General features: G+C 49.1%; 3 protein-coding genes across 5 annotated transcripts in view; 2 read left to right on the top strand and 1 right to left on the bottom strand.

Annotated features, from left to right (window-relative positions):
• The window catches only part of REX1BD (required for excision 1-B domain containing), a 12,568-nt gene extending 1,415 nt beyond the window's left edge, over positions 1-11,153 (top strand). Inside the window, exons 2-5 of the mRNA XM_083484205.1 lie at positions 5,276-5,358; positions 7,711-7,915; positions 9,773-9,861; positions 10,739-11,153. Coding sequence (XP_083340331.1) covers positions 5,276-5,358; positions 7,711-7,915; positions 9,773-9,861; positions 10,739-10,811 — 450 coding nt within the window. The 3' untranslated portion in view covers positions 10,812-11,153. The remainder of the gene's footprint in view (positions 1-5,275; positions 5,359-7,710; positions 7,916-9,772; positions 9,862-10,738) is intronic.
• A 1,453-nt stretch (positions 11,154-12,606) lies between these two features.
• Positions 12,607-40,887, bottom strand: CRLF1 (cytokine receptor like factor 1). Of its 2 annotated transcripts, none has more exons than XM_083484050.1 (8): positions 40,419-40,887; positions 26,976-27,257; positions 24,402-24,531; positions 22,470-22,639; positions 18,145-18,302; positions 17,167-17,335; positions 14,693-14,868; positions 12,607-13,045 (listed from the first exon to the last, which is right to left on the bottom strand). In XM_083484050.1, exons 1-8 carry the CDS (start codon positions 40,486-40,488, stop codon positions 13,022-13,024), a joined length of 1,179 nt encoding a protein of 392 aa, XP_083340176.1. In that variant the 5' UTR covers positions 40,489-40,887; the 3' UTR covers positions 12,607-13,021. The 2 variants fall into 2 exon arrangements, with proteins under 2 accessions (XP_083340176.1, XP_083340175.1); XM_083484049.1 differs by having other exon boundaries at positions 14,689-14,868; positions 40,419-40,558.
• Positions 40,888-57,499: 16,612 nt separating this feature from the next.
• Positions 57,500-69,957, top strand: part of TMEM59L (transmembrane protein 59 like) — a 13,240-nt gene continuing 782 nt past the window's right edge. The window contains exons 1-8 of one of the 2 annotated variants that reach the window (XM_083484047.1): positions 57,500-57,901; positions 60,698-60,803; positions 61,314-61,408; positions 64,732-64,878; positions 65,129-65,237; positions 66,229-66,337; positions 67,643-67,841; positions 69,550-69,957. The exon at positions 69,550-69,957 is cut by the window's right edge and continues 782 nt beyond it. In XM_083484047.1, the coding sequence (XP_083340173.1) occupies positions 57,650-57,901; positions 60,698-60,803; positions 61,314-61,408; positions 64,732-64,878; positions 65,129-65,237; positions 66,229-66,337; positions 67,643-67,841; positions 69,550-69,708 (1,176 nt within the window). In that variant the 5' untranslated portion in view covers positions 57,500-57,649 and the 3' untranslated portion in view covers positions 69,709-69,957. The remainder of the gene's footprint in view (positions 57,902-60,697; positions 60,804-61,313; positions 61,409-64,731; positions 64,879-65,128; positions 65,238-66,228; positions 66,338-67,642; positions 67,842-69,549) is intronic. The other variant, XM_083484048.1, reaches the window with a different exon arrangement.

Below are 69,957 nucleotides of genomic sequence, written 5' to 3'. Positions count from 1 at the left end.
GAGCAGTTCCGATGTTCTCGGGTTAGGCTAATTGATCGGAGGAGAATTCGCCTTCCTGCTGATGTCGGACTCTGGAGTGGGGGGCCGATATTTATGTCTCCTGACACATGAAACCCCTGCCATCGCGGTCCATGGCTGTCCGAGAGTCGTAGCTGGAATGGAGCCTCCATGCAGGGGCGCAGTCTATTGTTGTTGTTGTTGTTGTTGAGTCGTTTAGTCGTGTCCGCCTCTTCGTCACCCCATGGACCAGAGCACGCCAGGCACTCCTGTCTTCCACTGCCTCCCGCAGTTTGGTCAAACTCATGCTGGTGGCTTCGAGAACACTGTCCCACCATCTCGTCCTCTGTCGTCCCCTTCTCCTTGCGCCCTCCATCTTTCCCAGCATCAGGGCCTCCGAAACCATATAACACCAGTCTTGAAAGACCTACATTGGCTCCCAGGATGTTTCCGAGCAAAATTCAAAGTGTTGGTGCTGACCTTGAAAGCCCCAAACGGCCCAGTAGACCTGAAGGAGCGTCTCCACCCCCATCTTCCAGCCCGGACACTTGGGTCCATCTCCCAAGGGCCTTTTGGCAGTTCCCTCCCTGCGAGAAGAGAGGTTACAGGAAACCAGGCCTTCTCGGTGGTGGCGCCCGCCCTGTGGAACTCCCTCCCACCAGATGTCAAAGAGAAAAACAACTACCAAACTTTTAGAAGACATCTGAAGGCAGCCTTGTTTAGGGAAGTTTTTAATGTTTGGTGTTTTGTCGTTTAGTCGTGTACGACTCTTTGTGACCCCCTGGACCAGAGCACGCCAGGCACTCCTGTCTTCCACTGTCTCCTGCAGTTTGGTCAAACTCATGCTGGTAGCTTCGAGAACACTGTCCCTCTGTCTCATCCTCTGTCATCCCCTTCTCCTTGTGCCCTCCATCTTTCCCAACAATGGGTCTTTCCCAGGGAGTCTTCTCTTCTCCTGACGTGGCCCAAGTCTTGGAGCCTCAGCTTCAGGATCTGTCCTTCCAGTGAGCACTCAGGGCTGATTTCCTTCCGAATGGAGAGGTTTGATCTTCTTGCAGTCCATGGGACTCTCAAGAGTCTCCTCCAGCACCAGAATTCAAAAGCATCCATTCTTCGGCCATCAGCCTTCTTGATGGTCCAGCTCTCACTTCCATACATCACTACTGGGAAAACCATAGCTTTAACTATACGGACCTTTGTTGGCAAGGTGATGTCTCTGCTTTTTAAGATGCTGTCTAGATTCGTCATTGCTTTTCTCCCAAGAAGCAGGCGTCTTTTAATTTCGTGACTGCTGTCACCATCTGCAGTGAAGGCGCAGTCTACCTTGGCTTAAGGCCGGCCGGCGTCCTTTAAACCCATATTCCAGACTGTGGGCAAACCCACCTGCCTGGCTGTTCCTTCTCACCCGCACTAAAGGGTCGGTGTCGGGAGTCGAGACTCGAACCCGGCACCCGCCAGCTCCAATCAGCCAGCGGGACAGGGAAGGGGGGAAACACCTTAGCTTGTCTGAGATGGGAGACACACAGACCCCAACTGCTGCCCCAGGCTGGATGTTTTTCGGCGGGATAGATGTTTCCGCCAAAGCCGGGCGGTTTGGGCTGCGTGCCACGAAGAGCCCCGTGGCCTGGAAAGCTCATGGAAACTGTCGGTTTTAATTGGGTGGGGGAACGGAACCCCCCCCCCAGCTGCTGTTGTTGGGCCTGGGGGTTCGGCACAGGCTGTCAATTTCTCCTGCAACCCACCCACAACCTTGTTTGCAACAGGAGATGGGGGGAAAAATTTGTCTGTGCATGCCAAAACCGCGTCCTGGAGGTGTCTCTGAATTGATGCCGTCTGCCGCTGGGCCGGGAGTTTGTTGGAGAAGCGGGACAGAGACCAGGAAGCTGCCGGGTCTGTGTTTATGGGGCATATCTCTTATTTATTTATATTTTAAAATGAATATTCAGCGAGACGATTCTCGTGGTGCTGTCCAGGCAGCGGCCAGGCACGACGCAAAGGGCTTGTTCTTCTAAGGATAGTAAAGCTGGATGATGTCTTATTGTTAAAATTATTGTGTTGAAATTTCTAATAAAATTTTTAAAAGGAAAGTTGGAAAGGGGTCCCCGGGGTCATCCATCCCAACCCGCTTGCAAGGCAGGAATCTCGGCTAAACAGAGGACCACCCAAACCTCTGTTTCAAAACCTCAGAGGAAGGAGAATTGTCCACCTTCCCATCCCATCTCAAACGCCTTGGTACTCAAACAACTTGGAACCCAAACACTGCAAACCTAGAAATAAGTGTTTGTGAACATTTTTCAGAATCCGAACGTGCTCCGTTTTGAGTGCCACACTTTGGTTTTGAGCGTTACGCTGAGGTCTGTCTGTTTTTGCTATTTATTTTTCGTTTTTGCGGCTGTTTTTGTGACTGTGCGCAACCCAGTTCAGCTACTGATGGATTGATTCTGCGACAGCAGTACATTGATTATTGCTTTCATTTTATGGATGAACGGTCTCGTTAGAGAGTAAAATTCGTGTTCAATTGCCGTTTTAGGGGTTGCTTTTAAAAGTCTGGAACGGATTAATCCGTCTTGCCTTGCTTTCTATGGGAAAGCAGCGCGCCTCGGTTTTGGAACGCTTTAGTTTTGGGACGCAATTCCCACAACGGATTAAGTTTGAGAACCAAGGGGCCATTGTACAATGGGAGATTAGGCTCTACCCAAAGGCGTCGTAGACTTTGGAGGCGCCCGAACCCCGGACGAAAGGGGGAAACGATCCGAGAGGAAGGCACGCTTGACAGATCCTCTCCTGGGATCAACTTCCACCTGGAAACCACCACTAAGACCATGGGTAGGCAAACTAAGGCCCGGGGGCCGGATCCGGCCCAATCGCCTTCTCAATCCGGCCCACGGACGGTCCGGGAATCAGCGTGTTTTTACACGAGTGAAATGTGTCCTTTGATTTAAAATGCATCTCTGGGTTATTTGTGGGGCACAGGAATCCGTTCATTTTTTTGCTTTCCAAAATACAGTCTGGAAAGCGAAATACAGTGATACCTTGGTTTTCACAGGAATCCGTTCATTTTTTTTCCCTTTCAAAATATAGTCCGGCCCCCCAACCAGGTCTAAGGGACAGTGGACCGGCCCCCTGCTGAAAAAGTTTGCTAGCCCCTGATTAAGACCATCATGGAAGACCATTCTCCTTGCCATAGGAGGAGGAGGAGAAACACAGCGGCGGTTTTCGCCTGCGATTCCTCCATCGCAAGGGGGTTGGTTTGGAGGACCTTTGGGTGTCCCTCCCAGCCCCCCAATTCTGTGCCGCCGGCCTGCTCCTTTGGCCCCGGCCAGGCTTCAAAACAGCCCAGCGGAAACTTCCTTATGAAGTGCGATCGAAAGCCGGATTTGGCACGGCAGCCAAACCGGACACCGTCCGTTCCAAAGCTCAGGTTTTGGGGAATGGAGGCAGGAATTTAAGGTTTTGTGGACTTGCCAGCTCATATCCCCATAACCCATATCCCCGACCCCTTCCAGCCCACGATTTGCACGTAACGTATATTTATATTTCTCGAAGCGGAATGCAGCCCAAGGGTTCCTTGTTTTGCACACACGCAAAAAAAGGAGTCTTTTAAAAATGATGATTTCTTCTCCTCCTATTTTCTTCCATCGCTTTGTTTTCTACGACGGAGACTCTTTTAATAAAATGGAGAGAGAGAGAGTTTTAATGTACCAAAGAAAATACAGAGCCAAGGTCTGGCAAGAGCCAATTTTGGCAAGGAGAACATAGCCAAAGCGTGGCAGGAAGATTTAAAGAAAATAAAAGAATAACATTTAAGCATTTCATTGTAGAAATGTTTTTTTTATTTGTTTGCAGAATACGGGTAGATATTCGAGAGCTGCTGGCTGTTCTGCTACAGAACAGTTGTGCGAATACGAAAGCTCAGAAAAGTGAAAGGCTCTTTGTTCGTCTCAAATTAGACCTGATATAAATTAGTCCTGACGCCTCTCTCTGTGAGTTTCTGTACGTATTTAAGATACATATGCAAGAGGCTAATTTATAATGGTATTTGGGGAATCACTCGTGTTCTTACGGGGCTGCGTGGTTTTATACTTTCTGGGTCACCCGTCTTCCTAGACTTCTTCTGCTATAGGGCAATTCTATAAATTAAGTAGGTCAGTAAATACAGGGGGAGCAAAACGTCCCTTAGAGAAGGATCTGAAATATTATCAATCAATCAATCAGTTCTTTATAGCAGTCCAAAGACCCGCAAACGGAACCCGGTACATAAAAATATTCTAATTGAAGCTTGTTTTATTTGATGCTTTATCCGCTTCGATAAAGAGGTACCTAAGAACTTAATTCGTTCCGGAGGTCCGTCCTTAACCTGAAACTGTTCTTAACCTGAAGCACCACTTTAGCTAATGGGGCCTCCTGTAGCCGCCGCACGGTTTCTGTTCTCATCCTGAAGCAAAGTTCTTAACCCAAGGTACTATTTCTGGGTTAGCGGAGTCTGTAACCTGAAGCGTCTGTAACCTGAAGCATCTGTAACCCGAGGTACCACTGTATTTTGCCTTTCAAATTGAAAGCGATAAAGAAATGAAATGGAAATGATAATATTGGCGAATGTCACCACGGGAAAAATAAACGGCGCTTTGACGTTCCGTCAGGGAGCAGCCGCAAACCAGGTTCAAGGTGCCGTTTGGTGAATCGCGGGTATTATCTGAGTTTTTTAACACTGAGTAGACCTGGAGTAAAGGGACGTGGGTGGCGCTGTGGGTTAAACCACAGAGCCTAGGACTTGCCGATCAGAAGGTCAGCGGTTTGAATCCCCGCAACGGGGTGAGCTCCTGTTGCTCAGTCCCTGCTCCTGCCCACCTAGCAATTCGAAAGCACACCAGCGCAAGTAGATAAATAGGCAGCGCTCCGGCGGGAAGGTAAATGGCGTTTCCGTGCGCAGCTCTGGTTCGCCAGAAGCGGCTTAGTCCTGCTGGCCACATGACTCGGAAGCTGTACGCCGGCTCCCTCGGCCAGTAAAGCGAGATGAGCGCCGCAACCCCAGAGTCGGCCACGACTGGACTTAACGGTCAGGGGTCCCTTTACCCTTTACCTTTAGACCTGGAAGAAGAAAAGTTGTTCGGCGACCGTGTACAGAGGCAGCGGTGCTTCTGAATCCTGGTGGCTGGGAATCGCAGGAGAGGAGAGCCGCTCTTGTGTTCGAATCCTGCCACGGTACCAAGAGCTTCGGCCCCTCGCTCCATCAAAACGCATCTCCCAAGCTTAATTCCCTTTTCCCCCCCATTTGCAGTTGGAAGCAGACGTCCAGACGCTCGTCCACCGCTTCTATGCCCTTCAGAGCGAACGGGTGGAAGCCTACCACCTCTTCGAAGAGTGAGTATCGCTGACCGGTCGGGGTTTTATTTATTTGGGGTGGGGGACGTTGCCAGGTTTCCAGAGGAAGAGCGGCTTTCATGTCCCGCTCGCGGGCTTCCCGTCGAGGCGCCCGATTGAGGATGCCTGGCCTGGAACCGACGTTATGGGACTACAAAGCCCATCGTCCACTGCCAGCTTGGCCCGTTGCAGTGGACGATGGGAGTTGTAGTCCAACTTCTAAACACGATCTCATTGTGCAGCGCTCACAACGGTACATACATGCGCGTTCCACTATGGGGTGCCCTTTTGCGCCGCTTTCTACCGCAATCTTATTCTTCCTGCTCTCAACGGCTGTTTATTATTATTTCTTCGTTTTGTTTGGATGGCTCGCTTTCAAATAAACGACGACAACAAATAGACTTGAAAACGCCAGGATCCCGGCAACCCACGTTCACCATCGGCCGGTTTTCAGGACCCCAGAAAGGTGGTTTCGAGACCCCCACCAAAGACCCCATCCCCATTCTTTCCTGTGCTGCCCCCAATTTCCGTGCCTCTCCGTCCAACGGGGGAAGGAGGCCCAGAAGGGGTGGGGGGGTTCCCTCCCCGCTTTTCCTGCCGCACCCAGGGCTTTTTTTGGCTCGGGTGCCCCTGATGAATACCAGATGAGCCGAACGGGGGGTGGAAAAACCTCCCTCCCTAGACACCTGTCTTAGATTTGCGGAGAGAAGGCACTCTGGAGCGGGGTCTCTGGGCAGGGGGGCGGTAATTGACTTCTGGGGAATCGAGAACCGAGACCCTCCGGCAACCCCCCACGACTCCGACTGAGGGGGCCTGGCTTCCCAACTGCCCCCCTCCCTCCAACCAACCCACATGGCAGGGGGGACGCCCCCCATTGCCAGGCAGGTTGGTGTGTGTGGGACGGTTCCTAATTCACCCATGCCTCTTACAAACCCAGCCCAGCGAGGTCACGCCAAAGGGGTGGGGGCTTTTTGTAGAATCATAAGATTTGGGAGAGGGATGTGGGTTAAACCACGGAGCCCAGGGCTTGCAGATCAGAAGGTTGGCAGTTCAAATCCCTGCAATGACGGGGTGAGCTCCCGTTGCTCGGTCCCTGCTCCTGCCCACCTAGCAGTTCGAAAGCATCTCAAAGTGCAAGTAGATCAATAGGTACCACTCCGGCGGGAAGGTAAACGGTGTTTCTGTGTGCTGCTCTGGTTCGCCGGAAGCGGCTTAGTCCTGCTGGCCACATGACCCGGAAGCTGTATGCCGGCTCCCTCGGCCAGTAAAGCGAGATGAGCGCCGTAACCCCAGAGTCGGCCACGACTGGACCTAATGGTCAGGGGTCCCTTTACCTTTACCTTTATCTTTAAGATTTGGGAGATAGCCCCAAAGGGCATCTAGGCTAACCTTCTGCAATGCACGGTTTTTGTTTAAATCCCTAAACAGGGCTGCCTTCAGATGTCTTCTAAAAGTCAGATAGTTGCTTATTTCCTTGACATCTGATGGGAGGGCATTCCACAGGACGGGCACCACCACCGAGAAGGCCCTCTGCCTGGTTCCCTGTAACCTCACTTCTCGCAGGAAGGGAACTGCCAGAAGGCCCTCAGAGATGGATCTCAGTGTCCGGGCTGGACGATGGGGGTGGAGACGCTCCTTCAGGTATACTGGACCGAGGCTGTTTAGGGCTTTCAAGGTCAGCACCAACACTTTGAATTGTGCTCGGAAACGTCCTGGGAGCCAATGTAGGTCTTTCAGGACCGGTGTTATCAGTCTCGGCGGCTGCTCCCAGTCCCCAGTCTGGCAGCCGCATTCTGGATTAGTTGCAGTTTCCAGGTCACCTTCAAAGGTAGCCCCACGTAGAGCGCATGGCAGTAGTCCAAGCGGGAGATAAACAGAGCATGCACCACTCTGGCCAGACAGTCTGCGGTCAGGGAGGGTCTCATCCTGTGTACCAGATGGAGCTACCCTGGACACAGAACTGACCTGCGCCTCCATGGACAGCTGTGAGTCCAAAATGACCCCCTGGCTGCGCACCTGGTCCTTCAGGGGCACAGTGACCCCATTCAGGACCAGGGAGTCCCCCACACCAGCCCGCCTCCTGTCCCCCCAAAACAGTCCTTCTGTTTTGTCAGGATTCAACCTCAATCTGTTAGCCGCCATCCATCCTCCAACCGCCTCCAGACACTCACACAGGACCTTCACCGCCTGATTTGAAAGAGGCCATTGAGGTTCTTTCCAACTCTGCGATTCTGTGCCAGGAGACATGAAGCCGGGACATTCTGCATTCGGCCCAGACCTCGATCTTCACGTCCAGGCAATGGGTACACCGCTGCTTCTCTCAGCCATTTCCTCCCTGCTCTTTCCCGCCAGGGGCCACCGGGCGTATCTCCGAAGCGGCCCTGACTACGACTTCGCCCGCTACCGCCAGCTGGTGCACGAGATCACCCAGGCCTTCAGTGGGATCTCGCGGGAGATCCTGCAGATCAAGGAGCAGCTGGAGGGACCCCGCGGGCGGCCCGACCTCGCCCAACACCTCGGGCGCCTCCAGGAGAAGGAGAAGGAGAAACTCGAGCTGGTGAGAGTGAGAGAACTTTGCGTCCATTTTACAGGTGCAAAACTGATCCCCTTCCGGTTTCGTGCCGGAAGAGTGTTTCGATCTTGTAATCGGGATTGGTGGTGTCTGGAATTTCAGGTGCGGACGTCCCTTGAGAGCTTTGTGTTTTTTTGAGGGGCTTATATGTATTCATAGGGACGCATGTGGCGCTGTGGGTAAAAGCCTCAGCGCCTAGGAGTTGCCGATCGAAAGGTCGGCGGTTCGAATCCCGGCGGTGGGGTGCGCTCCCGTCGCTCGGTCCCAGCGCCTGCCAACCTAGCAGTTCAAAAGCACCCCCGGGTGCAAGTAGATAAATAGGGACCACTTTATAGCGGGAAGGTAAACGGGCGCTGGCTCGCTAGATCATAGAATCCTAGAGTTGGAAGAGACCACAAGGGCCATCGAGTCCAACCCCCTGCCAAGCAGGAAACGCCATCAGAGCACTCCTGACATATGGTTGTCAAGCCTCTGCTTAAAGACCTCCAAAGAAGGAGACTCCACCACACTCCTTGGCAGCAAATTCCACTGTCAAACAGCTCTTACTGTCAGGAAGTTCTTCCTAATGTTTAGGGGGAATCTTCTTTCTTGTAGTTTGGATCCATTGCTCCGTGTCCGCTTCTCTGGAGCAGCAGAAAACAACCTTTCTCCCTCCTCTATGTGACATCCTTTTATATATTTGAACATGGCTATCATATCACCCCTTAACCTCCTCTTCTCCAGGCTAAACATGCCCAGCTCCCTTAGCTGTTCCTCATAAGGCATCGTTTCCAGGCCTTTGACCACGTGACCCGGAAGTGTCTGCGGACAGCGCTGGCTCCCGGCCTCTAGAGTGAGATGAGCGCACAACCCTAGAGTCTGTCAAGACTGGCCCGTACGGGCAGGGGTACCTTTACCTTTACCTTATGTATTCATAGAATCATGCCGTTGGAAGGGGCCCTGACGGTCATCCAACTCAACCCCCCCCCCCCGCAATGCAGAAATATGCAGCCGTCCCGTACAGGATTCGAACCCGCCACCCTGGCTTTGTCTCCCATCTGCAACAGATGCTTTGGCTTAAAGTTTCCTTCTTTGCAGGGGGGTTTGACTAGGTGACTCTGGAGGTCCCTTTCCAGCCCTACGATTCTATAATTCCGCTGGGCTACCCAGCTCACAAAAAAAGTCAGAACTCTCCTTGCACAGTAAATGCCTCGTTTATCGTTTCGCCGTTTCCGTTTCAACCGCTTGCCGTCGTTTTCGCCTTGCAAACCGGCCTGATTTCTTTTCAGACGACCGGACGAATATTATTTATAGCAAAAAACGGGGGGTGGGGGGTGGGGAGAAAGCGATAAAAGACGGGAAATCATCAGAAGTCTAAAATAACGTATAAGACAAGAAGTTACGCATGTGGTTGTTGGAAAAGATATGTTAAAAAAACTAATGAAAATATAAAAGGGGGGGGAGAAAGCTATAGCAAAAACATTATTTTGTTAGGTAAATCCTGAAATTCTGGCTTATTTCATTCTATAATAAAACATTTCTTTTTTTTTAAAAAAAAATTATTTATGAATGAATTTTATTGCATTGATAGTCCACCTTTGCTCTCAGGGGCTACTTCCCTCTCTGCCTTCCCATTTAATCCTCACAACAGACCTGCAAGATGGGTTAGCGACCAGCCAGAGGTTGAATTCACACCCAGGTCTTCTCCTGGCTTTTGGGTCTGGGTCTCTAACCACTGCACGGCACTGCCCCTCTGGCAAATTGCTGTCCCAGCAAACTGGGGAGAGGGGGGACTGGTGATTTCTGCGCCCCCTTTCATCTCGTCCGAAAGGGTCTCACCTCCTCGTTTCTCCCCCTTCTCAGACAGCGCAGCTGCAGCTCGCCAAACAAAATGTTCAGGACCACCCCGGCGTCGAAGCCCACCCGCAAGAGGTTCGAGAGCTCAAGCAGAGGTAAGTGAGGGAGACCCCCGTGGTTGCAAATCGGAAAGAGGGGTGCGACACTTTTAAACCTGCCCCCCCCCCGGATTGTATCAAGGCTCTCCAACTGGAAAAGCAAATGCGCTTATTTTTATTTCCGAAAACTCAGCCGTAACTCTCACAAAGTCTCTGCATGCAGAGATGTCTCTCAATCCTTGTTTTAAGAGGGGAGTCCTGTTGGTTTGAGGCTTGTTGTTGAGTCGTTTAGTCGTGTCCGCCTCTTGGTGACCCCCTGGACCAGAGCATGCCAGGCACTCCTGTCTTCCACTGCCTCCCGCAGTTGGGTCAAACTCATGCTGGTAGCTTCGAGAACACTGTCCCACCATCTCGTCCTCCATCGTCCCCTTCTCCTTGTGCCCTCTATCTTTCCCAACATCAGGGTCTTTTTGCAATCTCCCATAATCCCCCTTGCTTGCAATCTCCCACAATCCCCCCTGGTCGCAATCTCCCACAATCCCCCTTGCTTGCAATCTCCCACAATCCTGCTTGCTCGCAATCTCCCACAATGCCTTGGGTGGAGGGGCAGAACCGCTCTCTCTCTCTCGAGACCCAGATCCCTTTACAGGATAGTTTTTGCGGGGTGTGGGCTGGTGTGCAAATTCAGCGCCCGGAAAAAAAAACCCTGTTAATTTTTGCAGAAGAGGGGTCTTTGGAGAGATCCCTCCCCCCGATTGCTCTGCTTCAGCTCTCGGGATTTTTGGCTTCGCACGGGCCATTGGATCGCTGTGTTTCATAAACAAGCGGCGAGGGCCGGGGAGGGAGGCGGGCAGGGCCGGGCGGCCCGAGCCAAGAGCGTGCCTAATCGCCTCCATATGCTGCTTTATTTATCGTTTCCATCCGCCCGAAACAGGCTAATTCAAACCATCGAGGCAATCAGCGAAATTCTCCAAGATTTCAAGTACGATTCTGAAGAAAGCTCTTGACGGGACGTCCCACAGGAGGAGGAGGAAGGAAGGGGGCGAGAGGAACACCCCCTGCAAGCGAGCAACGTTCGGATCGCTCTCTCCCCCCAGACCCCCGCCTCTCTGCCCGCTTCCTTACCCGGTCTGGGTTCTGACCTGCCTCGCACGCAGGCCCCGACGCGAGGGGCTCAGCCGGACGTGCTTTGGCCCTCCGCCCGGCACGAAAGGCTCCAGACCCACGCCGAACGAGCCCAATAAAGACTTCTCCCTAGACTGGGGGGGTCGGCTGGAGCTGGAGATGTGGGGCAAGGGGGTGGGAACGTTCTCCTCGTTCGTTTGGAGTCAATAAAAGCTTCTTGTTTACTTGAGTGTCTGCGGGACTCTTTCTCCAAACCCGAATCCGTGCGATGGTTGGGCAGGGCATGGGCAGACGGACAAGGTGGGAGGGCGAAATTTGCCGGCCATTTGCTTGCCCCCGTTGTTAGAGGTTTATTGGCAGCCGTGCGTCTCGAGTGGCAATGGAGTGCGCTTCCATGGGTGAAGCCCAAACGGCTGTGTTAGCGGCACGGAAGTGACGTCCCCGGGGCGCAAGCCAGGTCTGGGAGATCCTGGGCCACCCGCCTCACGGAGAGGGTACTGTCACTGTCGGGTTCACGGGCTATCGAAGTCTCGGCGGGGGACGTCAGGACTGGGGGCAAGATGGCGGGGTGGGAGCAGGAACAGGAGTCAGGAAGCCAAGAGTCCGAGGGTCAGGAAGCAAGGAGTCACAAAGTCAGGGGTCCGAGGATCAAGAAGCAAGGAGTCACGAAGTCAGGGGTCCAAGGAGCAAGGAGTCACGAAGTCAGGAGTCCGAGGATGAAGAAGCAAGGAAACGCCGTTTACCTTCCTGCCGGAGCGGTACCTATTTATCTACTTGCACTTTGACGTGCTTTCGAACTGCTAGGTTGGCAGGGGCAGGGACCGAGCAACGGGAGCTCACCACGTCATTGCGGGGATTCGAACCGCTGACCTTCTGATCGGCAAGTCCTAGGCTCTGTGGTTTAACCCACAGCGCCACCCGCGTCCCAAATAAGTAAGTACTGTATATAAAAATTTTTCACAAAAGTTATGCTGACAAATAATGGGGAATCTGCCCACCACCGCCTTTGCGCCTCCGTGTTCGCCCCAGTGCGTCCCCTGCGATTGTGAATATGTTGACCGAGGCCCCCTTTGGAATCAGAGGCCCGGGCCAAGTGGCCCATATGGTGCCCCTCTGTCTGGACCTACACGGGTGGCGCTGTGGGTTAAACCACAGAGCCTAGGACTTGCCGATCAGAAGGTCGGCGGTTCGAATCCCCGCAATGACGGGGTGAGCTCCCATTGCTCGGTCCCTGCTCCTGCCAACCTAGCAGTTCGAAAGCACGTCAAAGTGCAAGTAGATAAATAGGTACTGCTCCGGCGGGAAGGTAAACGGTGTTTCCGTGCGCTGCTCTGGTTCGCCAGAAGCGGCTTAGTCCTGCTGGCCACATGACCTGGAAGCTGTACGCCGGCTCCCTCGGCCATTAAAGTGCGATGAGTGCCGCAACTCGAGTCGGCCACGACTGGACCTAATGGCCCTTTACCCTTTTACTCTCTGGACCTGCGCTTTGGCCTCATCAAGAGCCTGGGCTCTTTGGTTTAGAGACATTCCTGGTCTCACTAGCTAGACGATTTCCTACGCCTAGATTCCTGTGGTCTTGGTAAGACCCTCTCGGTAAGGAAGGGGATATTTGGGCTGCGTAGATTGGTATGGGAAAATAACCAGAAGACGCACAGAAACAACTTGGAAACTCGGCTAAGAGACAAACACACAACACACACGTCGTAACATTTATTTGGAGAAGTTTGCAGAACAAAACGAAATCCACGGGGCTCCATTTTCTGGGTTGGCTTTTATCCGTGTCTCCTAACTCGGAGAAAGGGCTTCTTCACCATACCAGTCCCCAAATTTCAGTGGTACCTAAAACCTCCCTGCAGCATATATATATATATGGGGAAAGGTGGGGGATATTTGCAACTCTCCCTTTTTCCGGATCTTCGAAAGGAGTTCCTGTGGGTGGTTTGCCAGTTGGTGGGGGGGTTCGGGCACCAACGCGGCTCCACGCGGTTCTTCCGCCCCCCTTCTGGTGACGCTGCCCGATTCCTCGGCTCGCCACCCGGGAGAACCAGCCGCCCCGCTGCCTTTACTCCTCTTCGGCCCTTTTCGGACGCCGCTAGGACTTATCGCCGGAGAGGACCTGGGAAGGAAAGAGAGAGAGAGAGCGTGAAACATCCAGTCGCTGCGAGGTTCGCTTCCGCCGACCTGGCTCGTCGGTGGGCTGCATCAAAATCACGGAACCGTAGAATTTCAGCGTTGGGAGGGGAGGGTCACCTAGTCCAACCCCCTGCAGCGGAACTCGAACTCGCAACCCAGGGTTAATTGTCTCGTGCTCTGTTGACGGAGCCATCCCAGGGGGGTGACCATGATGGGAGGATTCAAGGAGGATTCCAACATTTAAAAACATGATCAAGGAGAGAAACAACTATCTGACTTTTAGAAGGAATCTGAAGGCAGATTTTCATGTTTGATGTCTTACTGTGGTTTTGTAATTTGATGGAAGCTGCCCAGAGTGGATGGAGCAACTTAATAATAATAACATGAGTATTATTAGTATTAGTATTATTTTTGAAAATGATTTTTTATTAATTTTCAGATACAAAAAAAAATCCAATATATGCCACATTGTATCAATACCAAATCACCATTCCAATTAAAGTATCAAATCAATTAAAAAGCCAATTGCACGTTTTAGATGGCCCTCCGCTGCCGGATTTCAAGGGAAGATAATTTCATTTAATTCTGCTTCCAGAGTCTTACTGAAATGCAATTACATTTCAAGCTTCGCCATGATCCCTTATACAACAGCTACAATGTTTTTGACTTCCATTCGTATTAACACGTTTAGTAATTTGTATTCCTGCAAGCGAAGGTCTATATCCTTTATTGTTGCTGTTTTCTGTTTCTGTTTATTTATTTTGCCCATACTGTTTCTTTCTGTCCTTACAAATAATAATTTATTATGTATACCCTGCCCATCTGGCTGGGTTTCCCCAGCTACTCTGGGCGGCTCCCCACAGAATATTAAAAGCACGATAAAACATCCAGCATTAAAAACATCCCTTCAGATGTCTTCTAAAAGTTAGATAGTTGTTTATTTCCTTGACATCTGGTGGGAGGGCATTCCACAGGGCGGGCGCCACCACCGAGAAGGCCCTCTGCCTGGTTCCCCGTAACCTCGCTTCTCGCAGGGAGGGAACCGCCAGAAGGCCCTCGGAGCTGGACCTCCGTGTCCGGGATGAACAATGGGGGTGGAGACGCTCCTTCGGGTCTACTGGGCCGAGGCCGTTTAGTAATAAAAACCAGCTCATTAAAAACAATAAAATGCACCAAAGCATTTAGGGCCAGCAATTAAAACATAGCCAAACATTCTCCCTCGGGAGTTAGTGAACGCTGCTTCCTTGCAGATTTTTAGGCAGAGCTTAGATGGCCATCTGTCTGGGATACTTTGACCGAGAATCTTGCCTTGCAGCGGGTTGGGCTAGATGACCGCTGGGGTCCCTTGCAACTCTACAATTTGAGCATCTGTTGGAAGCAAGCTCCGCGGCAGAAGTCACTAGTCCTCAACAGTTTTCACTGGAACACCCCTGCTTGCAAAAGGCAGGTCATAGAGGAGCTTTTTCTTCCTCCTCGCTTGTTCGCCATCGGCACGAGTCGACTCGCCATAGGCGAGCGGCCGCTTTTGTTTCTTTTCAACAGCGCCAAATTCACAGCACGGATCCTTTCTCCTTGCTGCAAGGACAACTCAGGGGGGATGGACGGACAGGGAATTGTTTTCCTTACCTACCTGGTTCCGTGTTTTGTGCGACTTCTGGAGCGAGACCCGCCACTGGTCGTACATTTTGATACTCAGGCTTGCGCAACTTCCATGTTTGCGCATCCAGCCGAAAAACTGCTTCAGCTCCCGGCGCAACGTGTTGTTGTGCTCCCCGCTTTTGGGTTCACAGACCCCCGGCGCCCGTCCTGAGAAGGTTGGGAGAGGGAGGAGAAAGAATTAGATAAATTGACTTTATTACCTGGGTTGTGAAGGCGCCCTAAAGACATTAAAGCAAAGATTATGGGATAATACACACAGTGACTTGCGATCTCGATCACATGCAGTCTGTAGTCCGCTGGCAGTAGGAGTACAATATGGGCATGTCTTTAAGTTAACACCTTACATTAAAAACCTGACAGTACCAAACTATCGGGACGCGGGTGGCGCTGTGGGTTAAACCACAGAGCCTAGGACTTGCCGATCAGAAGGTCGGCGGTTCGAATTCCCGCGACAGGTGAGCTTCCGTTGCTCGGTCCCTGCTCCTGCCAACCTAGCAATTCGAAAGCACACCAGCGCAAGTAGATAAATAGGTACCACTCCGGCGGGAAGGTAAACGGTGTTTCTGTGCGCTGCTCTGGTTTGCCAGAAGCGGCTTAGTCCTGCTGGCCACATGACCCAGAAGCTGGACGCTGGCTCTCTCGGCCAATAAAGCGAGATGAGCGCCACAACCCCAGAGTCGGCCATGACTGGACCTAATGGTCAGGGGTCCCTTTACCTTTATCTATGTAAATGAAAATATCAAATGCTGTGGAACAGTGCTTATGTAATAATGTAGTCAAAGGAATTCTTGGTCGCCCTAAAGATGTTAAAGCAAATCTCTTACGATCTCGATCACACACAGTCTGTAGTCTGCTGGCAGTAGGAGTGCAATATGGGCATGTCTTTAAGTTAACACCTTACATTAAAAACCTGACAGTACCAAACTATCGAAGGCTTTTCACCAAAGCCAGACTAAGCGTCTTTCCTTCTGCAGTCTTGAGAGGAGTTCCCTACCAGGACAGACTTTGCTCGTGGGCTCAAGACATCGACTCCATAAAACATATTTTGCTGCACTGTGCAAAATATAGGCAAGCCAGGGCTGAACTGATACTACCCTTGCTGGTACCTTTCCCAGGAAAATCAGAGGCTCACTATGTCAGGTTCCTACTGGAAGACCGGACAACCGCTAGAACATTAGCAGTGGCAAAGTTTTTATCGGTGGTTGCAAGAACCATTGATCCCTATATTGTACAAAATGCTTGTTTAACCTGGAGGTAGGCTGTCTGAATTGTGTATTGCTTTGTAACGATTTGTTGGGTCTCTGGACCGTAATAAAGACTGATTGATTGATTGATTGATTGATAAATTAACAGGAAGGATTCGAAACTTGCGGGACCAGAGATTCTTAGAAGACTGGAGTAAATATATGAACTGCCTGAAAAGTGATGATAACGAACAGATCGCGCTAGAAGTTTTGTAAGGAGGGCTATTTGAAATATTGCAAGAAAGACTCTGAGAAGAATTATCTGAAGAAGTGTGCATGCACACGAAAGCTCATACCAAGAACTAACTTAGTTGGTCTTTAAGGTGCTACTGGAAGTAATTTTTTTATTTTGACTATGGCAGACCAACACGGCTACCTATCTGTATCTGAGAAGAATTGTTAGTTAACGATAATCAAGAGCAATAGAGAAATGAAGAAATGAAGAATAAGTGATGAAGAACGAAAAATCATCAGAGGTGTTGAGGGAAGTCTAAAATATTGTATAAGATAAGAAGTTACATTATATGATTATTGGAAATGCTATGTTAAAAAAACCAATAAAAAATTATTTTTAAAAAGGAAGAGGGAGACGTGAGGAAGGCAGGAAGAAACTCGCCGGCATAGCTCAAGTTGAGAAAACGCGAGACTTCTGAATGTTAGGGTTGTGGGTTCGAGACAAACGTCCGGGGCCAGATTTAGGTTTGATGAAGCCCTTAAAAAGTCTGGGAACGTCTTCTCTGAACCAGAAAGAGCCAGACACTCTCCTTCCCCCTTGATCATTTTGACTGCCCTTTCCTGGACCTTTCGCTTTCTCTGCCTTGAAGCGAAAATCAGGTGTCCCCTCCAGTAACCAGGAAAAGGAGAATGACATCATTTGTGAAAGTCTGGCCTGCGAAGGGTGTGAGCTTTTGGGGACGACTTCCGAGCTGGGAAATAAGAACAAGACCTCCAGCCTGGCCCCAGGACAAAATATCCAGGTGCTGGGCATACGAGGAGGCTGGGATTTCTCCGGAGACGATTTCTCCCCATCCCCAAAGCCTGAGTTTGGCACGGGTCCGGTTCTCCGGACGCCTGCTCGGGTTTCTGGGGAGGGGGGAAGAGGCGGCTGCGGCTGGGGAAGACCCCCGAGTCCCCGAGTGAGGGGATCGCGGATGCAGCTGCAAGGACCAAACCGCCGGGGTGAGGGACGGGGGACACGCACCGTTGCGAGGGGTTGAGGCGGCCGTAGGGTTGCTCCATTCGCTCCAGATACCGGCCTTCTTGGAACCATAGATGCCAAAGGGGTTGCAGCGCACCTGGACGAAGTAGACCGTGCCGGGTCTCAGCCCGGCTAGCCGGCACGAGGTTTGGTTGCCCACGTTGTCGACCACCTGCGGCGGGGGAGAAAGAGGCGTCGGAAAGGGGGCCTTTTGTCCAGGACGGAGACATGGCCAGCCTTACCTGGAAATGTCGGGGGTTGAGGTCTAGACCCAGCCCCTCCAACGTTTCTCCCCTGAAAATAGGGACGTCCTATTCCATCCCCTCCAACGTTTCTCCCGTGAAAACAGGGACGTCCTATTCCATCCCCTCCAACGTTTCTCCCCTGAAAATAGGGGCGTCCTATTCCATCCCCTCCAACGTTTCTCCCCTGAAAAGAGGGACGTCCTATTCCATCCCCTCCAACGTTTCTCCCGTGAAAATAGGGACGTCCTATTCCATCCCCTCCAGCGTTTCCCCCCTGAAAATAGGGGCGTCCTATTCCATCCCCTCCAACGTTTCTCCCATGAAAATAGGGGCGTCCTATTCCATCCCTTACAACGTTTCTCCCGTGAAAATAGGGATGTCCTATTCCATCCCCTCCAATGTTTCTCCCGTGAAAATAGGGGCGTCCTATTCCATCCCCTCCAACATTTCTCGTCTGAAAATAGGGACGTCCTATTCCATCCCCTCCAACGTTTCTCCCATGAAAAGCGGGGCGTTCCGGGATAAAATCAGAAACCGGGGCGGCTTCTCTAAATCAGGGACGTCCCTGGAAATTTGGGATACTTGGTGGGCGTGCTTTTGCCCCCAAACATTTCGGGTTTAGCTGGCGCTGCCCGCCATGGGCTCTTCTCTCCGCACGTCACTGCCTCTGGCTCCGCCCCCCTTCGGTTGCCCCTCCCGTCGCCCCCCAAGGAGTTCCCGTGGGCGAGACCCTCACCTTCCACTCAGTGCTGTCCTCTACGCGGTACTGAATCTGGTACTTGGCTTGGAAGAGGAAGTCCTTCAGGGCCGGAGGGGCACTCCAGCGGACACTTAGCTGGTCCTCGAGGTCGCCGACACGGTTGACGTGGACGTCTGAGGGCGGGTCGGTCGTGACTGTCGGGGGAGCACAACACGATTTACGTATAAGCTAAACAAGCTATAGCTTGGGGCCTCGCTCTCTTAGGGGCTCCAGAAAAATTTTAAGAGAAAAAACCTGGATGTACATTTCCAAAATATAAGACAAAATCTAAATAAAATAAAGCCTACAGTGTTTTGTGTTGTGTAGTGAAATCTACTCGGAGTCGAGAGTGGATTTCATGCTCTTTATTCAGCTCGTGGTGAGGAGGAATGGATGTTCCCCCAGAATGTCTGCTTTATATACATTATTTACACAATGGGCCCCACGTGATTGGCTAATTCCGGCATTCTCCTGTAGGCCAATCAGGTTGCGGATTCACTTCCACCTGGAGCTGGATTGGGTGGCTCCTGTGGACCAATCAGACTGCTGCATTCTGGATCCTCTTGTTCTAGGACCAATCAGACTGCTGCATTCTGGATCGTATTGTTCTAGGACCAATCAGACTGCTGCATTCTGAATCCTCTTGCTCTAGGACCAATCAGACTGCTGCATTCTGGATCCTATTGTTCTAGGACCAATCAGACTGCTGCATTCTGGATCCTCTTGTTCTAGGACCAATCAGACTGCTGCATTCTGAATCCTCTTGTTCTAGGACCAATCAGACTGCTGCATTCTGGATCCTCTTGTTCTAGGACCAATCAGACTGCTGCATTCTGAATCCTCTTGTTCTAGGACCAATCAGACTGCTGCATTCTGAATCCTCCTGTTCTAGGACCAGACTGCTGCATTCTGGATCCTCTTGTTCTAGGACCAATCAGACTGCTGCATTCTGGTTCCTATTGTTCTAGGACCAATCAGACTGCTGCATTTTGGACCCTATTCAACTCAGTACATAGCATGTAGGCTCCTGTGATGTAAGTCAGTGGTGGCCAAACTCCGCCCTCCAGCTGTTTTGGGACTACAATTCCCATCACCCCTGACCACTGGCCCTGTTAGCTAGGGATGATGGGAGTTGTAGTCCCAAAACAGCTGGAGGGCCAAGTTTGGCCATCACTGATGTAAGTCACGGGCCCCACCTGCTCCCCAAAATATCACTTCTTTGCTCCTTTCTATATATAGGGTGCCGACATTCTGCATGGAAACATCCGCAAATGGCTTGAGATACCTATGAGGTCCATAAATTACCATATAGCATATATTCAACACCAAAAACAGCGACCATTTGTTGTTGACAAAGGACAGCTGGGCATAGAAAGGGCCCCATTATCTTCAGGAGCTTAGGGCCTCATCAAACCTAAATCTGACCCGGGTTCAGGTGCTTATATTGGGGACGCCATCGGACACACGGACATTTTTATTTTTAATACACAAACACTGGGAAAGAGTTCTCAAACTAGGGCTGCCATATCTCAAAAATCCAAACACCGAAAACCCGGAAGTGAGTGTTCTGGTTTTTGAACGTTTTTCGGAAGCCAAACGTCCGATGTGGCTGTCGGCTATTGTTTCCGGGGCGCCTGCGCCAATCAGAATCCGCGCCTCAGTTCCTGAACATTTCGGAAGTCAAACGGACTTCTGGAACGGATTAAGTTCGAGAACTTAGTTCGAGAACTTTGGTTTTGCTATTTTTTTTGCGTTTTTGTTTTTGAGGCTTTTCCGGTGAACTTGTTTTTGTGACTGTGTGGAACCCAGTTGAGCTACTGATTGATTGATTGATTGATTGATTGTGTGACTGCGGAAATGGATAAAAGCCCCCCCTCCAAAAAATGACCACCATCAGAGCGAGTAAGAGGAAAAAAAATTAATTTCCATTTTCATCATCCACAATACTGTCTTATTTATTTTATAGTACATTGATTATTACTTTCATTTTATGGATCAACGGTCTCGTTAGAGAGCAAAATTCACGTTAAATTGCTGTTTTAGGGGTTGTTTTTAAAAGCCAGGAACGGATTAATCCGTTCTGCATGACTTTCTATGGGTCTTGGTTTTGGAACGCTTTGTTTTTGGAACGGACTTCCAGAACGGATTAAGTTTGAGAAGCAATGGACCACTGTATTCTTGGAAAATGCGTGGACTGAATGGTTCGTCTCGCTGCGTTACCGTTAAGTTTCCATTGCGCAAAAAGTGCTCAGGCGGTTCCGTTCCACCGTGTAAATATTTTCTTTCTTTTCTAATAAATGCAAATTCTTCCCCCCCAAAAAATAATAGTTCAATTTTGTTGTTCTTTTCAGTTTCGTTGCTCTGTACGGGACAGTGACAATAAAGATATCGTATCGTATAATTGTTGCAGATCAAACCGAGAGATATCTCCAGAACAGACTTCTTTTTTGCCTTTTAAGGGAGTTAACCTTGCTACGCGGAGACTTGGGACCTACACATCTCCCCCGCTTATGGGGCAGCCGTTACACATTGCAGCCCGCAGGCGACTCCCGGCGATCGCACGTGCAGGATCTGACCTCGGCGGGGGTCCAGGCACAAAGGGAAAGGGTTAAGGAGAAGCAGATGTCTGGAAGGAGCTAGAAAGGGAGAGCGAGATCCAGGAGAGAGAGCTCCTAATTAAATTAAGAGACCAATTCCGCTCACATACAATATATTTCCTGCTTCTCCTCTACGGGACGCCCCAGACAATCCCTGTTTCTCTCCCCCCCCCCCGCACGTTTCCTGGCTCTGCTAATGAGGTCATCGCCTCCCCTCCGCATGATGTCACAGGTGCCCAGCGGTTACATCACTGCACTGCGGAAGGCGGCGGAAGTGGGTTTTTTTCCTTCTCGTTTTTGTTCTTATTAAAGATTTTCTTGTTTTACGGAAGTGAGTGTAATGTTTCTCGTATTTTTTCCATGTCATATTTTTACAAATCTGTTTCATTTGTTGAGACATTGGGGGTGGAGGGGGGGAGATGGGGGGGTTGGGTGGCGATGTTTCTACAGTGGTGCCCCGCAAGACGAATGCCTCGCAAGACGGAAAACTCGCTAGACGAAAGAGTTTTCCGTTTTGGAGGTGCTTCGCAAAACGAATCTCCTATGGGCTTGCTTCGCAAGACGAAAATGTCTTGCGAGTTCCTGCGGGATTTTTTTCCTTCCCCCCCCCTTTTTCTAAGCCGCTAAGCCGCTTATCAGCTGATCCGCTCAGCAGATAAGCCTCTAAAAGCCTCTAATAGCGCTAATCCGCTAATCCTTCAATGGGCTTGCTTCGGAAGACGAAAAAACCGCTAGACGAAGAGAATCACAGAACGGATTCTTTTCGTCTTGCGAGGCACCACTGTATTATGCTTAATGTATGTAGGGTTTGGTGTCAGCGTTGCCTGTGGTGTTCACTTCTGTTCCTTTGGTGGTGAGAGAGGTTGGGGTTGGCCCAGGGTGTGGCTGTTCATTTGTGGTTGGCTGTGGTGATCTTTGTTTTCGTGTGTGAGTGGGGTGGGTGGGTGTTTTGGATCAGGTTAGCCATATTGATTTGTATGCTGTTGGTGGGTTATTGTAATTGTCTTGTTGTGCTGTGTATGTGATAAAGGGGAGCCATACAGGGGTGAAGGCGTCTTCTTCTGTTTGTCCCCGTGTCAGTTTCAGTTTACAGTGGTGCCCCGCAAGACGAATGCCTCGCAAGACGGAAAACTCGCTAGACGAAAGAGTTTTCCGTTTTGGAGGTGCTTCGCAAAACGAATTTCCTATGGGCTTGCTTCCCAAGACGACAATGTCTATCTATCTATATCTATCTATCTATCTATCTATCTATCTATCTATCTATCTATCATCTCCCTCTATCTATCTATCATCTCCCTCTATCTATCTATCTATCTATCTATCTATCTATCTATCTATCTATCATCTCTCTCTCTCTCTCTCATCTATCTATCTATCTATCTATCTATCTATCTATCTATCTCTATCTATCTATCTATCTATCTATCTATCTATCTATCTATCTATCATCTATCTATCTATATCTATCTATCTATCTATCATCTATCTATCTATAAAAATATAAGTGGCAAAAACAAGCCACTGTCTGGGGAACAAAATAGTCCTCCTTTAAAAGGAAATTCTCTCTCTCTCTCTCCCCCCCCCCTCTCTCTCTGTTCCTGATGGGGGGAAACACACATTTTTTACGTGCAGAAACTCACTAAGATGGTTTTCTGGGAACGAACGGCTGATAACCCGCAACAGAAGCACCGTCTCTGGAAGAAAGAACTCACGGGACTTCCTTACCTACGTCCACAATGTCCAGCATGACCACGTCGGACGTGGATTCCCCCAGCCGGTTGGTGGCTACGACCCAAATCTCGTAGGGCGTGAAGAGGGCCAGATCCTTTGGGATGTGGCAGGTGTAGGGCCCGGCCGTGTGATATTCCCGGCAGACGTTGTCTCGCCCGTACCACCTAGAATGGAAGCGCCAGGATACCGTCGTCATGGGATGTGATACGGAAATAGCAGCCAAGTACAACATTAAAGCAGATGGTAACAGCAGTCACGAAATTAAAGGATGCCTGCTTCTTGGGAGAAAAGCAATGAGAAACCTAGACAGCATCTTAAAAAGCAGAGAGATCACCTTGCCAACAAAGGTCCGTATAGTAAAAGCTGTGGTTTTCCCAGTAGTGATGTATGGAAGTGAGAGCTGGACCATAAAGAAGGCTGATGGCCGAAGAATGGATGCTTTTGAATTGTGGTGCTGGAGGAGACTCTGGAGAGTCCCATGGACTGCAAGAAGAGCAAACCTCTTCATTCTGAAGGAAATCAGCCCTGAGTGCTCACTGGAAGGACAGATCCTGAAGCTGAGGCTCCAAGACTTTGGCCACCTCGTGAGAAGAGAAGACTCCCTGGAAAAGACCCTGATGTTGGGGAAGATGGAGGGCACAAGGAGAAGGGGACGACAGAGGACGAGATGGTGGGACAGTGTTCTCGAAGCTACCAGCATGAGTTTGACTAAACTGCAGGAGGCAGTGGAAGACAGGAGTGCCTGGCGTGCTCTGGTCCAGGGGGTCACGAAGAGGCGGACACGACTAAACGACTAAATAACAACAACATGGGACACGTGTGGCGCTGTGGGTTATATCACAGAGCCTAGGACTTGCCGATCAGCGGTTCAAATCCCCGCGATGAGGTGAGCTCCCGTTGCTCGGTCCCTGCTCCTGCCAACCTAGTAGTGCGAAAGCACATCAAAGTGCAAGCAGATAAATAGGTACCGCTCCGGCGGGAAGGTAAACGGCGTTTCCGTGCGCTGCTCTGGTTCGCCAGAAGCGGCTTAGTCCTGCTGGCCACATGACCCGGAAGCTGTACGCCGGCTCCCTCGGCCAATAAAGCGAGATGAGCGCCGCAACCCCAGAGTCGGCCGCGACTGGACCTAATGGTCAGGGGTCCCTTTAACTTTACAACATGAAAAAGAGGAAATAAGCTTGGGCACTTCAGAGATAGACTGCCTCTGAACCCAGAGGCTGCATTTAGCATCACATCCATTTTTATATGCATCCAGTCGCTTCAGAATATTAATACCTGCAATGGACACAGCATGAAAGGAACATGGTTTGGGAGGGAAGAGGAAATAAGAAAGCTCAAACACTTCAGAGATAGACTGCTTCTGAACCCGAAGGCTGCATTCAGCATCCTGGCCAACCGACACGGATAGAGCGACTTGATTTATAATAATAATAATAATAATAATAATAATAATAATAATAATAATAATAATAATTTATTTATACCCCGCCCATCTGGCTGGGCTTCCCCAGCCACTCTGGGCGGCATCCAAAAGAATATTAAAATACTATAATACATCAAACATTAAAAGCTTCCTGAAACAGGGCTGCCTTCAGATGTCTTCTGAAAGTTTGGTAGTTGTTGTTCTCTTTGACATCTGGCGGGAGGGCGTTCCACAGGGAGGGCGCCACTACCGAGAAGGCCCTGTGCCTGGTTCCCTGTAACTTGGCTTCTCGCAGTGAGGGAACCGCCAGAAGGCCCTCAGTGCTGGACCTCAGTGTCCAGGCAGAACGATGGGGGTGGAGACGCTCCTTCAGGTATACTGGACCATTTCTCTAACTATACCTGGATTTTGTCTCACCTGGGAGGAATCTGCACCCTGTCAGGCTTAAAGAGAACTTCCAATCCTTTGCCAGGCCAAGCCGCCTCCTCCTCTCAGGACCTTACCTCAATTTGTACTTCAGGGTGTAATTGGTGTGAAGGTAAGTCTCTCCCTCTGTCCCAGGCGTCCACCTGCAGGTGAGGTCCTTTAGATTTTTGGACCAGCAGGAGATGTTCGTCGGTTTCTCTGGCGGCACTAGAGAATGAAAATATAGAATAGTGGTGATGATGATGATTTATTTGTACCCCACCCATCTGGCTGTGTTTCCCCAGCCACTCTGGACGGCTCCCAATAGAATATTAAAATCACGATGAAACATCAAACACTTCCCTAAACAGGGCTGCCTTCAGATGTCTTCTAAAAGTCAGGTATTATTTCCTTGACATCTGCTGGGAGGGCGTTCCACAGGGCGGGTGCCACCACTGAGAAGGCCCTGTCTGGTTCCCTGTAACCTCGCTTCTCGCAGGGAGGGAACAGCCAGAAGGCCCTCGGAGCTGGACCTCAAGTGTCCGGGCTGAACGATGGAGGTGGAGACGCTCCTTCAGGTATACTGGGCCGTTTAGGGCTTTCAAGGTCAGCACCAACACTTTGAATTGTGCTCAGAAACATCCTGGGAGCCAATGTAGGTCTTTCAAGACTGGTGTTATGTGGTCTTGGCGGCCACTCCCAGTCCCCAGTCTGGCTGCCGCATTCTGGATTAGTTGCAGTTTCCGGGTCACCTTCCAAGGCAGCCCCATGGAGAGCGCATTGCAGTAGTCTAAGCAGGAGATAACCAGAGCATGCACCACTCTGGCAAGACAGTCCGCGGGCAGGGAGGGTCTCATCCTGCATACCAGATGGAGCTGCCCTGGACACAGAATTGACCTGCGCCTCCATGGACAGCTGTGAGTCCAAAATGACCCCCAGGCTGCACACCTGGTCCTTCGGGGGCACAGTCACCCCATTCAGGACCAGCGAGATGCAAGTCATCAGAATGTGATGTTAACAGGGAAACAAACATACTCATCTCTTGAAAAAGAGCAGCCCGTTTTTGGGGGGAAAACAGAAACTCTTCTCATGCTTGGCACCAGTGCAATGTTTAAACCATGTCCTCTGGGTAGCAACAATTTGGACCAGGGCGTTTGTGTGTCGCTGCGGCAGGGTGGATATAGAAACAAAATCTTTCCAGCCAGAGGTTCCCATCTTTCTGAGAGGAGGATCTTAAAAATAGCTTGCGATAAAAATCTTACGAATATTGATTTGGACAACTGCAATTTGCCAAAATAGTTTCCCCCTTCGCTTTTTCCCGGGGAAAGAGCCCTTGTTGGCTAACGATGGCAGGCCTTGCTACGAAACTCCGGAGACCAGAAAGCATTTTTATTACCCAAAGGCCTGGGAAGAAACGGCCAGGGCGTGTTAGCGTGGGAAAAGGGGGCTGATGGGTCTGGCAATGGGAGAAGTTGAATCTGGAGGTGGATGTGTGATCAGAACGAGGCAGAAGGCAGAATCGGGATTCAAAATGGAGACTGGAGAACAAAATGAATTTCAACAGGGACAAACGTCAGGTTCTGCAATTAGGCAGGAAGAACACAAATATAAAGACGAGGGGACGGACATCAGGCTTACTAGCAGTGCATGGGGAAAGGATCTGGGGGTCTTGGTGGACCACAAGCGGAACGTGAGTCCACAGTGTGATGCAGCAGCAAAAAAGGCGAATGCTATTCTAGGCTGCATCCACAGAAGTCTAGTGTCCAGATCAAGGGAAAGGTAAAGGGACCCCTGACCATTAGGTCCAGTCGTGGCCGACTCTGGGGTTGCGGCGCTCATCTCGCTTTAATGGCCGAGGGAGCCGGCGTACAGCTTCCGGATCATGTGGCCAGCAGGACTAAGCCGCTTCTGGCGAACCAGAGCAGCGCATGGAAACACCGTTTACCTTCCCGCAGGAGAGGTACCTATTTATCTACTTGCACTTTGACGTGCTTTGAACTGCTAGGTTGGCAGGAGCAGGGACCGAGCAATGGGAGCTCACCCCTGCGGGGATTCGAACCACCGACCTTCTAATCGGCAAGCCCAAGAGGCTCGGTGGTTTGACCCACAGCGCCACCCACGTCCCTTTCCTCCAGGTCTAAAGGTAAAGGGACCCCCGACCATTAGGTCCAGTCGTGGCCGGCTCTGGGGTTGCGGTGCTCATCTCACTTTACTGGCCGAGGGAGCCAGTGTACAGCTTCTGGGTCATGTGGCCAGCAGGACTACGCCGCTTCTGGCGAACCAGAGCAGCGCACGGTAACGCTGTTTCCCTTCCCGCTGGAGCGGTACCTATTGATCTACTTGCACTTTGACGTGCTTTGAACTGCTAGGTGGGCAGGAGCAGGGACCGAGCAACGGGAGCTCACCCCGTCATTGCGGGGATTCGAACCGCCGACCTTCTGGTTTAACCCACAGCGCCACCTGCGTCCCAAATTTTGCAGAAACACAAGGAAATGTTAGGGGTCCCCACAACCCCCACCCCATTTGCAAGCAGAGGGTCACAGACTCGGCCATTGAAGATCCCGCCGGACGGTGGAACGGAATGGAGTTGCCTAGGAATGGGCAAGGCCGGCTGGCTGGCTATACTGCAAAATTTCGTTGCAGGAGAGGGGAGATTTTTTTTTCAGACGTACATCCTACATAGAGACAGGATCCGGCCAAAATGCCTCCGCCTTCCTTGCTGTGGCAGACTAGGTTGTCCCCCGACTGCTGTTGCGATCCGTTCAGGTTAGAGATCGTGACGCCCAGGGTGTTGGCGCTGAGGACTTTGTACGTCTGCGCCGGAAGCCGCCGGCCATTCAGAGTCCAGTAAAGGTCTTCGGCTCGCAGGCTCGAGTCGGCAGCAACCGAACAGTTGGCCGTGAGCGAGGAGCCGATACGGAGAGTCGGGTCTTGGGGGAGGATGACGGCTGGGTCTGCAAGGGAAAGGAGCAGAGAGAGAGAAAATTGGGAAAGGAAGAGATCAGGACCAGGTGAGCAGCCTGGGGGTCATTTTGGACCCACAGCTATCCATGGAGGCACAGGTCAATTCTGTTTCCAGGGCAGCTCCATCTGGTACGCAGGATGAGACCCTCCCTGCCCGCAGACTGTCTGGCCAGAGTGGTGCATGCTCCGGTTATCTCCCGCTTGGACTACTGCCATGCGCTCTACATGGGGCTCCCTTTGAAGGTGACCTGGAAACTACAACTAATCCAGAATGCAGCAGCCAGACTGGGAACTGGGAGCGATCGCCAAGACCACATAACATTGGTCCTGAAAGACCTACATTGGCTCCCAGGACGTTTCCGAGCACAATTCAAAGTGTTGGTGCTGACCTTGAAAGTCGTAAATGGCCCAGTATTCTTGAAGGAGCGTCTCCACCCCCATCGTCCAGCCCGGACACCTGGGTCCATCTCCCGAGGGCCTTCTGGCGGTTCCCTCACTGCGAGAAGCAAGGTTACAGGGAACCAGGCAGAGGGCCTTCTCGGTGGTGGCGCCTGCCCTGTGGAAAGCCCTCCCATCGGATGTCAACTATCTGACTTTTAGAAGACATCTCAAAGCAGCCCTGCTTAGGGAAGCTTTTAATGTTTGATCTTTTATCGTGTTTTTAATATTCTGCTGGGAGCCGCCCAGAGTGGCTGGGGAAACCCAGCCAGATGGGCAGGGTACAAATAATAAATTATTATTATTGCTCGGCTCCCAAGCCATATCTGAGGACATTCTCGGACGTACGGGGCGTCCCTCGCTTTGCAGATTGTTTCCATCGCTATTCTACCGTACGTATCTCTTTCATGAGATTTGTTCCTCGCCGGGTTGCCAGAACGGAACGAGAACCTCGGAGCGGTTTACAAAGACAAGATCTCTTGACCGAAAGCTCAGGAGACGTCCTATTCCTGCGACTGCAATTTGTTCTTTAATTCTGGATTTCGGAAGGTCAGCCAGATGTTTTTTTAACATCTGCCGCTCTGGCAGATGTCGACAAACGCATCGGTTATATTTGCACTAGGTGGAAGAAAGATCGGGGCAACCTTTTTGGGGACTACAAATGCCAAACCCCAGGATTAGGCTGACCAGAAGGGATGTTTTCTGAAATTCTGGACATTGTAGATTTGTCTTGGTCTGGTGTATGCAAAGCCTTCCATTCTGTAGCTCGGTGATTTGAGCTTATATGGTCTCGCCATGGCCACTGGCTGCAAACAATTAAAAAAAACAACCACTGCTGGGATTGAAATTTTAAAATCTTGCAACCCACCTTGGGACCTGCTGGCGAAGGGTGAGTTATTTTGGAGCTAAAAGTGACCCTAAGGGTCATCTATCCCAACCCCCAAGAAATGCAGGAATCTTTTACCCAACTTGGGATTCGAACCCACGACCCCGAGATGAAGAGTCTCGTGCTCTACCGAATAAATGAATTAATACTACTCCTCTTTTATTACGTTTATTATATGCACTTTAAATGTGCTTTAAATGTACGGTTTAGATAAATAAGAATAAATAAACAAATATTAGCAGTAATAATAATAAGAAGAATAAATTTTATTTATATCCCGCCCTACCCAGCCGAAGTCTGGCTCAGGGCGGCTAACAATAAAATAATACAACATTCTAAAATCATTTCATTATAAAATTAAATCAAATCAAATAAATATTCCAAACCATACCTTGAAAGTAAGTTCTCCCCCCCCTCTCTCTCTCTCACACACACACACATATATATATGATTTTATAATTTACATTTCAAAATATTTACTTAAACAACCTTAAATCAATGGCTTCCCTTCTTCATCTGCATATCATCCATCGCCGCATATTTTACATGAATGAAACCATTCAGTAATCCATTGTTACATCCATCAAAACTTATTTACGCTGCTGAGTTTATCTTAATGCTCAATGAACACAATTTTCACCCATATATTCAATCAGCTTTTCCCAGCCTTCTTTAAACGTGCTTTCCCAACATCAGGGTCTTTTCCAGGGAGTCTTCTCTTCTCATGAGGTGGCCAAAGTCTTGGAGCCTCAGCTTCAGGATCTGTCCTTCCAGTGAGCACTCAGGGCTGATTTCCTTCAGAATGGAGAGGTTGGATCTTCTTGCAGTCCATGGGACTCTCAAGAGTCTCCTCCAGCACCAGAATTCAAAAGCATCTATTTTTCGGAGATCAGCCTTCTTTATGGTCCAGCTCTCGCTTCCATACATCACTACTGGGAAAACCAGAGCTTGAACTATACGGACCTTTGTTGGCAAGGTGATGTCTCTACTTTTTAAGATGCTGTCATTGCTTTTCTCCCAAGAAGCAGGCGTCTTTTAATTTCGTGGCTGCTGTCACCATCTGCAGTGATCATGGAGCCCAAGAAAGTAAAATCTCTGACTGCCTCCATTTCTTCCCCTTCTATTTGCCAGGAGGTGATGGGCCCAGTGGCCACGATCTTCGTTTTTTTGATGTTGAGTTTCAGACCATATTTTGCGCTCTCCTCTTTCACCCTCATTAAGAGGTTCTTTCATTCCTCCTCACTTTCTGCCATCAAAGTTGTGTCATCTGCATATCTGAGGTTGTTGATATTTCTTCCGGCAATCTTAATACTTGGAAGCTCAAAAATGAGATCATAGTATTATCGAATTGTAGATTCGATAGGGACACCTAGGGACACTTCAACTGAAGATGCCCCCCCAGATTAAAAGTGGGGAACCTTTGACCCTCACGATGTTCCTGAGCCATCACCCCACAAGTGTGGGGTGCAAGTTGTAGCCATCAACATCTGGAGGGTGCAAGGCGTTGGCGTCTCAGACTAGGACCTGGGAGAGACACGAGTTCGAATCCAGATCATGTGGGTGGCTTCGGCGGCTGGTCACTGCCTCCCAGCCCAACCTACCTCGCAGCGTTGTTGTTGGGGGTTAAATGGGGGGGGGAGAGCAACACACAGCCCACCTCAAACTCCTTCGGAGGCAACGCCAGGATGTAAACATACAGAGGTTTCTTTCGCTCTTGCGGGATGCCAGCTTCCACCGCCGCTCGGAGTCCGACAACATCTGGAGGGAAAGCGCTGATTCTTCTCTCCCCCTCCCACAAAAAAACCCCATGCCCTGATCCTTTGCAAGGCTAATTGATCCTTTGGTGGGAATACGGCCCACAACATCTGGACCCACTCAGCGAAAGGGCAACCAAATATTGAGGTAATTGGTTCCGTCTGCGGAGAGCCAAGACGAATTTTGCTTAGTGTCCGTAGCAGCAGAGGGGAAAAGCCTCCTCTTTAGTTGTTCCGATTGTTCCATCCAGCCTAGTATTGTCCACACGGGCTGGCAGCAGACCTGTGAGGGTTTCAGGCAGTGAGCAGCCTCTAGCCAACCCTGTCTGGGGACGGCGGGTTTGGAACCCGGGGCTTTCCACATACGCAGCAAAAGCTCTGCCCATGCAAAGTGGCGATTCTTCCCTTAAAAACAAAGCAATATTCCAATCCTCATGGGGTTGCCAGTTCCCCCCCCATGCGTCCTCTTTTTCATGGGTAAAATGAGAGTCGTCATAGCGATCCACAGTTAAAACTTGGCTATTGGGTCCTCTTTTTTGCCGTATTCAAAATATGGCAAGCCTAGCATCACCTTGCCAACAAAAGTCCGTATAGTTAAAGCTCTGGTTTTCCCAGTAGTGATGTATGGAAGTGAGAGCTGGACCATCAAGAAGGCTGATCGCCGAAGAATGGATGCTTTTGAATTCTGGTGCTGGAGGAGACTCTTGAGAGTCCCATGGACTGCAAGAAGAACAAACCTCTCCATTCTGAAGGAAATCAGCCCTGAGTGCTCACTGGAAGGACAGATCCTGAAGCTGAGGCTCCAAGACTTTGGCCACCTCAGGAGAAGAGAAGACTCCCTGGAAAAGACCCTGATGTTGTGAAAGATGGAGGGCGCAAGGAGAAGGGGATGACGGAGGACGAGATGATGTTCTGGAAGCTACCAGCATGAGTTTGACCCAACTGCTGGAGGCAGTGGAAGACAGGAGGGCCTGGCGCGCTCTGGTCCAGGGGGTCACGAAGAGGCGGACATGACTAAACGACTAAACAACAACAACAACAGAGTACAGGACGTCCCCAAAACACAGCAATTACCAAAGGATGTCAGGTCCGTCCGTCCCCGACGAGGAAGGGGAGGGATGGGGCAGGAAAACAGCGGAGGAGTCTACACAAATCTGCGACGCAGGCCAAAATCTTTCCAGGATCTGTTTTCCGGAGGGATTTCGAGGCTGGCGGAGATGGAGAGCCCCTCTGCAGGGGACCCCCAATTTTCCATCCGTCGTTCTAAATTCTAGCAAAAAAACCCCAGTGGTCCGGAGGACGCCTGCTGTTTTCCTCCCATAGCCTTCCTTCCCCCAGATGCAAGAACTCCCCAAAACATGTGTTTTAAAAGGGAAAGGTGTGAAATTTTCACACTGGGAGAGGAAAATCTTGGAGCTGTGCTGGAGAGATTATGGGGAGTTTCAGTCCCACTATACCTGTGAAGGATTTTATCACTTTCTCCCTCTATTTTTATTTATTTTCTCCTACTGATCAGGTGTTAAGTTATGCCGGGAAGTGAAACCAGATTTCCAAAGTGTCAGAGACATTTATTTGCTTTTTCTTTTTTCGAATGGCTGGGTTTTACGGCACACCTCTCTCTCTCTCTCTCTCTCTCTCTCTCTCTCTCTCTTTTATTATTGGTACTTTTCAAAGCAGCTGGAGGAGACCAGAATTGCAGCGATTGTAATTGCAAACTTTCCCTCCTCTATCCCTCCTATTATTATTATTATTATTATTATTATTATTATTATTATTATTATTACTATCCCGCCTTTCCCCTCAGACCCAGGAGCCCAAAGTCCGCTTGCACAAAGCAACATGGCACAGATAAAACGCAAAAAGCTAAAAACATCTGCGAGATCGTCGTTGGCAAGTAATCAAACGATAACGGAATCCGAGCAATATCGCAAAAAAATCTGTTCATGCGCTACCAACAGTGCCACCCCAGCCTTAATAATCATAACAATAATACTGCCAATGATATAATATAATAAAAATATTGGCATCCATCGGGAGACAACGGACCGCACCTTTAGGAGTGAGGTCAAGCTGCTAAATAAAAATCGAATAATATGGAAGCTTTCTAGATTTATTTTCTTCTTGCTTTTCCGGACAGAAAGGGATGTGCGAGCAAATTAACATATCTTGCTCCTCCCACTTTCACCTCTGGCCCCGCCCACCAATAACACGCGGCCCCCGAAAACCGCCGAGAAGGGAATGTTGGCCCTCAGTTCCCTCCTCCTGGGCTAGCCCCCCTAAAATAAGCAGAGAGGGCTAACTTACAGTAAGCCTGTTCCTTTCAATGGGTCTACTCTGAGTAGGGCCGCCGCACGCCCGGAATTTCCTGGGATTCGGCAACCGAAAGTTGCGACATGTGAAATTTTCGGAAGCCATTTAAAATTGCTCAAAAACTGGGTTTTTTTTTTGAGGGGGGGAAGCTCAAGAACTTTGACACACCCACCCACATAAAAAATGGTCAATAACTTTTCTGTCTGGATTTTAACTTCCTGAAATATGGCAACCCTAACTCTGAGTATAACTGGGCTGGGTTGAAGGACCGAGAATTCACAACGTTAAAAAATTGCAAGTGTTAAGAACAGGAAACGGGGAGTGTTTAATGTCATTTTTCAAACAAAAATCTCTCGGAAGCTGCACCAGAGGCAACAGCAGAGAATATTATTATTATTATTATTATTATTATTATTATTATTATTATTATTATTATTATTATTCCTGCCTATTTTCCTGCTGGGATTCAAGGCGGCTTACAGACAAAAATAAGATCCCCAAAAACCAGTGGTTTAAAACACTGACGGGCTTAAAACTATACGCATCTATAAAATCTTCCAAGTTCCAAAAGCTTTCCTCGCCACATATATTTAACCCTGCGTTTATTTGAACGGAAACGTCTGCTAATCCCGGGACGTTTATAGTTCTATAAAACATGACGGACATCCCTTTTATTATTTCGGCTTTTATTGCGCCGGACTAGTCCTTTAGAAGGGGGGAAAGCAGCCAGATTCTGAACCAACAAATACATGTTTCGGGGAAAATATTCTTATTCTTATTTTATTATCTATGAGCTTGGCGGATGGCAGGAAGGAAGACAGATCGCAGCCGGTTTGCCAGTCCAATCCCAGTAATTTTACTGTGCTAGCCAAGAGAATGAACGGACTGCTTGCGTTTTTTAAGCGTGCGTTTTAAGTATTGATCTGACGCACTTATTGATTTAAAATCTCATGCATCACCTAGATGCGCACCTGCAAAATACAGTGGTGCCTTGGTTCGCAAACGCCTTGGTTACCAAACGCCAAAAACCCGGAAGTGAGTGTTCCGGTTTTCGAACGTTTTTCAGAAGCCGGACATCCGATGCGGCTGTCAGCTATTGTTTCCGGAGCGCCTGCGCCAATCAGAAGCTGCGCCTCAGTTTCCGAACGTTTTGGAAGTCAAACGGACTTCTGGAACGGGTTAAGTTTGAAAACCAAGGTACCACTGTATTTGGCTGTTTGGGTTTTGCTATTCATTTTGCGTTTTCATTTCGGAGGCATTTTCGGTTCGTTTGTTTTTGCGACTGTCCGGAACCCAGTTTAGCTGATTCGACTGACTTGACTAACCCTAACCGCTGTGGGTTAAACCACAGAGCCTAGGACTTGCCGATCAGAAGGCCGGCGGTTCGAATCCCCGCAATGACGGGGTGAGCTCCCGTTGCTCGGTCCCTGCTCCTGCCAACCTAGCAGTTATAAAGCACACCAGCGCAAGTAGATAAATAGGTACCGCTCCGGCGGAAGTTAATCGGCGTTTCCGTGCGCTGCTCTGGTTTGCCAGAAGCGGCTTAGTTAGCTAGAGGGATTCGAGGTCGTCATCTAACAATGATAACAAAATTGGGGTTTTAATAGTTAGGATAAATGTTTGTTTGTTTTTTATATCGTAATGTTTTGCTGTTGTTATGTTTGTTATAAATTTGGAAAAATTAATAATTTTTGGGGGAAAAGAAATAAAATGGAATAAGGTCTCCTTCCGAGACTTGGCTCCTGAGAAACAGGAGAAAAGTGTCCGTTCCCAAATTGCAGTTCCGCGGATCTGACCCCAGGGATCGCACGACAGCCAGACAAGGTCTGCCATGTCCAACTCGACTGGGGAGTTAATCTGGCCTTCGTGATCTCGGTTAAGTCAGAGGATTTCCAGGTGTTCGGCGGTCAATTCCTAGAATGTGGGATTTAAGGGGGCAAGGGGTCACTATTTGGAGGGGGGGTTCCCCTAACGTTCGACGTCTCCATTTCCCTGGCAAAACGGCAGCGTCGCAGAAACCTAATCCCGACGGAAGCTCGTTTGGACGTCTCGCTAATTGAAGTCAGGAGGGGGAAGGCCGGCCGAAGACAACGAGGTTATGGCCTCAGAGAGAGAGCTTACAAGACGTTCTGCATTTTGCAATTTGGGAGCCAAATTAACCTGTGCAACTCCCTGCCTCATGATAACAGGCTTCATCTCTGTGCTCTTTTTTGACACCTCACTTGAAACATTCCCATTGTTTGCTAGCCTCTTGTTATATCAACCTTCTTGCTTTTTCAAGGTGGTAATTTTATTGTCCTGGCCTGAAGAAAAAATATTATTATTATTATTATTAAACTTGATGCACTTTTTAATCTGTTTCTTAGTCTGTTGTTATTTCAACTTTCAAGAAGACATAAATTATTGATTCTTCATGGGGGTTATTATTATGATTAATTGATTGATTGATTGATTGATTGATTGAATTTGATGCACGTTTTAATCTTTTTCTTAGTCTGTTGTTATTTCAGCTTTCCGGAAGCTAAAATTATTGATTTTCCATAGGGGTTATTATTATTATTAATTGATTGATTGATTGATTAAATTTGATGCACGTTTAAATCTGTTTCTTTGTCGTTATTTCAGCTTTCTGGAAGCCATAAATTATTGATTTTTCATAGGGGTTATTATTACTATTGTTATTATTTGTATACCGCCCTTCATCCACAGATCTCACCAACTAAAATTACAATAAAAGCCCCCACAAAATACATCCTGGATACATTCCACACATGAGGAGCCACCACGGAAAAGGCCCTGTCTTTTCCAGCTCTTTCAGCTAAGAATCTGGAGACGACAGGGATTGAAACCGGCGTTTTCTGTGTGCAAAACAGGCCTTCCTCCACCTGCTTCAAGGCCTTAAAAATAAGGATTCTAGTCCTCATTGTTCTGGATAAACAGGAACATTGTTGTTGTTGTTGTTTAGTCGTTTCCGTCTCTTTGTGACCCCCTGGACCAGAGCACGCCAGGCACTCCTGTCTTCCACTGCCTCCCGCAGTTTGGTCAAACTCATGCTGGTCGCTTCGAGAACACTGTCCCTCCATCTCGTCCTCCGTCGTCCCCTTCTCCTTGCACCCTCCATCTTTCCCAACATCAGGGTCTTTTCCAGGGAGTCTTCTCTTCTCATGAGGTGGCCAAAGTCTTGGAGCCTCAGCTTCAGGATCTGTCCTTCCAGTGAGCACTCGGGGCTGATTTCCTTCCGAATGGAGAGGTTTGATCTTCTTGCAGTCCATGGGACTCTCCAGAGTCTCCTCCAGCACCAAAAGCATCAATTCTTTGGCCATCAGCCTTCTTGATGGTCCAGCTCTCACTTCCATACATCACTACTGGGAACATAGGCACTGCTTATACCAAGACAGACCTGCAGCTTAGTATTGACTGCAGTGGCTGATAGCATCATGCAAAAAAGACCTGGAGACTGAACCCAGTATGTTTCCGAGCGCAATTCAAAGTGTTGGTGCTGACCTTTAAAGCCCTAAACGGCCTCGGTCCAGTATATCTGAAGGAGCGTCTCCACCCCCATCGTTCTACCTGGACACTGAGGTCCAGCTCCGAGGGCCTTCTGGCAGTTCCCTCACTGCGAGAAGCCAAGTTACAGGGAACCAGGCAGAGGGCCTTCTCGGTGGTGGCGCCTGCCCTGTGGAACGCCCTCCCACCAGATGTCAAAGCGATAAACAACTACCTGACATTCAGAAGACATCTGAAGGCAGCCCTGTTCAGGGAAGTTTTTAATATGTGACATTTTAGTGTATTTTTCATCTTTGTTGGAAGCCGCCCAGAGTGGCTGGGGAAACCCAGCCAGATGGGCGGGGTACAAATAATAAATTATTATTATTATTATTTATTATTATTATTATTATTATTATTATTATTATTATTATTCTGCATGCCAAACAGGTGTCCTCCCCCTTGCCCTTCCTTCAAAACAAACCAAGTTTCCAGTCCTCAAGGGAATAAACACTTTCAAACAGAGGCCTTTTCCCGGCCCGACCTGAAGTTGCCAGGGATGGAACCTCAGGCCTTCTACATGCCAAACAGGTGATCTCCCCCCCCCCCCGAGCCACCCAGAGGGGGTCAAGGAAGAGAGCCTTTTCGCCGAAATACCCCAGGGAGGGCCCAGCTGCGGACGGACACAGGTGTAGCTCTGTCCCGGCACTGTCTCGGTGTTCGGTTTCATTCCAGATCCTCGCTTTGTACGTGTGCAGAAACTGTGTTTTTCCCCCAAACAAGCTTCTCGGCTGTGTGTATTTGTGTTGCGACTGTCCCACCAGCCACAAGGAGTTTTTATTGGCCTGCGCTGGCCCATCGCACCCTTTTTTCCCTGGGGGGTGTGTGTGTGGTAAAACCCCGCCAAACTCCTTGGATAAACCTCTCACCCTGAAGAGGAAATCTAAACTTCCTGTATCAGGAGTGGAGCATTTCTGTGCTTACCAAAGAGAATCACCTCCTGTCTTTTCGGAGCGGGACGGACGAGATCCGTTCCAAGAACGAAAGCTAAATTTTGCGTTTACAACCCTCAAGGGTCTGGGGTGTGTGTGTGTGTGTGTGTGTGTGTGTAAAATCCACTTTCTCCTTTTCTGCGAGCTGGAGAAAGTTCGGAGGACCGAAACACCAAATTTTGACGGCCGGGAAAGTCCTCCTTGCAGAAATTTAATAGGGCCATCTAGCCAACTAAGGCCTTTTTTAAAAAAAACAGTGGGAGAAAGAATTAAAATAAAGCTTTTAAGGCTTTTCAAGCAACCCCCGTTTGGAGAGATTTCTGGCAAAGACCCGAGTGATTTGGCAACGGGCCACAGTTGGAAGATGAGAGTAGGCCACCCTCACGACTTCCTAACATTAATTATTGGGATTAAAAAGAAGAATTCGCTGTTGAGAATTTACTTTGATCAAGATTTCTCATTGTTCTTAAGACAAAGGAGCAGGGTGGTTTTGTGTGTGTGTGAGGATACGGGAGAGATTTGCCCTTTTTTTGGGCGTGTAGGAATATCTCGCCATTTCCAACTTTGCAAGGTTTACACAGGCATTCTTCATTTTCATTCCCAAACTTCCATTTTCCTCTATTGTTTCCCGGTGATCATAAACTCCAATCAACGCAGGGAAGAGACCTAGCCTTCTCTTAGGGAAAAATAAATATATATACCACTATAAATCATTGTGTATGTACGCCAATGACCCTCCCAAACAAACAATAAATATATATGCTTCATGGACAGCAAAGAGCGGATGGAGATTCTCCACTACTTTGAACCTAGGGGATTATCTCGCATCCTCCGCTATGCAGTAAGAAGACTGATTCTCTCACATTACTGGAAAATTATATTATTATTCTGGAAGCAAAGAATTGCCCCCTCTCCGGGGGAATTGCCCTACAGAAAGTCGAGATGTGTGGATTGCTATTATTATTGAGGTGCAGAGTATATATTTTTAAACAGGACATTTTTTGCTACAAAGTTTGGCCCCAGGGATCTGCGAGGTTTGACGAAAGCTCTCTCTAGAAGAACGCAACGCTGAAAATAAAAGTGTTTCGGGTATAAGAACGATAAATCCAGAGCGAAGCAGCAGTTTGCTGCCCCTAGAGAACTGTCTGGGGGGATTATATGAGAGATACAGAAAGCAAGAGATCTTAGTCATGGGGGATTCTATGGGGCTTTGAATTCTTTGGCGGGTGCGTAGATTTTTACTCTTACACTCTAAGGCTTCTGGAGGGTGTACGGTAAATTGCAGGGTAGGATTGGCCCAGGATTTAATGTGCATTAGTTATTATCGCTTTGGGAAGTTCTGGGTTTTGGAGAGGGAATTGTTCTCTTCTGACGGACTGCAGTAAAATTAGGACTGATTAACCATTTTGATGCTGCCTCAAAAGTTGATGCCAATTTTCCACCTTTCATTCCAAGTTCCTGCCCCCCTCCCAGAAAAAAATATTGTTTTTGGGGGGTACTGTTATATGGAATTTTTAAAGACGCATATACAGGAATAAAGAAGAGGTCCTGGGACGTGCCTTTTGCAGGGGTTTTGTGACTGGCAGAAACTATATATAGGAAGGTTGCACGAAGGAATTTTATTCTTACTGGAAAAGGGGAGAGAGAAAATGAATCGCAAAGCGGAAGGCGATTGCTTAAAAACAGCAGGTTTAAGGAAAAAAAGAAGAATATTCGCTATTTCTGGGTTGTAACGAGGCTGGGTTGGGTTTCAGGTTTTTAGATACTCTTTCCCCCAACCCAAAAATAATCAGGGAGAGAAATTTATCTCCAATACATGAGGACTGAGGTCATTATTCGGAACATGCAACAGGTTTGATTCTGAGGTTTGGGGAACCAGCTTGCGGGTCCCTATCCTGACACTTTCTGGTGTGTGAAAAACAGACAGTTTTCTTCACCTGGTTTAAAAAGAGGGACGGCTTAACTCCACTCCCTTTGTTGTCTGGCTTTGACACAGACACACACAATTTTTGGTGCTATTCTTTCTCCCTTCTCCTCCTCCTCTCCCAAGGGTTAAAAATAATAAATAAAACAATTCGTGTGTGTGTGTGTACACAAACACACACACACACACAAAACCCCTGGCCTGTCTTGGCCACCCACAGCCTGCACAGCTAAATTAAGGAAGACCTCACTTTCCTTTCCTCTTAACGCAAGTGAATTTCCTGACGAGGACAAAGACGCAAAGGAGAGGGGGGGGGTGTCTTTCAATATGCCCCCCTCCCTACCGGTTTTTCCAACCACTGGCATGCTTAGGTTTATTTATTTTTTAATGCGGTTTTTTTGGGAAGGGGGGGCAGCGTGGGGAGAGAGGATTCCGAGCTGGTAAATAAAAAAATAAACAAACCAAGCCTGAAAGCAAACTCTGCTGGAACAGCGGAGATGTGGAGTCTTCGGAGGTGAAGATCAGATTCAAGCATTGAGGGGGTTTGCGGAAGAGATGGGGAAGGTGGTCCTCGATTTGGCAGACCCCCTCCCCACATTGAAACACCCCCCTTTTCCCCTAAATCAATGCCCACCCAACCTCAAAAAACTCACGCCTAACTTTGCCACGCGCAGTTACCCTGAAAGGTGGTTTATAATTTTTGAGAGAGGGAGTGAAGAAGGAGGAGGAAGGAGGAGAGAGGGAGGGAGATTCGGAGCCGGGGTGGGGAAGGAATTAATCCCTAGGCGTTTTAAAGGAGAGACAGGGGGAAGATCTTTAAAAATTGCGCTTTCTCTCTCACGCAGAGAGAAAATCACTGCGCTTCGAAACTCCCGGTGGCGCTTTCCCTTCCAATCTCTTATTTATGGGACCTTTTTGCCTGGCACGGCTTAGATTCATCCCTCCAGCCCCCCACGACCAAAAATAATAATCAATTTTCTTGTTAAAAACAGGTATTATAAGGGCTGGTATTAGCCTTTTTCACCTTCCCAAGCTGAACTACGCAGTGTCCCTCTTAAAAATAAGGACACACATTCCCAAAGAAGACCGTTGGGCATCTATTTGTTTCTTAAGTGGAAGAGGCTGCTTTTTAAAAAGTATTTAAATAGCCACGGTTTCCTGTGCCCCCGCTCCGCAGAGAAAAGGAAAAAAAAAAACAAACGCGCCCATCACCGTCGCCTCCGGGCGCCCAACTTCTTAATTCCCCCATCTATTGCAATTCCGGCTGCGCCAGGCGCCCATCTGCCCACCAGGAATAAAATAAACGAATAGATAGATAGATTAGAAATTACGCAGGAGAGATTCCGGAGGGCTGTACTCACACATCAGGGAATCCACGCGGAGGAGAATCCACAGGCACAGAACAAATACTTTGCTCATGATGAAGAACATTAAAAAAACACCTATATATATAAAATGAAATGGGGAGGAAGAAAACGCAGTCCCTTCTCTTATTCAGGGTAGATAGCGCAGCTAGATAGATAAGGGTTTTTTTTTTCTGCCCCCAAAGCTTTTTTCCTCCCAAAAAAAGAGGAGAAAATTAGGGAGCGACAAACAAGAGATTTCCTAAGCAAGTCTGAACAGTTCAACTTGACAAGTTCCTTAATGCGCTTTTTACACCCCGCCCATCCCCGCCCCTCTGGGCTTTTTATTATTTTTTTGGGTGGCGGGGAGAGTCAATGAAGTTGAAATTAGCAAGTCCTTTTCTGAAATGGACCTGCAAGGCGAGAGACCCTCCTGGAGACGCGTCCCATCTTTTTGCAAAGAGGGGCGTCTCTCTCTCTCAAAATCTCCCCACCCTAAACCCCTTTTTCTCCTCCCGCAAAAAAAAACCACCTCTTCTTTTTTTTTTTTAATCCTGGCTGTTGCTCAATCAGCAAGCTGAGCAGATCATTTCTGACTCAGGGCAATAAATACCTACTCAACTCCCCCCCCCCCGCCCCGCCCTAATCCTTTTGGCTCATCTATTGAAAACTGCTTTCTTTTGTAAGGAAAATCATTTCTGGGGAAGAAATCTCGAAAGGGGAAAAAGGTCTTTCTCTCTCTCGTGCGCAAACACCCCCGTTGTGTTCTCCGCGCAGTGGCTGAGGTGAGTAATACTGGAGGGGGGGCGCAGTCCAGTCTTGCAACCCACTGAAACCCCCTCTGACCTCAGCAAGACAGGGGAACCGGACGCCTGGGTTTATTCGCGTGCCAACGCAGTTCGAAGAAGCTTTCCAGCGCAGGGCGAAAACGTGCGCGCGCGTGGTTTTTTTGGTATGTCTAAGCTTGATTTTTTCTTTTTTTCTTTTCATGGGGTTCACTCAACTGTGCAGGCTTTAGGGTTGCGCAGGGCTCCGCCGCAGGCGTTGCCGAAGAGTTCTGTGTGACTTTAAAAGCTTGCAAAGTGGTTTGGCTTCCTTCCTCTTTTCCGCCAAACTCCCCACCCAAATCCCTTATTCTGCATCCATATAGCTAACCTCAACAACAAGCACCCCCAAAATTGAAAGGTAAAGGAAAAGAATATCTCAGGGTGAAATGGGTCGTTTTGTTTTTTTTCAGTATTCAGGACTTGTGTCGAACTTGAAATCTACCCCCAGCCCAGAGGTTCCTGGAATGGGGGGCCGGCTCCTCTCTCTCTCTCTCTCTCTCTAATTGGGGCAGATTCAACTTTGTCAGCCTTTGAGTAGCACAGGGCTGGACGAAGAGTTCTGAGTAAGTTAAAAGGTTGCAAATTGCTTCGGTTTCCCTCCCTCCCTGAAAACCTTCTGCCTCCACATATTGGTTGCTAACCTCAGGAAACCTGTCCCATAAAAAAAAAATGCAGATAAACTTGGCTTTTAGAATCACACAGAGATCGGTCATTGAGTCGGTAGACCACGAGACACTTAATCTCATGGTTGTGGGTTCAAGTCCTGCTATTCCTGCAGGGTTGGGATAGATGGCCCACAGGGTCCCTTCCAACTCTACATTTCTATGAGTCCTAGGAAGTACCCCCTGTTTGTGCCAAGGAACTTAACTGGTCTGCAAGGAATTTCCTATATAACATTTTAAGTGTGTTGTAAATGTATTATACAAATGTGACACTAGATGGCGCTGATGAGCTAAGGGCAAATTCCATATATATTTTCAAACGGTGGGTTGTTTTTTTTTTGTTTGTTTGTTTTAAAGAAAGCTATTCTGCTTCCAAATCTCATTTGCTGGAAACCACAGGCAGGGAGTGTTGCTCTCGTTTCAAATCCCGCTTTTGGTTTCCCCATTGCGGCAACTAGTTGGCCACTGTGAGAACATGCGGCAGCCAGACTGGAGACTGGGAGCGGCCGCCGAGACCACATAACACCGGTCCTGAAAAACCTACATTGGCTCCCAGGACGTTTCCGAGCACAATTCAAAGCGTTGGTGCTGACCTTGAAAGCCCTAAATGGCCCAGTAGACCTGAAGGAGCGTCTCCACCCCCATCGTACATCCCGGACACCTGGGTCCATCTCCCAAGGGCCTTCTGGCGGTTCCCTCCCTGCGAGAAGTGAGGTTACAGGGAACCAGGCAGAGAGCCTTCTCGGTGGTGGCGCCTGCCCTGTGGATCACTGCGGATGGTGACAGCAGTCATGAAATTAAAAGACGCCTGCTTCTTGGGAGAAAAGCGATCTTAAAAGGCGGCGTCTTAAAAAGCAGAGATATCACCTTGCCGACAAAGGTCCGTATAGTCATAGCTATGGTTTTCCCAGTACAGTGGTACCTCAGGTTAAGTACTTAATTCGTTCCGGAGTTCCGTTCTTAACCTGAAGTACCACTTTAGCTAATGGGGCCTCCTGCTGCCGCCACACCGCTGGAGCACGATTTCTGTTCTTATCCTGAAGCAAAGTTCTTAACCTGAAGAACTGTTTCTGGGTTAGCGGAGTCTGTAACCTGAAGTGTATGTAACCCGAGGTATCACTGTAGTGATGTATGGAAGCGAGAGCTGGGCCATAAAGAAGGCTGATCGCTGAAGAATGGATGCTTTTGAATTCTGGTGCTGGAGGAGACTCTTGAAAGTCCCATGGACTGCAAGAAGATCAAACCTCTCCATTCTGAAGGAAATCAGCCCTGAGTGCTCACTGGAAGAACAGATCCTGAAGCTGAGGCTCCAAGACTTTGGCCACCTCATGAGAAGAGAAGACTCTCTGGAAAAGACCCTGATGCTGGGAAAGATGGAGGGCGCAAGGAGAAGGGAACGACAGAGGACGAGATGGTGGGACAGTGTTCTCCAAGCTACCAGCATGAGTTTGACCAAACTGCGGGAGGCAGTGGAAGACAGGAGGGCCTGGCGTGCTCTGGTCCAGGGGGTCACGAAGAGGCAGACACGACTAAACAACAACAAAAGTCCTCATAATTCTGAATGAAGGACTGATTTAACTAGAAATCTTGCCTTGCACCGAATAAGATCATCGGTCCACCTGTCTCAAACTTCCAGACCAGGGTCTCTGTCTCTCTCGTCCCCTTAAACCTGGCATCCTCCATAGGCCAAAGGTCTGAGCTACAGCCTTTCCCCATCCTCACTTTTCAGGGTGCTTCTGAGCATGAACAGAGTTCTACACACACACACACAGACACACACACACACCTTTGCCGACTCAACGCAGCCAGGCCGGAAAGCTGGATTTGCAGTCTGCGAGGAACCCAAAGCGAGAAAAACGGCTTGAACGACAATGAGCAAATTTCCAGGAAGAAAAGGGAGTAAAATTTGGTGCGAGGCGGGCAGACAATTGTTTGTAAGGTCAGGCAATGACAGTCTCCCTCCTTTTTTTTGCAAAAACCGCTTGTGCACGGTTTATCCTGGGGGGGCCGGTTTGGTGCAACACACACCCACTGAGTCACCCAGCTGCCGGGAATATGTGTTAGTGGCTATTTTCTCCCCTCTCGACCTTTCGCCGGATGAATCACCCATCCCACACCAAGCGGCAGAAATCTCGGACGAGGAGGAAAACCTCCCAGCCGAGTTATTCTCTTTAGCCAGGCCTCAAAAGAGGAACCACCCCCCTGCTTCCAAAATAAAAATTTAATATTAGAATGGGAGGTGAACGATGAAGAGGTAAAATCAGTTATGATTAAATGGGCACAAGATGTGAGTCATAACATTATGATGGAAGATGGGAAAAATTATGGAAAACCGATTTAAAATTTACAGATTGTTCCCTATTGAAGGAGAATTACATGGAGATGATGTACAGATAATAATAATAATAATAATGATAATAATAATAATAATATCTTTATTGTCATTGCCCCCTCTCGGGGACAACGAATGGTATACGACACCAGTGCAGTTAGGGAAAAAGTACAAAACTAGTTCAAATATATGTTGGAAGTGTAAGGAAAAGGAGAGAACATTTTATCATATGTGGTGGGATTGTAAGGTAATTAAAACATTTTGGGGAAATGATATACAACGAACTGAAGAAAATGTTCCACTTAACATTTGTTTAAAAACCTGAAGCATTTTTATGAGGGATTGTAGGGAAAGATCTGCCAAAAAAGCTGAAAAACATCTTCATGTAAGCGACAACGGCCGCGAGAGTTTTAATAGCACAAGGATGGAAGACTGAAGAAACCCCAACTAAAGAATCATGGCAAGAAAAATGGACGGACTATGCAGAACTGGCAAAACTGACATATAAGCTACGGGACAAGGATAACAGTGACTTTAAGGATGAATGGGAACCCTTTACAAAGTATTTGAAGACGCAACAAAGCGAACTGGACTCCTTGGCAGGTTTTGAATTCACAAACCTTTTATTGATAATAATCAGATAAATAGTTTTAATATTTTGCTGGAAGCCGCCTAGGGAAACCCAGCCAGATGGGCGGGGTATAAACAATAAATTATATTATTATATACGGCAGCTTTCCAGGTTGGCGATGGCATGGCCGTTTGTACAGAATTGTGAGGACTAGAAACTTGTTTCGTCTCTTTCAGGGAGCTGGCCGTAGCTCAGCGGCGGAGCGTGAAAGCGAGCCATCTTGTGGCGGGTAGTTCCACAGGCCGCTCGACACATTGAGGAGTTGGAAGAGACCGCCTAGGTCATTTGGTCCACACCCACACACCATTTGTGGGGTGTACAACATCTCTGACAGGTAGGCCAACTATTGAAAGAACAAAATCACTATACAGTGGTACCTCGGGTTAAGTACTTAATTCGTTCCAGAGTCCGTACTTAACCTGAAACTGTTCTTAACCTGAAGCACCACTTTAGCTAATGGGGCCTCCTGCTGCCGCCATGCGATTTCTGTTCTCATCCTGAAGCAAGGTCCTTAACCTGAAGCACTATTTCTGGGTTAGCGGAGTCTGTAACCTGAAGTGTATGTAACCCGAGGTACCACTGTACATTTAAAGCCTATCACATGACTTTCCCCCTGAAAAAGTTCCTGGAACTGAAGTCCCCCCCCCTGCCCCCTTAAACTACAGTTCCCAGAATTCTCCGGAGGGGTTTTTTGGCATCATATGGGTCTGTCCCAATTGTGCCCTGGCTTGCGCGCGCAACATGCATCAAAAGCCCCCGCACCCACAAACTCTGGGAGTTATAGTTGCGGCGCTACAACTCCCGGCGCCCTTAGCAAGCTGGTTCTTCGGGATGGGGTGGGAAATGTGCTTTGAAAGTACGGCGCTTCGCTCCACGTAGGGCAAGCTGGCATTTTCCATTTCACGGTGGCGGCGTTTACTCGGAAGTAAGAACCGCTGTGTTCGATGAGACAAGGAATCGTGGCCCTCGCAAAACTCTTGGCTACTAGAAAGAAACATCTGACTTTGTGGCGCGACAACTCAGCCAATCTCTCTCTCGTTTGCTACATCCTTCCTTTCTCTTAAAGGACTTTGGGGGCAAATAAAAGAGGTAGAAATGCGAAGAATCCTGCAGACTTAGCGTGTTTCCCACTTGAAATCTTTACTCACTACCACTGCCAGATTAATAGCTCATTTATTAACCTCTTTTCCCTCTTTTAACTCCTTTCTCTCCAAATAAGGGATGAAAAAGAGCTTTTCTCTTTTCGGAACGCAGCGGAAAACCCCATTTCCCCCCACAATGCGAGGGGAGTGAAAGGGGCGGTGCCTTGAAGGGTCGAGGGGTGGAGCTAGGCAGTTAGGGGTGGGGCTTTGGGTGGGGTCGGGGGCCTGGTGGGCGCAGATCCACCGCAGGTGAGACAAAATTCAAGAATTATCTTCATCTCCGTCGGCCAGGATGCTAAATGCAGCCTCCAAGTTCAGAAGCAGTCTATCTCTGAAGTGCCTGAGCTTTCGTATTTCCTCTTCCCTCCCAAATCACATTCCTTTTATGCCGTGTCTCTTGCATTTATTAATATTGCAAGGGATGCATAAAAACCGGCTCCTTTTGGAAAGGAAGCATCGCCCGGACCCGTTAGATATTATTCAAAACTTTACCTACAGAACGTCCTTCAAAAGAGACATCGACTGATGCAGCCAAACAGGTCCGTAGTAAGACATACGCCAGTCCGAGGCTCAGCATCTTATGAAATATGAAATCCAACAAACCGAGAAACAGGAGGAAAATAGGGACGTCCTATTCCATCCCCTCCAACGTTTCTCCCCTGAAAAGAGGGACGTCCTATTCCATCCCCTCCACCGTTTCTCCTCTGAATATAGGGACGTCCTAAGGAAAAGTGGGACGTTCCGGAATCAAGTCAGAAGCCAGCTTCTGTAAAACCGGGGCTGTCCCAGGAAAACAGGGACACCGAGTTTCTGTGAGCCTATTGTGGTCATACTTATTTTGGGAGAGAAGATAAGCGATGACGGAGCGAAATAAAATAAAACTGGCTTTCCCGGGTCTTGACAGAAGGCCTTCAAGGAAGTGGTGCTTGGCACAGAGAAAGAGAGAGACAGGAGAAGTTTTTTGTTTTGTTTGCTAGCGCACAGTGCGGGGGCGATGTGGAAAATTGCTTGATCCCTCCGAAGGAGCTGTTGTCTTTGCGTTTCCCTGCAAGCCTAAGCGGTCTCTCTCCTCACCCCTTCGAGACAAACTAGACTTTGCATTTGGCAAGCAGGGGGGTCTGGACAGGGGCCAGAGTGGAAGAACAGGGCTTGGTTTGGGGGCCGTACAGAAAGTGACCTCCTCCTTTTTCTTCTTAATTCCCCTTTTTACCTTCTGCGCCGAAGAGCCTTGCAGGATCAGGGCCTGTGGCCGACCTAGCTGGGTATCCTAATAATAATAATAATAATAATAATAATAATAATAATAATACAGTGGTACCTCAGGTTACATACGCTTCAGGTTACAGACGCTTCAGGTTACAGACTCCGCTAACCCAGAAATAGTACCTCGGGTTAAGAACTTTGCTTTAGGGTGAGAACCGAAATCGTGCTCCGGCGGCAGCAGGAGGCCCCATTAGCTAAAGTGGTGCTTCAGGTTAAGAACAGTTTCAGGTTAAGAACGGACCTCCGGAACGAATTAAGTACTTAACCCGAGGTACCACTGTAATAATAATAATTTGTTATTTATACCCCGCCCATCTGGCTGGGTTTCCCCACCCCAGCCACTCTGAGCGGCGTCCAACAGAATATCAAAAACATGATAAAAGATAAAATATTAAAAACTTCCCTAAACAGGGCCGCCTTCAGTTGTCTTTTAAAAGTAAAACAGTTGTTTATTTCCTTGACATCTGCTGGGAGGGCGTTCCACAGGGCGGGTGCCACTACCGAGAAGGCCCTCTGCCTGGTTCCCTGTTCGCAGGGAGGGAACCGCCAGAAGGCCCTCAGGAGAGGGACCCCGGTGTCCGGGGTGGAGACGCTCCTTCAGGGATACTGGGCCATTTAGGGCTTTCAAGGTCAGCGTCAGCACTTTGAATTGTGCTCGGAAACGTCCTGGGAGCCAATGTAGGTCTTTCAGGACCGGTGTTATGTGGTCTCCACTCCCAGTCCCCAGTCTGGCTGCCACATTCTGGATTAATTGCAGTTTCCGGGTCACCTTCAAAGGCAGCCCCATGGAGAGCGCATTGCAGTAGTCCAAGCGGGAGATAACTAGATGCCCAGAGAGAATGGAGGACTCAAAATAGAATGGCTCTGACCCTGGAAGTTCCATGAAAACATGAGACAGCCTTTCCATCTTGAGTCTCCCAGCGTTTAGCTTTCTCGGATTTCCATGCCTTCTAGCGTAACGAGACAGGGAGGGGAACTTCCCTCTCTCTGTTTACCTCCAGGGTTTTGCATAATTTCCACAAACTTCCCAGTCGCCTTTCCTTTCAACGGGGAAGTCCCAAACGCCTGCCGTCTTTCCTCTTCGGAGTGTCTATCTATCCCCTTTCGGGACACAACTGCCGATTCACATCCTGGCCAAATCCCAGTTGTGCAATTAAAGCTGGTTTTTAATGCTCTTAGGTAATAAAAGCGGCTTCTCTCTCTTACACACACACACACACACACACTCTCACAAAAAAGCCACCCCAAACTTGTTGGAGGATGGATAGCGGCTAACAGATCGAGGTTGAATGCTGACAAGACAGAAGGACTGTTTTGGGGGGACAGGGGGCGGGCGGGTGTGGGGGACTCCCTGGTCCTGAATGGGGTCACTGTGCCCCTGAAGGACCAGGTGCGCAGCCTGGGAGTCATTCTGGACTCACAGCTGTCCATGGAGGCGCAGGTCAGTTCTGTGTCCAGGGCAGCTCCATCTGGTACGCAGGATGAGACCCTACCTGCCTGCGGACTGTTTGGCCAGAGTGGTGCATGCTCTAATTATCTCTCGCTTGGACTACTGCCATGCGCTTCTACCTTTGAAGGTGACCCGGAAACCGCAACTAATCAAGAATGCGGCAGCTAGACTGGGGACTGGGAGCGGCCGCCGGGACCACATAACACCGGTTCTGAGAGATCTGCATTGGCTCCCAGGACGTTTCCGAGCACAATTCAAAGTGTCGGTGCTGACCTTGAAAGCCCTAAACGGCCCAGTATCCCTGAAGGAGCGTCTCCACCCCCATCGTCCAGCCCGGACACTGAGGTCCAGCTCCGAGGGCCTTCTGGCGGTTCCCTCATTGTGAGAAGTAAGGTTACAGGGAACCAGGCAAAGGGCCTTCTCGGTGGTGGCGCCCTCCCTGTGGAACACCCTCCCTTCAGATGTGAAGGAAATAAGTAGCTATCCTATCTTTAAAAGACATCTGAAGGCAGCCCTGTTCAGGGAAGTTTTTAACATTTAACGCTGTATTGTTTTTAATACTTGATTGGGAGCCGCCCAGAGTGGCTGGGGAAACTCAGCCAGATGGTCGGGGTATAAATAATAAATTATTAGTAGTAGTAGTAGTAATAAGGAAATTGACAGTGCCACGCTGAAAGGAGTGGGGCAACTTTTTTATTGACAAAACGTTGCCTAACCTCAACTCAAAGATATCAAGAACGGATGCTTGTTCAAACAGCAAACGTCATCTCACTTCGCTGGAAACATTCTGCCAGCCTGGCTCAATACTTCCTTCCCTGGCTGGCAGCAGCAGTGGGTCTCTATGGTTTCAGGCAGGGGACAGCCCTACCTGGAAATCATAGAGTTGGGACACCGGGGGGGTCATCCATCCCAGCCCCTTCCAATGCCGGAATCTCAATTCGGTATTGATCAGTATTTACTGACAGCTGCTTTTCGGGCGTTCAGACAGCGAGTCTTCCACAGCCCTACCTTGAAATCTTCTTCTGTAGATGCTCCAGCAAAGGTTTGTCCTTTAAAAATAAGATTCTGGTCCTCAAGGTTCTGGAAAAACCCGAAGATGGTGGAAAATTGAACCCTGGGGCTTGCAGCTGCCCTATTCGTGAGAATAAGATAATAATATTTAATCTCTGGAAAGGAAAGCCGCAAAACCGAGCCATCTTGCCTGGAGAAAGAGGGGAGGCCGCGAGGCGAACAGACTGTAAATATTAGCCTCTTGCAAAGAGACGGGAAGGTTTTTCCTATTAAAACCTGGGCAGATTTACTAGTTCTGGAGTTGAGGAAGCTGGCAGCCCGGTCCTGCGAGCTGTGCATATTGTGAGCAGGTGCACAGAGCGGTTTTACTGCCAGGGCGCATAAATCCCAATTCCTCTCATCTTCACCGATCGTCCCAAACACACAAATGGCCAGGGCAGCGTTAAAGGTTGCCAACTGACCTGCAAGCGTCTAAAACCGCCCTGCTCCTTTGCTTTGTAAGCCTGCGTGGGAAATGGACAGAGTTGTGCTCTTTAATCATCAAAATCTATAATAATAATAATATTTATACCCCGCCCATCTGGCTGGGTTTCTCCAGCTGCTCTGGGCAGCTCCCAACAGAACACTAAAAACAGAATAAAACATCAATTACCTACCCCCTCCTCGTCCCAGGACCTTACCTCAATTTGTACTTCAGGGTATTATTATTATTATTATTATTATTATTTGGAGGTAGCGAACACTGAGGTCCAGCGCCGAGGGCCTTCTGGCGGTTCCCTCATTGCGAGAAGCAAAGCTACAGGGAACCAGGCAGAGGGCCTTCTCGGTGGTGGCGCCCGCCCTGTGGAACGCCCTCCCATCAGATGTCAAAGAGACAAACAACTACCTGACATTCAGAGGACATCTGAAAGCAGCCCTGTTCAGGGAAGTTTTTAATGTGTGACATCTTAGTGTATTTTTGGTCTTTGCGGAAGCTGCCCAGAGTGGCTGGGGAAACCCAGCCAGATGGGCGGGGTACAAATAATAAATTATTATTATTATTATTATTATTATTATTATTATTATTATTATTATTATTATTTGGAGGGAGCGAACTCTGCAAAAGAAGACTTATTCAGAGCCGGAACCCGCGAGGATTGCAAAACCACATCGCGCCCCCTTCCTTCTCCTCGGGCCATTGCGCCGGCTCCAATTTTCTTAACCCCTCCCATGTGTTCCCCATTAAGCCGCGGGGGGAAGAGGGGTTTGCGCAAGGCAATAAATTACCTTAATGAGGCTTGGTGGAGAAAGCGTGGTATCCGCAGCGGGGTTGGGGGGGGAGATGAAAGGGAAAGCGGGGTTGGAGGGGGTCGGACGCTGCGGGGGTTGGGGGGGAGAGGCGGGCTGCCGCAGGTGGGAAGAGAGATGGTCTCGTTCTCCCGTTCACATGTGTTGCGGAACCGGAGTCATAAATCACACACCTTCTGGGGTCAAGGGTGCATGTGTCTTGCAGGGGGCGCTGCAGAACTTTGCAGATCCCAGTGAAAAACACGGCTTGCACCAGACATCTGAAGCGCGTTGGAAAACCGTGCGGCGCTTCCCCCCAAAGAACTTTGGGAACTGTAGTTTTCGTATTGTGGCGCTACAGTTCCCAGAAGGGAGCGCCTTGCATCAAAACAAACAAGATGAATTTTAACAGGGAGAAATGTAAAGTATTGCACTTGGGCAAAAAAAAATGAGAGGCACAAATACAAGATGGGGGACACCTGGCTTGAGAGCAGTACATGTGAAAAGGATCTAGGAGTCTTGGTTGACCACAAACTTGACATGAGCCAACAGTGTGACATGGCAGCTAAAAAAGCCAATGCAATTCTGGGCCTCATCAATCGGAGTATAGCATCTAGATCAAGGGAAGTAATAGTGCCACTGTATTCTGCTCTGGTCAGACCTCACCTGGAGTACTGTGTCCAGTTCTGGGCACCACAATTCAAGAAGGACACTGACAAACTGGAACGTGTCCAGAGGAGGGCAACCAAAATGGTCAAAGGCCTGGAAACGATGCCTTATGAGGAACGGCTAAGGGAGCTGGGCATGTTTAGCCTGGAGAAGAGGAGGTTCAGGGGTGATATGATAGCCATGTTCAAATATATAAAAGGATGTCACCTAGAGGAGGGAGAAAGGTTGTTTTCTGCTGTTCCAGAGAAGCGGACACGGAGCAATGGATCCAAACTACAAGAAAGAAGATTCCACCTAAACATGAGGAAGAACTTCCTGACAGTAAGAGCTGTTCGACAGTGGAATTTGCTGCCAAGGAGTGTGGCGGAGTCTCCTCCTTTGGAGGTCTTTAAGCAGAGGCTTGACAACCGTATGTCAGGAGTGCTCTGATGGTGTTTCCTGCTTGGCAGGGGGTTGGACTCGATGGCCCTTGTGGTCTCTTCCAACTCTAGGATTCTATGAAATATCCCAAACAATTTAAACCCCTGTGTTGCAAACCATTATCAGTAATATCCAAGGCAACATGTTAACCAAGTACAACAATGCAATATCAATATAAACTTTATATTATATATTAAACTTTATATTGATCTATACGGCTTTATATAATCTATACGGAGCATTGAACAATCTCTTGTTATTTGGTTTATTGTTTATTTGGTTCTATGTTTTCAAGAGAATCCATCAAGAGTGCACATTTTGTAACTTTCAGAGATGCTATAAGATTTCTGTTTGTTTGGTTTGGCAGAGAGCGCGTAATTCATATCCCGTATTTTTTGCACCATAACACTCACTTTTTTCCTCCTAGAAAGTAAGGGGAAATGTCTGTGCGTGTTATGGAGCGAATGCCTGCGGGTGGCGGGGGGGATCTGCTGCAGTCATGAGCAGAGGATCCATGGTTCCCCTTCCTTCCCTCCTCCGTGGTTACAAAGCATGGATCCACATGGATCCTCAGGATTTTTGCATTGGGCTACTCCAAACTCACTGTCAGATCACATGTCTGTGGCCACAGCATGAACCACAAAAATCATATATCTACTATTTCGTTTAGAATATTTTTTTCCTTGTTTTCCTCCTCTAAAAACTACGTGCGTGTTATGGTCTGGTGCGTGTTATAGAGCGAAAAATACGGTATTTCATATGGTTCAATCTTCCGTATAGATTATATAAAGAGTTGATATTGATATTGCATTGTTGTGCTTGGTCGTTGTGTTGCCTTAGATATTACTGATGCTTGCATCAAATATCTGCACGGCCAGATTTCGGTTTGATGAGACCCTCAGCTACTGAAGGTATTGGGGCCCTTTATAAGTCCAGCTGCTCTTTGTCAACAACAAATAGTCGATGTTTTTTGTGTTGAATACCGTATTTTTCGCTCTATAAGACGCACCAGACCACAAGACGCACCTAGTTTTTGGAGGAGGAAAACAAGAACAAAAATATTCTGAATCTCAGAAGCCAGAACAGCAAGAGGGATCGCTGCGCAGTGAAAGCAGCAATCCCTCTTGCTGTTCTGGCTTCTGGGATAGCTGCGCAGCCTGCATTCGCTCCATAAGACGCACACACATTTCCCCTTACTTTTTAGGAGGGAAAAAGTGAGTCTTATAGAGCAAAAAATACTGTATATGCTATATGGTAATTGATGGACCTAATAGGTATCTTAAGCCATTTGTACATGCAGAATGTAGGCACCCTATATATAGAAAGGAGCAAACTAGGGATATTTTAGGGAGCAGGCTAGCAGGCGGGGCCCATGACTTACATCCTAGGAGCCTACACAACACAAAACATTGTTGCCATATGTATGCCTTATTTTATTTGTTTTTTATCTTATATTTTGGAAATGTACATCCAGGTTTTTTCCCTTTAAATTTTTCGGGGGGCCCCAAGAGAGTGGGGCCCTAAGCTATAGCTTGCTTAGCTTATACGTAAATCTGGCACTGAATATCAGGTTGGCAGGGGGTTGGACTCGATGGCCCTTGTGGTCTCTTCCAACTCTATGATTCTATGATTCTCGGCTTTATTTCATGAAACTCACCCACCATTCGATCGCAGAAGAGAAACCGGCTTCTGTAATTCCGGGACTGTCCCTGGAAAAACAGGACACTTGGAGGAGATGGGAGAGAACGGTTGAGTTTGGAAGGAACCATTCAAGGTAATATACTCTGCAACCCCTTGCAATTTAGGAATCGTCTGCTCAAACCCACAACCTTGAGAATTAAAGAGCCTACCTGTTGCAGCTCTGTCTGAGTCTTGGGCAAGCCTGACCAATAATTTTTAAAACTCCCAAGATCAATGATGAGGGTGAGGATTTCTTAAAATTGTACACAGCCCCAAACCCACCAGGTTTCAGTTCACCGAATAATATGACAATATTAAAACGCAAAATACATAAGTGATGGCTCACGCAGAAAACCATTAAAAAAAAATTTCTTTTAAAGAAATTAAACTTATGAAAACGTAGAAGAACTTTGACATCACAGGCCGGGCTTTGATCGTGATTACAAATTAACGGCTGCCTCTTTCCTTGGGAAGCGAGTGATGGACCCAGGGATGGAAGCAGTGGGGTGGGGTGGGGGAGAAGACCTCCCCCCCCCCGACAACAGGGTGGTCAAAAAAGTACGGGAGGCCAACCCGGACCCCCACTGGTTGGTGTTTTCGCAAGCCGGGCACCCGCTGAGAATTCGGAGCAGGATGCCAAGGCGCCCGCTGCTTTCTGCCCTCGTCTCGCACGGACCGTTGGCAAGCCAAACAGATGTTCGCGATCGGGGAACAGGATCCGAGCCACATTCCTTGGCCATGATGCCATGGCGTTCCCGGATGGGCCTTTCGCCACCTCAGAAGACGGATGAGGGCGGCCGAGCTGTCGGCACTGGCCTGGTGAAAAATGGGGGAGCCAGGCACGGTGACTTCATCGCCCGGGGTGTTGAAGCGACGGGGCACCTGGCATCCGCATGACATCACTTTGTACTCTAGTAAAGCAGACCGTCTCATTTCTCAGCGCCGAAATGGCATCGACTTGGCCACAATAAGGAAATTTTGCCCGTGGTACGACTATTTTCCACCTTCCCGTTTCGGCTCTCCAGCACCCTATCTGCATAACTTGTTGTTGTTGAGTCGTTTAGTCGTGTCCGACTCTTCGTGACCCCCTGGACCAAAGCACGCCAGGCCCTCCTGTCTTCCACTGCCTCCCGCAGTTTGATCAAACTCATGCTGGTAGCTTCGAGAACACTGTCCCACCATCTCATCCTCTGGCGTCCCCTTCTCCTTGTGCCCTCCATCTTTCCCAACATCAGGGTCTTTTCCAGGGAGTCTTCTCTTCTCCTGAGGTGGCCAAAGTCTTGGAGCCTCAGCTTCAGGATCTGTCCTTCCAGTGAGCGCTCAGGGCTGATTTCCTTCAGAATGGAGAGGTTGGATCTTCTTGCAGTCCATGGGACTCTCAAGAGTCTCCTCCACCACCAGAATTCAAAAGCATCCATTCTTCGGCGTTCAGCCTTCTTGATGGTCCAGCTCTCACTTCCATACATCACTACTGGGGAAACCATAGCTTGATCTATACGGACCTTTGTCGGCAAGGTGATGTCTCTGCTTTATAAGATGCTGTCTAGGTTTGTCATTGCTTTTCTGCATGACCTAGCAATTCTAAAATACAGACGCGCTTTGACTCTCGCGAGATTGAATGTCTTGCCCTCGGCTGGACTTGAGGGACGATTCCAACAGATTCCCTGTGGAGATGGCAGTCCCAAATCGGTGGCACACGCCCTTCTGGCTTGCCCTCTTGATAAAGACTTGAGGAATGAGATTATCACCCCTCTTTTATCGTCCATTCCGGGTCGCCCAGCCACTGCCCCAGTGTCCTTTTCTCTTGGCAGATCTAGATGAGCAGGTGACAGCAAAGGTGGCAAGGTTTTTCGCTGGGGCAATCGGAATAAAGTCCACTATTTGACTACTGATTCAAAACCCTAAGATGTATTGTTTACAATTGACTTTTTATTTCTAGTCTTTGTATATCGTATTGTTGTTTTATTGCTATGGCTGATGGCTGGTGCAAATAAAGACAGATTCGTTCATTCACCCCCTCACCTATCTGCAAGGTTAATAATAATAATAAATTTATGTATTTATTTATTCATACCCCGCCCATCTGGCTGGGCTTCCCCAGCCACTCTGGGCAGCTCCCAACAGAATATTAAAAGCACAACCGAACATCAAACATTAAAAACTTCACTGAACAGGGCTGCCTTCAGGTGTCTTCTAAAAGTCAGGTAGTTGTTTCTCTCCTTGACATCTGAAGGGAGGGCGCCACCACCGAAAAGGCCCTCTGCAAAACTGGCATGCCTCATCTCTTGCATTTATTTATTTTTTAAAAACAGAAATGTGTTTTCTTAAAAAGAGGAAGGTATTCTCCCTCTTGTGTGGGGCAGGAAATGGGGGGTAATGTCCCATCCTAAGACAGACTTTTAAACCGATGCTTGCTGTGTTAACACATGCGTGCAGAATCTGAAAGCTTAAAAATCACCGTATTTTTCGCTCTATAAGACGCACCAGACCACAAGACGCACCTACTTTTTGGAGGAGGAAAACAAGAAAAAAATATTCTGACTCTCAGAAGCCAGAACAGCAAGAGGGATCGCTGCGCAGCGAAAGCAGCAATCCCTCTTGCTGTTCTGGCTTCTGGGATAGCTGCACAGCCTGCATTCGCTCCATAAGACGCACACACATTTCCCCTTACTTTTTAGGAGGGAAAAAGGGAGTCTTATAGAGCAAAAAATACGGTACTTTCCTCTCTCGGCTGCCACAAAATTCTCTACCACGCATCCCCAATATGCAAAGGATTGATTTAGAATTTTAGATGCATATGTTGCGTCGCCCTGAGGCATGTTTGGCACCTTTCCTTGCCTCCCCATCTTGCGTTGGCCATAAAACATCAGAGGTGGCGTCTAATGAATCGTTAAAATCCACATGGATTCCTATATTAAACTGGAGAACAAAGAAAGTGCCTTCTGCCTTCTGCGAGGCAGAATCTCTGCCTCTGAGCCAACATGTTTGTGTTCTTGTTTATTTCCAAACAGCTCCATTGCTTATATTCCTGCATTAGAGAATAGGTAAAGAGACCCCAGACCATTAGGTCCAGTCGTGGCCGACTCTGGGGTTGCGGCGCTCATCTCGCTTTACTGGCCGAGGGAGCCGGCGTACAGCTTCCGGGTCATGTGGCCAGCAGGACTAAGCCACTTCTGGCGAACCAGAGCAGCGCACGAAAACGCTATTTACCTTCCCGCCGGAGTGGTACCTATTTATCTACTTGCGCTGGTGTGCTTTCGAACTGCTAGGTTGGCAGGAGCAGGGACTGAGCAACGGGAGCTCAGCCCGTCGTGATGGGGATTCAGACCGCTGACCTTCTGCTCAGCAAGTCCTAGGCTCTGTGATTTAACCCACAGCGCCACCCGCGTCCCTAATGCATTAGAAAATAACTTGCACCTAAATATTAGTCAGACAAAGGAGATGGTGTTGGAGGAAGAGAGAGGAACCTGCCCTGTTGTATATTGGGGGGGCTGTGTGGAGAGAGTCTCCTACACCTACTTATCCCTCCCTCAAGCCTATTTCCTCCCCCCTCCTTTGAGCCCCAGCACCTATTTCGTCTCCCTGGAGCCCCAGCACCTATTTCCTCTTTCCCCAAGCCCCTGCACCCATTTCTTCCTCCCTCCTTTGAGCCCCTGCACCTATTTGCTTCTCCCTCCCTCCCTTGCGCCCCGGCACCTCTTCCCTCCTTCACCCCCCCTCCTCCTCTCTCCCAGGCTGCTCCGCTGCTCGCCCGGCGCGCCCCCGACGCTTCTCCTCCTCCTCCTCCTGCGCGCGCTCCGGGCTCCCTCGACAGCCTTCCTCCTCCTCCTCCTCCCGGTCCTCTTCTTCTTCTTCCTCGGGCCTCTCCATCTTCTTCTCCATCGCAGGCGGGCAGGATGGCCGAAGGCGCGGCGCTGCTCCTTTTCCTGCTGCTCCCGCGGGCCGGGCTGGCGGCCCTCGGCGGCGGCGCTTCTTCTTCTCCTTCTTCATCATCATCATCTCCTTCTTCTCCTCCTCCTCCTCCGCCGCCTCCTTCGTCTTCTCCTCCGCCGGGAGACGGCGATCCTTTCTCGGCTCAGCTGGGAGACATCTCCGCTTGTCAAGCGCGCTGCGCGCCCAGTCTCCGTCTCCAAACCCCCGGCGCCAAGGTAACCCACCCAGGGGCGCGCGGCGCAGGCTCCTACTCCGAGTAGACCCCTTGCCCCCAAAGGGAGAGAGAGAGAGCGCGCGACAGAGAGAGAAAACCCAGGTCCAAAGCTCGCCCCGTGGTTCCAATGGGTCTACTCGGAGTCGGGGATGGCGTTGCAGGCAAGCCATCAATTCAGAGAAATGGCACCGCCGGACGCGCACGCCCCAAACGCGCAGGATCCGTGCACGGCTAAAAGCGAATATTATATTTAAAAGCAGCAAAAAGATCTGCTCCTCCAGCGCCCGAGATGCGCGCGCGATTAAAAGCGATTCTGTTTAAAAGCAGGCGTAGATTTTGCTCGTTTCAGCACCCGAAATTCGTGCGCCATTAAAAGCCAGGGGTAGATTTCCTCCTCGAAGCAACCCAAAATTCGCGCTGAGTTAAAAGCCATTGTCGTATTTAAAATCGGGAATAAATTTTCGTCTTTTAGAGTCTGGGGTTTTCGGATGAAACGCGCGCAGAAATTCCCGAGGAAAATCAAAAATAACGCAGATAAATAGCCTTTGATGCCTGTCTCTGCCTGCGCCCCCCCCTCCTCGTGGCCCCCTAAACTGGGAAGAATACAAGCATCCATCTTTTTCCAGGCTGGAAGGAAAGAGAGATGGAAAAGGTTTAAGGGAAGAAAAAAAAACGGAGGGGGAGCAATTTTAAAATAAAAATGAAACATGCCATTTTAAAACGATCCGTTTTGATTTTTTTTGGGGGGGGCATATCTGGTGTGTTGCTTTATTTAGGTGCGAGGTGCTTCAATTTAATTGTATTTATTTTTTTCTGCATGTGGGATCTGCTTTCTTCAGGTACCAGTCCATCACTGCCCCCTCCCGCTCGTCCATCGGCAGAAAAACCGCTTTGGATAAAGACCACTCGCTCTGTCTGATTTTTATTTTTGTTAGTCTATAGCTCCCCCCCACCAAGCTAAAATCCGCCCATATCTCTTTCGCAGACACACAACCTATACTTGTTTCCAATTTCCTGGGGCTTTTGGCCTCCGCCTTTGGGGCCCCAAATACTCAGAGTAGACCCACTGGAACAAAAGGAGATGACCTCCGTTAATGGGTCCACGCTGCATAGGATTTAGCTGCAGACAACCTGAACTGTGCAGGGGAGATTTCATCTCCCAAAACATCATTTGTTCTGCATTCAATTTTTATTTGGGGGGGCGGGGGCGTTTTGCATCAGCCGTGTTTGCGACATACACAATTAATTTTGTGCAGTGCTGCTAAAAGGAGTATGGAATGCATTGAGAGAAGGGGGTGCGATGAAAATAAGCAGGCCGAGTTTGCAAGCTATGCTATGGTCATTTTTAAATCCTTAAATTCTTTAAGGCATTGAAAATTTATTGGCTCATTTAAATACGGCTTCTGGTTTGGAGGTTGGTGTGTGTGTGTGTGTGTGTGTGTGTGTGTGTGTGTCTGTCCCGGTTTTCCTCCGCTGCTTGCTGGCAATTTCCCGGTAGACTGCCCCTGTCCATGGAGGCTCTGTGGAGCCGCCCCCCCCTCTCCTTGGTGCTGATCCGAAGCCAACGGAGAGGCGTGAATTGTGTTGCTGAATCAAAGAAGATGCTCTCATGTCCTTTCTGTCAGTCAAAAATGTTCCTGGGGCAATCGCAAAGGTGATGCGGCGAAGACTTTTTTTAACCCTCCCTCTAATTCCACAGGAAGGCAATTTAAAAATAACAATAATATTTTTTTCCTCTCCGTCGGATTAATTTAAAAAACGTCCTCTTTAGGCTTGCTTTCATTTCATTTTTCTGTTTTCAAATTGAGTTTTCGATTCATTAAAGAAGACTTATCCCGTTCCCCTGCCAACCTGCTGTCAAAAGGCACCTATTTATCTGATTCGTAAGATCTTTGCACCGCTGAATTGTAAAAAGGAAAGCAAATGGGAAAAACCTTAGGGCAGTTTGCAAAAAAAACCCCCAAAACCTCGAAGTTAGTGCAGAAATGGACAATGCGCTTAGGTTAACAAGGAGGGTAGATTTGGGTTGAACGTTAGGTGAGAGCAATTTGACAAGCAAGACATTAACCTGGAGTTTTTGTATCTCCGGGTTGCCTGCGTTAAGCGATGTGCATGGATATTTTATATATCTATTTGTGTTATTTATATGCAAGCATTTGCAAAACACTCACTCAGAAAGCTCTCTGGAAGCAATGTGTTGCAATGTCAAAATAATTTGTTGTTGTTGATTAGTCGTTTAGTCGTGTCCGCCTCTTCGTGACCCCCTGGACCAGAGCACGCCAGGCACTCCTGTCTTCCACTGCCTCCCGCAGTTGGGTCAAACTCATGCTGGTAGCTTCGAGAACACTGTCCCACCATCTCGTCCTCTGTCGTCCCCTTCTCGTTGTGCCCTCCATCTTTCCCAACATCAGGGTCTTTTCCAGGGAGTCTTCTCTTCTCCTGAGGTGGCCAAAGTCTTGGAGCCTCAGCTTCAGGATCTGTCCTTCCAGTGAGCACTCAGGGCTGATTTCCTTCAGAATGGAGAGGTTGGATCTTCTTGCAGTCCATGGGACTCTCAAGAGTCTCCTCCAGCACCAGAATTCAAAAGCATCCATTCTTCGGCCATCAGCCTTCTTTATGGTCCAGCTCTCACTTCCATACATCACTACTGGGAAAACCAGATCTTTAACTATACAGACCTTTGTTGGCAAGGTGATGTCTCTGCTTTTTAAGATGCTGTCAGTGTGCGGGACATGCACAATGCTTTAATTTCTCTCTCCACTCTTCCCCCCCCCCCACCAAAAATATTTTTTCCCAGGATGCCGTCCTCAACGCCTGCTACCGGGGCTGCCGGCTGTTTTCCATCTGTCATTTTGTGGACTCCACGGCCGACCTGAATGCAACAAGAGTCGAGTGCGAATCGGGTGAGCCCGCGCCCCTCCTCCTTACAAACAACGCCCCCCCCCCCCCGTCCAAACCCCATTGGTTACATTATCCAGAACTTCCTTTCCACTTAACGGCTGTCATCTCCCCACCGTCTATATTCTGCAACCGATTCCCACAGACAGCCGAGCGGAGGGGAAGGATAATGGAAAATTGCAGGTGGGGACAGGCACGAAACAAGGGGGGGGGAACCCTCCCCTCCTAGGATGTGATTAACTCTGCAATGGACTCTGTCTTTTTGAAGGCAGTAAAGTCTTTCGGTCGGGAGGTGGCAAAAGGAGAGCAGGGACTCGTTCAGAGAGTTTACACATACCCTCCTTTCGGAGGCAAGTTGTTCCCGCTGGGAGATTTCCCCCCAAACTCGCAGCCAAGTGCAGAGACACAACAGTACGCCTCGCCCCATCAGAAAGAGCGCAGACTCACGCAGAGACGCGGCGGGTAACCTCTCTTCCCCCCCAATCTCTTCCTCCCCACCCCCCTCGACAATTCAGCCTGTATGGAAGTATACGCTGGCGGCGATGAACAGTTTGGCTGTACGACGGGATGCAGGACTCAGCTGCCGGAGACAGACAGACGGGGAGAGAAGGTAATTTGTCTCCTAAGCCAGTGCCGGATTTACATATAAGCTAAACAAGCTATAGGGTGGTGCTGTGGGTTAAACCACAGAGCCTAGGGCTTGCCGATCAGGAGGTCAGCGGTTCGAATCCCCGCAATGACGGGGTGAGCTCCCGTTGCTCGGTCCCTGCTCCTGCCAACCTAGCAATTTGAAAGCACGTCAAAGTGCAAGTAGATAAATAGGTACCGCTCTGGCGGGAAGGTAAACGGCGTTTCCGTGCGCTGCTCTGGTTCGCCAGAAGCGGCTTAGTCATGCTGGCCACATGACCCGGAAGCTGGACGCCGGCTCCCTCGGCCAGTAAAGCGAGATGAGCGCCGCAACCCCAGAGTCGTCCGCGACTGGACCTCATGGTCAGGGGTCCCTTTACCTTTAAACAAGCTATAGCTTAGGCCCCCCCAAAAAAACTTTCTTGGCCCCCCCAAAAAAAATAAAGGGGGAAAAACTGGATGTACATTTCCAAAATACAGTCATACCTCGAGCTGAATGTGCTTCGGGTTTAGCGCGTTCGAGTTGTGCTCCGCGGCAACCCGGAAGTAAAGAGTGCGTTACTTCTGGGTTTTGCCACTCACGCATGCGCAGACGCTCAAAATGACGTCACACGCATGCGCAGGAGCGGCAAAACATGACCCGCTCACGCACATACGCGCCGTTGCATCTTGCGTTCCGTTCGGGATGCAAACGGGGCTCCGGAACGGATCTCGTTCGCATCCCGAGGTACCACTGTATGAGATAAAAAACAAGTAATATAAAACCTACCTACAGCAACAGTGTTTTGTGTTGTGTAGGCTCCTGTGTTGTACGTTGGTGGCCAAACTTGGCCCTCTAGCTGTTTTGGGACTACAATTCCCATCACCCCTGACCACTGGTCCTGTTAGCTAGGGATGATGGGAGTTGTAGTCCCAAAACAGCTGGAGGGCCAGAGTTTGGCCATCACTGATGTAATCCTGGTTCGCTCCTTTCTATATATAGGGTGCCTACATTCCGAATGGACTGGTTGTAGGGCAATGCGTGCAAATGGCTTGAGATACCTATGAGGTCCATAAATGGCCATATGGCATATATTCAACACAAACAACAGTGACAATTTGTTGTTGACAAAGGACAGCTGGACATTACCTTCAGGAGCTGAGGGCCTCATCAAACCGAAATCCGGCCCTGTCCTAAGCCTTTTTCTAACGGCGAATGTGCAGAGACCTTGGATAATTTGCAGATACAGTGGTACCTCGGGTTACATACGCTTCAGGTTACATGCGCTTCAGGTTACAGACTCCGCTAACCTAGAAATATTACCTCGGGTTAAGAACTTTGCTTCAGGATAAGAACAGAAATCGGGCTCAGGCGGCGTGGCGGCAGCAGGAGGCCCCATTAGCTAAAGTGGTGCTTCAGGTTAAGAACAGTTTCAGGTTAAGAACAGGCCTCCGGAACGAATTAAGTACTTAACCCGAGGTACCACTGTAAATTGTAAACCGATAAGAACATCGGCAGGATTATTTCAACAATTATTGCAACTGCTATTGCAGTTTTATAAGAGTATATATTTAAAGCATAATATAAATGATAATATAAAGCATAATATTAAATATAAAAGCTTATAATATAAAATATAAAGCATAATATAAATATAAATAAAGAATAAATGAGCAAATGCAGAAGATATTAAAAATAAGGGACCACAGAAAGAAGGGGGAAGGAAGTAAAGTTTCGAAACGTTGAAATGATATCAAAATCGGTGAAATGTATAAATTTGAAAAGCATAAATAAACTTAATGCAAATAAATAAATTAAACCGTCCTCTGGGAGTACGCAAACATGCCTAAAAGGGGTGCTGGAACCCCAAACCTCTCTCTTTGAAAGCATGGCATCCAGATTACTATTAAACTGGCACCTGTCCGGTTTTGGCATCGAAATCTCAGCCTAGAGGGATGGTGTGGCTGATTTCGCCAGTTTTGTGAGACTGACCAAAGTGTCAGGGGGGGAAATATGTGTGTGTTGGGGGATTAGAGAGCCATTCTTTAGTCTTAAAAACAGCTTAGGAGGCTAGTGCCTCCAGACATTTCCTCCAAAGCCAAGCCGTGGGCAGGGAACATCCTGTGCCCGAACAACAACTCCTGCCACCTGTCGCTGCGGGCGGAATGTGCGTCTGCAAATGTGTGTCGGCGCAGGCTTTTGGATCGCAACGTGGGCTGCAGGGATTGCCTTTCTGAATCCTAGCAAGACAGAAGGACTGTTTTTGGGGGACAGGAGGCGGGCAGGTGTGGGGGACTCCCAGGTCCTGAATGGGGCAACTGTGCCGGCGAAGGACCAGATGCGCAGCCTGGGGGTCATTTTGGACTCACAGCCGTCCATGGAGGTGCAGGTCAATTCTGTGTCCAGGGCAGCTCCATCTGGTACGCAGGATGAGACCCTCCCTGCCCGCAGACTGTCTGGCCAGAGTGGTGCATGCTCTGGTTATCTCCCGCTTGGACTACAGCCATGCGCTCTCCGTGGGGCTGCCTTTGAAGGTGACCCGGAAACTACAACTAATCCAGAATGCGGCAGCTAGACTGGGGACTGGGTGCGGCTGTCGAGACCACATAACACCAGTCCTAAAAGACCTATATTGGCTCCCAGGACATTTCCGAGCACAATTCAAAGTTTTGGTGCTCACTTTTCAAGCCCTAAACGGCCCTGTATACCTGAAGGAGCGTCTCCACCCCCATCGTCCAGCCCGGACACGGAGGTCCAGCTCCGAGGGCCTTCTGGTGGTTCCCTCCCAGCGAGAAATGAGGTTGCAAGAAACCAGGCAGAGGGCCTTCTCGGTGGTGGTGCCCGCCCTGTGGAACACCCTCTTGTCAGATGTCAAGGAAATAAACAACTATCCGACTTTTAGAAGGCATCTGAAGGCAGCCCTGTTCAGGGAAGTTTTTAATGTTTGATGTTCTGTTGTGCTTTTAATAGTCTGCTGGGAGCTGTCCAGAGTGGCTGGGGACATTTCCCCATATACAGTCGTACCTTGGGTTAAGTACTTAATTCGTTCCGGAGGTCTGTTCTTAACCTGAAACTGTTCTTAACCTGAAGCACCACTTTAGCTAATGGGGCCTCCTGCTCTTGCCGCACGATTTCTGTTCTCATCCTTAAGTTCTTAACCTGAGGTACTATTTCAGGGTTAGCGGAGTCTGTAACCTGAAGCGTCTGTAACCCGAGGTACCACTGAACTTCGTCTGGGTACGGAAATCTGCATTGCACACCTGTAAGAAACCAACCTTTCAGGGTTTGGGGAGTTTTCAGATTGGCTCACACCTATATTCACACAGGTCCTGGACCCAAAACCCGCCTCGTTCTCCGTCTTCGACCTGGTCTCCAGCTTCTGCAACGATATCGTCAGCTCGGCGCAGAGTTTCATTTCCTCCACGTGGACCTTCTACCTTCAGGCTGACGACGGGAAAGTCGTCGTTTTCCAGGTGGGTGGTTCTGGCACGGTTGGGGGGCGGGTGGCAAAACCAGGGAGGGTAGGTGGGGGGAGACTCAAATGAAACAGAGGAAGGGTGCCTTATTATTATTATTATTATTATTATTATTATTATTATTATTATTATTCACAAAGTGATGTTGTTGATTAGTCATTTAGTCGTGTATGGGGTTGGACTAGATGCCTCTAGGGGTCCCGGCCGATTCTGCGATTCTAAAGACTGTCCTTCTTTTTGTCCTCAGTCTCAGCCAGAGATCGAGTATCCGGTTCCAGAGGTCCAGGCACCCAAATCGGAGGTTTTGGAGAAGGCGTGGGCACCATCCACCTCCAACACTTTGAAGCCCCACACAGGTAAGAGAGAGTATTGATTTTGCTAGTATTATTAATAGCCTCTCCTGGTCTGCCCCGCAGAGGACCTTAAGGTCCATGGATAATCAATAATCATAGTTTAGAGGTGATAAATTACTGCGACCCCTAAACTGCGGAGACCCCTCTCCACAGAGGTGCGTCAAGCACATACCGTATTTTTCACTCTATTGGACGCACCGGACCATAGGAGGGGGAGAATAGGGGGGATTTTTTTTTCTTGTTCTCCCCCTCAAAAACAAGGTGCGTTCAAGAGCAGGCCTTGCACTGCCCCCCAAGCTTGTGTGGCTGGCGGTGGGGGGAAGCGCTGCTTTCCCCCACTGCCAGCCTCAAAGATCCCTGAAGTCTTTGGAACGCAGCTGCACTCCAAAGGCTTGAGGCTTCGGGGACATCCTCTGTAGCCTCCGCATGGCCTGCGGAGGCTTTGCGCAGCCATCCTGAAGCTGGAACAGCGAGACTGAGGGCTGCACAGCGCCCCGTCTCGCTGTTTTGGCTTCGGGGACAGTAGGCTGCTCTCCGCAAGCCTTGGGAGCCTGGTGGGAACTCCCGCCGGGCTCCGTAGGCTTGCGGAGAGCTGCCCGAAGCCCTGGGTGCACAGCACCGCGCTCCCCGGGCTTCGGGCTGCAGGCAGCCATCCGCAAACCTGTGGAGCCCAGCAGGTGTTCCCGCCAGGCTCCGCAGGCTTGCGGTTTCCTTCCTGAAAGGAAGGGGTCGCAGTAATTTATCACATTGCGATTTGCACCAGCTGGAGCCTTTGGATGATGCCGAGACTGTTTGCAAACGATTTTTAACACCCTTGCAAAACCCAGGACGCCGTGGGAATTTGGGAACGCCGCAAAACCGCTCGTGGGTTTATTGCAAACTTTCTTTCTCCCGGTTGGTGTCGGCGGTTTGCGTTATTTCCTCGGCCCTCCACTTTTGGGTCTCCTTTTCTGCCCCGTATTTCCCTACCCGCACGCTTTCTTCGCCCCTTCAGGCCTTCGGGAGAAACCCCCCGTGGAGGAGCCGAAAGCCAGAGGGAAATCGTCGCCCCCGGCAGAGACCCAGGCGCCCCCAGAACACGACTTTCTGGGCTGCATGTCCAAGTAAAGAAGTGGGAAGGGGAGGCGATATTTGGGGTACAGGGAGAGCAATGGGGGGTGGGATTGAGGATAAATGTGCAGACAGGCCCCAGAGGATAGGAGGAATCTGTTTTTTTTAAAAAAAGGACGCCGATATCCGCTTTATTTTCGTATTTGATTTTTTGTTTGAAAAGTCAAGTTCATAGTCCTCATGGAGGCAAAGTTAGGCTCAAAGTCTGTGGCTGGTGCCCAAGGTTCTGCAAAGTGGTTGGGCGAAAAGGAGGTTTGTGTGTGGGGGAAATCTTCCCATTCCCTCCCCCACCTTATCACCAACAGCAAACAACATAAACCATAGGCACTCACTAACAACATAATCCTTTGACATTACACGTACGTAAACTCCCGACTCGCCTCATTGGGCTTTTTGCACCCTATTATCCTATACGCACTTCATCATTATCATTCTTTCCTGCTACTCGTCAAAAGAAATTTTCATTTTCATAATTTCCTTACACTTCCAGATTCAATCTAAATCTGTCAGAAGCATTGTACTGCCGCAGTACTTTTTAATATATTCTTTGAATATTATCCAACCTTTATTAACTTCCTGGTTTGATTTCCCTCTTATTCTCCCAGTCCTTTTTGCGAGTTCTAAATACTTGCTTGCCAATCATTTTTTGTGTGGGAATTCTATCGCCTTCCCACTTTCCAGCTACAGTGGTGCCTCGCAAGATGAAAAGAATCCGTTCTGTGATTCTCTTCGTCTAGCGGTTTTTTCGTCTTGCGAAGCAAGCCCATTGACGGATTAGCGGATTAGCGCTATTAGCGGCTTTTAGCGGCTTATCTGCTGATCGGATCAGCTGATAAGCAGCTTAGCAGCTTAGAAAAAGGGGGGGAGGGGAAAAAAAACCAGCAGGAACTCGCAAGACATTTTCGTCTTGCGAAGCAAGCCCATCGGAAATTCGTTTTGCGAAGCACCTTCAAAACGGAAAACTCTTTCGTCTAGCGAGTTTTCCGTCTTGCGAGGCATTCGTCTTGCGGGGCACCACTGTATTAAAATCCTAGCCGCTGTGGTTGCACACATGAAAAGGGTTCTTTTCCCGTATTTCATGGGAAATTGTATTGTAAGCAGACATTTGAGGGGGCGGGGCCAGCTGGGAAAGTGGGCGGGGCGCAGATGGCGGAGGGGCGGAGCTCCCACGGAAGGGATGCTCACCTGGCCAGACTCACCTGATCCCCTCTTCCACGTTGTTGACGGTCCTTTCCCCCCACCCTTTTCCCACCCACCCGCCGCCGGCCCCCCCTCCCCGTTTCCCTCTCCCCCACCAGCCAGTTCGAAGCGTCCGCCCCCTCCATGGCCGGCCATAATCTCGTCGTCTCTCTCTGGCGGGGGGCCTTTGGGTGTTACAGACGTTCGGGGCTGCCGCGATGGATCTTGGCCGCTTGCCTCTTCCTTTCCATCATGGTGATGTTGTGGCTCAGTTGCGCAAGCTTGGTGACAGCTCCCGATCAGCACATCAAGACCCAGGTATGGTTTGGGGGCCAAAGGGGGAGGTGGGCAGCAAGCCTTTTCTTCCATTTCCAATACAGTGGTGCCTCGCAAGACGAAAAGAATCCGTTCTGTGATTCTCTTCGTCTAGCGGTTTTTTTCGTCTTGCGAAGCAAGCCCATTGAAGGATTAGCGCTTTTAGCGGCTTTTAGCGGCTTATCTGCTGATCGGATCAGCTGATAAGCGGCTTAGCAGCTTAGAAAAAGGGGGGGGGGAACCAGCAGGAACTCGCAAGACATTTTCGTCTTGCGAAGCAAGCCCATAGGAGATTCGTTTTGCGAAGGACCTCCAAAACGGAAAACTCTTTCGTCTAGCGAGTTTTCCGTCTTGCGAGGCATTCGTCTTGCGGGGCACCACTGTATATTCTCTCTCTCTCTCTCTCTCTCTTTATATACATATATACAGTGGAACCTTGGTTCTCAAACTTAATCTGTTCCAGAAGTCTGTTCCAAAACCAAAGCGTTCCAAAACTAAGGCATGCTTTCCCGTAGAAAGTCATGCAAAACGGAATGATCCGTTCCAGACTTTTAGGACGCGGGTGCCGCTGTGGTCTGAACCACTGAGCCTAGGACTTGCCGATCAGAAGGTCGGCGGTTCGAATCCCCGCAACGACGGGGTGAGCTCCCGTTGCTCGGTCCCTGCTCCTGCCAACCTAGCAGTTCGAAAGCACGTCAAAGTGCAAGTAGATGAATAGGTACCGCTCCGGCGGGAAGGTAAACGGCATTTCCGTGCGCTGCTCTGGTTCGCCAGAAGGGGCTTAGTCCTGCTGGCCACATGACCCGGAAGCTGTACGCCGGCTCCCTCGGACAATAAAGCGAGATGAGCGCCGCAACCCCAGAGTCGTCCGTAACTGGACCTAACAGTCAGGGGTCCCTTTACCTTTACCTAGACTTTTAAAAACAACCCCTAAAACAGCAATTGGACATGAATGTTGGTATCTAACGAGACCATTGATCCATAAAAATGAAAGCAAGAAACAATGTACTGCAGTCACACAATCAATTCATCAGTAGCTGAACTGGGTTCCACACTGTCACAAAAACAAACACACAAAATAAATAGCGAAAACAGACAGACCTCAGCGTAACACTCAGATCGGAAGTGTAACACTCAAAATGGAGCATATTCAGCTTCCAAAGAAAGTTCACAAACCGGAACACTTCCTTCCAGGTTCGCAGTGTTTGGGTTCCAAGGTGTTTGAGTACTGAGGCGTTTGAGAACCAAGGGACCGCTGCAACGTTTGTTTTTCGACAACTGAGCAGTGTGTGCATTTTATGAAATACGATAAATAAAATACCACATTTTTTGCTCTATAAGACTCACTTTTCCCCTCCTAAAAAGTAAGGGGAAATGTGTGTGCGTCTTATGGAGCGAATGCAGGCTGCGCAGCTATCCCAGAAGCCAGAACAGCAAGAGGGATTGCTGCTTTCGCTGCGCAGCGATCCCTCTTGCTCTTCTGGCTTCTGGGATTCAGACTTTTTCTTTCTTGTTTTCCTCCTCCAAAAACTAGGTGCGTCTTGTGGTCTGGTGCGTCTTATAGAGCGAAAAATACGGTAATCACGGTTAAGAACCGGCTCTCAAGGTCAAGTTGGTTTTGCTCTGAGTAGAACTCCCCCGTGGCGTTAGCAAAATATTATTTCGAAGGAAAATAAACGGGCAAATCTTCTCCTCCTTTCTTTCCTCACAGCCCCTGAGTATCAACGGGGACAAGGAATACCTGGAAGACTTGGATAGCTCCCTTCCATATTCCCTCCGGCCCGTAATCGCCGTCGCCATTTGCCCGGCGGAGAACGAGGAAGCAGCGCTCCTGCCTGTCAAAGTGGATTTAGACAAGACCGCCCTCTAAGGATGTCCCTTGCCCCGTATCCCACCTTGAACCCACCGCCAACCTCTCCTTGTACCCCCCTCCAACACCCCAGATTACCTCCTGTTTTCCATTAAGCCCCTCGCCGCAACACCACCCTTTCTGACATCACCTGCTGTCTCACCCAGGTTTCTTGAACTCGGTACCTTACCGGCAGAGGCGAAGGGAGGACCCCCCTATTTTTTAGCAGTGACGTCTTGCGGGTTGGGAAGGAGCAGGTTGTCGTGGTTG

The sequence above is a fragment of the Podarcis liolepis genome (assembly GCF_965112155.1).
Source record: "Podarcis liolepis genome assembly, chromosome: 18".
In the NCBI taxonomy this organism is placed as follows: domain Eukaryota; kingdom Metazoa; phylum Chordata; class Lepidosauria; order Squamata; family Lacertidae; genus Podarcis; species Podarcis liolepis.
Note: the sequence above shows the minus strand (reverse complement) of the source record. Positions and strands in the feature narration are given on the sequence as shown.

Excerpts from the sequence above, each read along its gene's own strand:
- CRLF1 (XM_083484050.1), bottom strand. The coding sequence starts at position 40,488 with ATGTTCTTCATCATGAGCAAAGTATTTGTTCTGTGCCTGTGGATTCTC. Across the intron at positions 27,258-40,418 it reads CCGCGTGGATTCCCTGATGT|ACCCAGCCGTCATCCTCCCC; the intron begins GTGAGTACAGCC and ends TTTCCCTTGCAG. Across the intron at positions 14,869-17,166 it reads CGCCTCAACCCCTCGCAACG|GACGGGCGCCGGGGGTCTGT; the intron begins GTGCGTGTCCCC and ends CAACCTTCTCAG.